General features: G+C 47.1%; 1 protein-coding gene across 2 annotated transcripts; it reads right to left on the reverse strand.

Moving 5' to 3' along the window:
* Positions 1–11,192: 11,192 nt before the first annotated feature.
* Positions 11,193–39,079, reverse strand: Manbal (mannosidase beta like). Of its 2 annotated transcripts, none has more exons than XM_021155695.2 (3): positions 39,039–39,079; positions 27,935–28,140; positions 11,193–12,035 (listed from the first exon to the last, which is right to left on the reverse strand). In XM_021155695.2, exons 2-3 carry the CDS (start codon positions 28,082–28,084, stop codon positions 11,928–11,930), a joined length of 258 nt encoding a protein of 85 aa, XP_021011354.1. In that variant the 5' UTR covers positions 28,085–28,140; positions 39,039–39,079; the 3' UTR covers positions 11,193–11,927. The 2 variants fall into 2 exon arrangements, with proteins under 2 accessions (XP_021011354.1, XP_029330585.1); XM_029474725.2 differs by lacking the exon at positions 39,039–39,079 and adding an exon at positions 38,164–38,245.
* Between the last annotated feature and the right edge of the window lie 22,512 nt (positions 39,080–61,591).

Raw genomic sequence — 61,591 nt, forward strand, 5'->3', positions numbered from 1 at the left:
GAGACATCTCGGTCCTCTCAAAGCGCGGGATAGTGTCCTCCAAGAACACTAACTGAGCAGCAACGCTGCTCTTTACACAGGATGCTGAGCAGGACCTCAGCCACTGTGACAGCAGACCCACTGTGTGCAGTTAAAAACAGTTTAGAAAGCTGGTGCACACCTTTAATGCCAGCACTCAGAAGGCAGAGGCAGGCTGATCTCTGTGAATTCCAGGCTAGCCTGGTCTACAGAGTAAGTTCCAGGACAGCCAAGACTACACAAAGAAACTCTGTCTCAAAAACCCAAAACGATCAAAACAGTTTAGAAACCCTTCAAGGCGGTGCATATCTGGAATCCCAGCATTTGAGTACTGAGGCAAGAAGAGGAAGATGTTAAGATAACCTGGGCTACAAAGTGAGATTTTTGTCTAAATAAAGAACAAGCAAAATGAAACAAAGCAAAACAAGAGTGACTACTTAGCTGTTCTGGGTGTTCGTTAGTTGATTCTGGTGACTCCAGTCAGGACTCCCTGACCACTTGTGTTGCTCTAACATGGAAAAGAAATGTTTGTTCACTGTTGAGTCCAACATAGTTTGTTCCACATTGCCAAGGAGGGAGGTGATATGTGAGAAGAGGGTTCTGAAAGGTGAAACAGGTAACTTGGGATAGCCAGGAGTTAGATGGGCCAACTCCAAGATTCACAGACAACCAGCCTAGCATTACAAAGACAGATAAAGAGTGGTGTGGTGGCACATATTGTTAATCCCAGAAGGTAGATCCCTGAGTTCAAGGTCAGTGTGGTCTACAAAGTGAGTCCCAGGCTAGCCAGGGCTAATATAGTAAGACTATCTCAAACAAACCAAGACAGACGGGAAGAGTGCTCTCATTTTGAATTACAGGACAATGGTGCTCTAGTACATCAGCTGTGCATGCCTACTTCTTTAAAAGAGAGAGGGGATAGCAGGGCTTAGCGGGGCACCAGGGTGGTACTGGCAAGAGGATCAGAAAGTTCAGTGTCACCTTCAGCTACATGTTTTTTTTTTAATTTTTAATATTTTTTATTTCATATTTTCCTCAATTACATTTCCAATGCTATCCCAAAAGTTCCCCATAGCGCCCCCCACTTCCCTACCCACCCATTCCCATTCTTTTGGCCCTGGCATTCCCCTATATTGGGGCATATAAAGTTTGCAAGTCCAATGGGCCTCTCTTTCCAGTGATGGCCGACTAGGCCATCTTTTCATACATATGCAGCTAGAGACAAGAGCTCCGGGGTACTGGTTAGTTCATCATGTTGTTCCAACTATAGGGTTGCAGATCCCTTTAGCTCCTTGGGTACTTTCTCTAGCTTCTCCATTGGGAGCCCTGTGATACATCCAATAGCTGACTGTGAGCATCCACTCCTGTGTTTGCTAGGCCCCGGTCAGCTACATGTTGAGTTTGAGGTCAGCCTGGGCTACAAAAGCAAACAACAAAAACTCAAAAGTATATTTGGAGACCAGATGATGGTTCATGGCAGTAAACCTAGCACTCAGGAGGCAAGGCAGGAGACCTGTCAAGTGCTCAAGGCCATTCTAGGCTACAGAATGAAACCCTATCTTGAGAAGCTAACAGAAGGGCTGAAGAGATGGCTCAGTGGTCAAGAGCACTGGCTGCTCTTTCTGAGGACCACGGCACAAAACCATGTGTCAGGAGATCTAATGTCCTTTTCTGGGCTTAGAGGGCACTGCGTCCTTAGAGGGTACATGCAGACAAAACACCCATACACATAAAATAAATAAATAATAAAATGACACCTTAGGACTGGGACTATAACTCAGAGATAGAGTGTTTGCCCTAGCATGCTGGAGGTCCTGAGTTTCATCAAAAATAGACAAACAGCTGGGCAGTGGTGCTATATGTCTTTAATCCCAGTGCCAGGGAGACAAAGACAAGGAGATCCATGAGTTCAAGGCCAGACTGGTCAAAACTCTGTGTGTGTGTGTGTGTGTGTGTGTGTGTGTGTGTGTGTCTGTGTGTGTGTGTGCTACACTCTCAGCAGCTTCCTTCGCCAAACTAGGCAGGTGTGACAATGACCTTAGCCTTGTTTCCTCAGGCTTTCTGGGTCCCAACACACTTCTGACACCTAGGAGTTCAGTGGCTGCCTTGAACTTGTCTCCAGTCAGCTGCCAACCCAGTAAACCCTTAGGGCAGAGAAAGGGTGGATGGAGGGGACCAGATGGCCTAGAGGCATGATGTCACCATCACCTGAGCACTGAGCTCATTGTTCTAGCAAGTTCCTCCAGGCAAGTTGCTTGGTGTGTCTGAGCCTGGGTTTCCTCAGAGGTGAGCAAATCAGCCTCAGAGATTTGCTGAGGAGGCAAAGGGCGAAGCATTTGACATCTTGTCTAGCCCCAGGATGAAAGTCTGTTTAGGACAGCTGACATGGAGGGAAAAGGTTGGCATTCTGTCAACACAGAGAACCTTAAAAGTAGATGGCTCATTACCATTGTGCATGTGTAGGGTGTATGCACACGAATGAAGGTGTGTGTGTGCCACAGCACACATGTGGCAGGCAGAGGACGGCTTTGTAGAGTTCTTTCTCTTCTTTCACTGTGCGTTCCAGGATTGAACTTGTGATGGTTTGTATATCCTTGGACCAGGGAGTGGCACCATCCTAAGGTGTGGCCTTGTTGGAATAAGTGTGACCTGGTTAGAATGGGTGTGTCACTGTGGGTGCGGGTATAAGATCCTCACCCTAGTTGCCTGGAAGTCAGTCTTCCACTAGCAGCCTTTGGATGAAGATGTAGAACTCTCAGCTCCTCCTGTGTCATGCCTGCCTGGATACTGCCATGCTCCCTCTTTGATGATAATGGACTGAACCTCTGAACCTGTAAGCCAGCCCCAATTAAATGTTGTTTTTTCATAAGACTTGCCTTGGTCATGGTGTCTGTTCACAGCAGTAAAACCCTAACTAAGACAGAACTCAAGTTGTCAGGCTCATGAAGCAAATGTGCTTACCTACCATCTTTCCAACCCAAGGACATTGTGGTCCCCCTAGAAAGCCTTTGTACCTCCCTGAGGCATCCTGGATAGCGGTGTCTACGTTATCATGACATTTGACTAGAAACAGGAAGTGTGTGTTGTGTGTGTGTGCTTGGCTTATTGCACACACCAAAATTCTTTTCAGATTTATTTGGGTCCTTTATTATTGTTTTAAAATATACCACATTTTGCCTTTTTGGGAAATTATTTTTCTTTTCTTTTTTTTTTTTAAGTTCAATTTGTAGCACCCACATCAGGTGGCTCATAGTTGTAACTCCAGCTCCAGGGGTATCTAGATACCTCTGGCCTCTGTTGGCACATGCACTCATGTGAACACATCCACACAGAGACATAAACACATAACTCAAAATAATAAAAAATAAATCTGCATGTAATGAGCATCGTAAAATATGACTTTTAGACGTGTAAAGATAACTTAGTCAAGACCCCTACTGCACCCAAGGCTGCACCTGATAACCAGAACCCAGTGACGTCACTCACGCAAGGTAAACAGACAGAACCCCAGAACCCCATGATGCCCACTGGACAGTATAGAAGCAGAGACTAAGAGCAATGCTCTGCTCTGCACATCTGGAGAGACACCACCTTCATCTGTTCTGCAGCTGGAGTGTCTCCCTCAGGACCCTGACCCTGGAGTCAGAGACTTCTGTTAGAGACTGGACCTGACCTTCAGCTAAGATATACCACACAGGAGAGCAGCCTCGGGGAGACAGGCCCAGGACTGAGTTAGGAATTCAGAGTGTTGTGTGACGACCCTCAGCATAACAGCACATAACTTTTGTTATATCAACTACTCACACCTACCTTCTTGCTTGAAACAGAAAGTCATGGATTAGTGTTGATTGTCTTCTTTGTCTCCTCTTTAGTTTTTGAGACAGGGTCTCTCACTGAGCCTGGATCTCACTGTTCCTGCTCAATTAGGGGCCTGTGAGCCCCACCATCTTGTCTTCCATCCACTCTCTCATCTACCCTGGATACCAGGGCTACAAGCACTGCCATGCCTTTTTTTTTTTTTTTTCTCTTACCTGATGCTGGGGATCTGAACTCCGGCCTCCCTGGCCCAAGTGGTTTGTTGTTGCTTTGAGTCAAGGTTTCATGTAGCCCAGACTGGCCTTGAATTCACAATGTAGTCACGGACGACGTTAGTTTCTTATTCTCATGTTTGTGCATACCAGGTGCTGGTAGTAAGGATCTGCCTGAATTACCAAGCCTGTAATCTTTGAGACTAAGGGTCCAAAGTGGGTCTTTGTGGATGAAAAATCAAGATGTTTGCTTTATCAGGAAGAAACTTCCTCTGTGAGGTGCTGGGAATTCTATTCCTCATCTTATGACCTCCTCAGTCAGCCCACGTTCCTTGCTCATAGCTCCAACTTCTGCTACTGGGTCACATCCTCTCTGACTTTAGTTTTCCTTTTTCTTTTTTTTTGTAAGGATTCTTGTGATTCAACTGGGCCTAGGCTTTGGGAATTAGAACACAGATGTTTTGGGGGCATCTTATCTAAGTGAAGTGGGAACATGAGGCAGAAGAGGCCTTAGGTGGGGTTGCCTGGCGTCTTGGTAGATGGAAGCCAGTAAAAATGGGGTAGAGCTGAGGAGAGGTCAAAGGACGTGAAATGTCCCTCAAAGCTTCTGTGCGTTCCAGTGAGAACTTTGGCCATTACCTGCCATAGAAGTAGGTAAGAGACATGATCTCAAAAGTTAAAAAAAAAATTCTCACATCTATCTATGTATCTATGTATCTATGTATCTATGTATCTATGTATCTATGTATCTATGTATCCATCTATCTGTATACATATTATCTATCAATTATCTATCATCTATCTATCTGCCTACCTATCATCTATCACCTATCTATATATATTTGCCTATCTATCTATCCATCCATCCATCTATCTATCCATCATCTAACATCTACCTATCAACTATCTATTAGCTATCAGCTATCTATATCTATCTGCCTATCTATCTATCTATCTATCTATCTATCTATCTATCTATCTATCATCTATCTATTTTTCTGTCTGTCTATCATCTATCTATTTTTCTGTCTGTCTATCATCTATCTCTATCAGTCTACCTATCATCTATCTATCATCTATCCATCATCTGCCTATCACCTATCTTATCTATCTATCCATCTATCTTCTATCTATCTATCTATCTATCTATCTATCTATCTATCTATCTATCTACCTATCTATCTATCTATCATCTATCCATCATCTGCCTATCACCTATCTTATCTATCTATCCATCTATCTTCTATCTATCTATCTATCTATCTATCTATCTATCTATCTATCTAATTTTAATGGAGAGGAGACAGGCACACACACAGTAGAAGTCAGAGGACAGCTTGCTGGAGTTGGTTCTCCCTTTCCACCATGTGTTTCCCCAGGGATCAAACTCAGGTTAGCCTTGGAACCAAGCACCTTTACCTGCTGTGCCTTCATGCTGGCCCAATCTCTATTTATTTATTTATTTATTTATTTATTTATTTATTTATTTATTTATTTATTTATTTATGGTAGGATTTCTCTGTATAGGCTGTCCTGGGCTTGGGAGGCAGAGGCAGGCAGAAATCTGCCCCACCACTGCCCTGCCCAATCTTACCAGTTGCTACGTTGAGAACAGAGTTCCTATGAGGAGGTTGTTCAATATTCAGTCTGAGATAAGTGTAGGCCAGACTTCAACAGTGGCAGGAAGTGGTGAGATGGGGGATCATTCTAGATTTTGAGCTGCAGGGAGATACTTAAAGATCAAACAAGAGAGGGGAGTCAAGGGTAACTCCAAGGTTTTTTAAGATGTTTGGCTCAATGGGATACAGCTTTTTGCTAGCAGACCATGAGCTTACCATGCACAAAGCTCTGAGTTCAAATGCTAGCAACCCTTGCTCCCCAAAAGATACTTTTTATATTGATATGTTCTCTAGTACTATAACAAAATACCCAAGACAGGCTACTTTAAAAAGAAATTTATTTAGATCACAGTTTGAGCCTGAAAATCCAAGGTTGGAAGGGATAGCTCTTGCAGCCCTTGTGGATTCTGGAGAGAAATTTGGCCTTGATCCAAATAAGACAGGGTTGATGAGAGATGTGATCTCTCAGTTTGGCTTCTGCCTAGTGCTGTAGCTGTAACATCAAGAAAGGATCATGCTGCCAGGCGTGATGGTGTACGCCTTTGATCCCAGCACTTGGGAGGCAGAGGCAGGCAGATTTCTGAGTTCAAGGCCAGCCTGGTCTAAAGACTGAGTTCCAGGACAGCCAGGGCTACACAGAGAAACCCTGTCTTGAAAAACCAAAGAGAGAGAGAGAGAGAGAGAGAGAGAGAGAGAGAGAGAGAGAGAGAGAGAGAGAGAGAGAGAGGATCGTGTTTATGAACAGTGGGTTTGTCTCAACAGATGTGAAGCCAGAGAGGCCTTTAGGAAGTCAGCCCAGGCTTTTCTAACAACTCAAGACAGTTCATGAGAACATTTCCTTATGATGATGGCCCTCATCCCGCAAGGCCAAAGAAAACTCCCACTTGGCCTGTGTGTTAAAGAGAATTTCCATCAAATCCCACATCACCACACTGGGGACCAGGCTTCCACTACGGAAGCCCTTAGGAGACAAGCCACATGCAAGCCCCAGGATCCTTCAAGCTGTGAAGAGGGATTTCCCATGTTCATGGACTGGAAAAATTAAGAAAACTGTTAAAATGTCCACACTGCTCATATGACCTAGAGATTCAGTGTAATCCCTTCTAAAATTCATTTTTTTTCACAGAAATAGAAAAAAAAGTCAGTTCCCTAAAATTCATATGTTGCCAAGGACTTTGGATGGTCTGAAGTATCTTCAGAAAGAACAAAGCCAGATGTACAAACAAAGCCAGATGTGCACCCAATTCAAGCCGTACTACAAGGTTGTAATAATAAAAATGGGATGATATAGAACAGACCAGAAGAGTGGAATGAGAGCCAGAAGGAAAGTCAAGCACATGTTGTCAATGAATCTCCAATGAGGCCACCCAAAATATACACCGGAGAAATGAGTCTCCCTTCCACCCACGGCGTGGAGACAGAAACACAGAAAGAAGTGAAAGGGGACCTCCCCCCCTTACAGCCTATGCAAACTCCATCGTGAAATACAGTCTAGTTATATGTTTGTGTGAGTGTCTCTGTGTGGGCATGTGCACCTGAGTGCGGGTGCTATCAGAGGCCAGAAGTGGGTGGCCAAGACCCTCTGCAGATGGAGCTGACGATTGTCTGACTGGATGTTGGGAACTGAACTCAGGTCCCTGAGCCATCTCTCTAGCCCATTAAGAGAGATTACAAAGCCGGGCGTGGTGGCGCACGCCTTTAATCCCAGCACTCGGGAGGCAGAGGCAGGTGGATTTCTGAGTTCGAGGCCAGCCTGGTCTACAAAGTGAGTGCCAGGACAGCCAGGGCTACACAGAGAAACCCTGTCTCGAAAAAACCAAAAAAAAAAAAAAAAAAAAAAGAGAGAGAGAGAGAGATTACAGTCTAAAACATAAAGCTTGAGAAAGGGAAACTTGGAGAGAAAGAAGGAGGAGAAGAAGGAGAAAAGTCCCTTGACATTAGCCTTGGCAACAGGTGTTTGTTTGAGACAGGGTCTCACTATGTAGCCTTGGCTGGCCTGGAGCTGCCATGATGTAGACCAGGCCGTTCTCAAATTCATAGAGATCTGCCTGCCTCCTGCCTCCTGAGTTAAAAGTGTGCACCATCATACCTAGCGTCTCTCTCTCTCCTTTTTGGATACAACAATAAAGCACATATGGTAAGGACCACACACACAGGTGCACAACGTCCCACTGAAGGCTCACGGGCAGGGAGATGAGATGGAAGTCGCTCTACAGAAAGGCATGGTTAATAAAGGGCCAATGTCTAAAACAGCTCACACACAAGCCAGTAGCAAAAAAAGCTAACTTGTCTGACTTAATAGCGGCCAAACGACCTCAACAGACACTTTTCTAAAGTTGGTCTCCACGCGGCCAGCTGGCGTGTTGGAAGTTCCTCAACTCCCATTGTCAGGGAAGTGTAACTAGACCAGGCATGGCTGCCTCGCACATGCTAGGACAACGCTCTCTGAAGAGGAAGCTAAATGCTAGCAAGGGCACGGAGGAGTTAGAACCCTGGTACCTGTCAGCAGTTAAAATTTTAAAAGGCTCCAGAAGCGAAAAACAGGCTTAGCTTGGAGGCACAGGGCACACACCTTTAATCCCAGGACACAGAAATCAAAGGCAGACAGATAGATCTCTGTAAATTTGAGGCCAGCCTGGACTACACAGTTCCGGGGTGGCCAGGGCTGCATAATGAGTCCCTGCTTGAAAACCAAAACCAAAACCAAAACAAAACAAAAGATAAAGTGGCTTTGTCAACAATGGAATAGAACACATTTTAACAACAAAAAAGCTAGGCATTGTGGAATATGCTCATAATCCCAGAACACAGGAAGCTGGGGAGGAAGGAGAGAGGGAGGGAGGGAAGGAAGGGAGGGAAGGAGGAAGGATTCTGCCATTTGTAACAACAGACAGGGTACCAGAGGATGATGTAGTGACTAAGCAGATACAGGATACCATGGTTCTCTTTGTCAATCGGTCTGACAGCAGAGTGGGGCATGCCGGGGGCTGAGAGGACAATGTCACGGGAAGACACTGGCCAAAGGTACAAAGCCTCAGTTATACAAGATGACTCAATTCCAGAGGTCTAACATGTAGTAGCATTGTGATCTCAGGTCATGGAATTGTGTGTGCTTAAAATGTGCTGAGCAGGTAGATTCTATGTGTTCAAAATACTTGTACACTCACATGCTCACTCACACACACTCATACCCCATACACACACTCACACACACTATACACACCGATAAACACGTGCATGAACTCTCCAGTCATATATATATATATGATTACAGTGGTTATATGTAATGTATTTCTATATACACAGATAAAATTGAATTGTATACTTCAGTTTTAAAAAGAATTTAACACGGGGGCTGGAGAGATGGCTCAGTGGTTCAGAGCACTGACTGCTTTTCCAGAGGTCCTGAGTTCAAATCCCAGCAACCACATGGTGGTTCACAACCATCTGTACAGCTACAGTGTACGCATATACATAAAAATAAATAAATCTTTTTTTAAAAAAGATTTTAACATTTTTGTACACAAGTGTTTTATCTGCATGTATGTATGTGCACCATGTATTTGCCTGATGCCCCCAGAGGCCAGAAGAAGGCACTGCATGCGCCTGGAGCTTGTGTTACAGTCCTGAGCTGCCAGGTGCATGCTGAGAACTGAACCTGGGTCCTCTGTCTCCAGTCTCTTTTGTTCTTCTTAAAGGTGGAAGACCATGAGCTTTCGGACCAGCTTGCTGGGGATGCTGGTGAAGAGAGCAGGAATCCTCTCTGTGGTGCCTTTGGCACTTACAGGGAGACACTGGTGGGCCAGGTCTGGAGAGAGACGTTTGGGAAGGGCTGGCACTGGGTCCTCAGATGCTGGGTTAGACTATTTCTGGGTAGTCATCAAGGGTGTTCCCAGACAGATGAGGATTTGAACTACTGACTAAAGTGAATAGGCCTCCTCCATTGGGTAGGCCTTGTCTAACTGGTAGAAGTACCAAATAGAACAAGGTGAGGAGACTTGGCTCTCCCACCCCCACCTCTGCTCAGGGGCTGGACCATCCTGTTTGCTCCTAGTTCCTAGGCCTCCTACTCTGACTGGTTTACTCTACACTGGCCTCAATCCCAGCTTCCCTGCCTGCAGGGATCCCTGCCTGGATCACAGGTCCACCTCCCTCCCTCCCTCTGTAATTACCATCACCTCTTATGATAAAACTCCCCTACTGCTTCTCTGCTCTAGAAACCCAGGGAACTCAGGAAAGCTGGAGCCTGGACCACACCCCAGGGAAAAGGTAGAGACCAGAGTGTCTCCAGGGCCCTCTGATGAGTAGGGACCAGGGACAGGAAGGAGAGCCAGGAGGGACTTATGAAAGCTGAAGCTGTCATGTCTGCCACAGTACAGAGGGAGGAGCAGATGGAGAGCACTTTATTCACGAAGCCTCGGGGGCTCTGGAGCAGCCTTTGAGGCAACACAAGGAGGTGGACCCAAGGTAGACCTGCTCCTGGGAGCCAGAGGTTCTCTCCCTCAGGGGACAGATCTTCTACAGTGGCCTGGTGCCACACCCGCCATAACCCCTCAGCTCTTAACTCCTGCCAAGCCTTTGCTCAGCTGGTCACTTGTACTCGGCTGTGCATCTGGACTGAACCTTGGTCTGAATGGCCCCCCTGAGCTCGGCTCCCACGGAACCTGCTGTGAGCCCTTGATGGAGACTCCTCATTCCACATCTGATTGTGCATCAGTCTTCCACCAGGCCAGGTGCACCCAAGATTTCCACAAAGGCTCCTTGTGTCTGTGGCCTGGGATAAGAGGTGACTGGCAAACAAAAACCTTCCGTGGATGTGCTGTGCTTGTGTTTGCAAAGTGGCTCTCTGCCAATCAGAATGTCCCTGGACTTCCTGAGACCTGAGATTCTGGAGACCTTGTCAAACCCCTCTGCACAGCAGGGACCCCACAGGCCCAATACATTAAATATCACTAAATTGCCTGGTCACTGGGCTTGGGTTGCACTTCCACTATGGTGTCTCAGTGGTCCGACTAGCACCTGAAACGAAAGCTGTCTATACCTGAGCGCCTCAGCAACCCTCATGACACTTGGGTCTGGCAGGTTTGGGAGCCTGTTGTCTGTGACTTTGTGGTGTTAGGGGCACCTGATTCAGGGCCTGTCCTGGGCAGGGCAGCTGATTCAGTCCCTATAATCAGAGCTGCCTGGAGCCTTGAAGCTTTGTACTGTATTGTACGGTACTATAGTGTATTTCTCGAATCTCTATGGACAGCAGTGTTGTCCTCTGGCTGGAGGGACCTATGGAGAGAGGGGGTTTGGACCTTGTGCAAACTAACTCGCAAGGGTCCCCAGTGACTAGGGACAGCATGGAGTCACTGATTGGACCCTTTTTGAAAACCTATTCTAGAGTGGCCTGGCCTGGAGGGCCGCTTTGCCCAGAGCTGCCCTTTCTCCCCACACTGTCCCACTTCTTGGGGACAGTGTTCCCCTCACCCTCAGGAGAGACCCAGGCTGTCCCTTTCCCTCCTCAGCAGCAACACAGGCAGGCTCAGCATGCAGGACACTTTATTTACTTTGACTTCTCCACATCATTTTCCTTCACTGGTCAGGGAATGCGAGATGTGGGGAGGACTGGTTGAAGTCAAAGGCACTTTGAATGTTAACTGGGTTAAAAGGAGGTCGGTGTGAAAGGGACAAGCCTGCTTCAAAGGCTTAGAAAGGCTGTGCCCAGGAAATCTGGCCTCATTCAGCTGTACCTTCCCCTGCAGGCGCCACTGGGCCCAGGCCTTCTACTGTCTGCCCCCCTCACCCCCCAACCCCCAACATCTTCAGGACCGGCTGGCTCACACTGCCCGGCCATGCATCCCAACCTGAACTCGTGTGAAGTTCTGTGCTCACAAAAGACAAATGTGGCCCAAGCACAGGGAGAGGGTATGCCTGCAGCCTTAGGCAACAATTCCATGCTGTAGTGAGGCTCAGGTCTCGAGCCCACTGGACTCCAGGACTAATGCCCTGTGAGCCTGACCTGACTACGGAACCCTCGGAACCCTCGGGGCAGTGTTTGCTCTTGAGAATCTCCTGTGCACCACAGAGAGAAAGAAGAGGAAGTGGTGGTCTGCACAGCTGGAGCCTAGGGACTGTTCAGAGCTCTGTAGTCAGAGGGAGTTTCAATCCTCTCAGACTCTGAGCCAAGGACAGAGACAGTCTGTGAGAGCAAACAGGATGCTGGTTCCCAGGAGGGCTGTCCCCAAGGCTGCAGCTTTGGGCTCCTCGGCCTCGGATTCTATCGCTTCTTCTTCGTCTCCTTCTTCGGCCTCTTGTTGGTGGAAGCAATGGCAGCCTTGGGCTTCTTCGGCCCCTCTGCACTTCTGGGCTCAGACTGTTCTGCCTCCTGTGTGGTGATTAAAAAAACAGAGCACTGTTTAGAGGAATCCAGCTTGACCAACGGGATTCTGTCAACTAACGCACACCAGAGAGACACAGGGAAGGCTTAGTACCCAGACCAGGTACATGGCACTGGGTGCCATCTGGGCTCCTTTACCTTTCAGTCTAGTGGCTTGTGGGACTTCAGTCCCATGCTTTATGTGTAAGATGGGGACGGTGACAGACACCTGGGAGCAGTGTGTGTGTGTGAGGTCACAGGAAGCACCAGCAGGGCTGGTGGCTCCCAGTGGCTGTCAGGATGTCTCAAGCTAGGACAGTATTAGTGAGGCTTGGCTGTGGGCCCGTTACTGTGGCTGGCACTTCTGGTGATTGTTCATCCTCAGGTTTTGAGCTGGGGAGTGGAGAAGGCAGTGGGCAGGTGGGTTATCACTGTGTGCTACAGCGGCTGGTGGAGGTCCCCTGGGGGAGGTCAGAGGCAGCCTTGGGCAAGAACCCCAGGTTCTCAGCAACTGGGACAGATCTGCTCTGTTTCATACCCCGGGATGCGCCCTCATAAAATTTGGTTGGAACAAAGGTTTTGCTGCTGAAAAAAGAAAGTTCAAAGCTGCAGATCTGGGTCTGTCCTCACCGGGAGATAAATAAGCTGAGCCCCCGGAAGGCGCAGGCCACCCCAGGCCACTCGAGGCCACTCTGCTCACAGCAGGGCAGGACCTGGAATGGCAGCTCCTGTGTGGTTTTCCTCTCATCTGGTGATAACCTGAAGAGTGTTGTGGCCCCGAAGGACGCCAAAAGCAGGTTAGTCCAGGGGACGCCAGGCACAGCCTGGGCTTTGTCTTTAAGCTGCACTTGGTCTGCAGTGTTTATTCTTAAAATTCCATGTCAGGGTGAGGGTGTGGGGTGTGGCATGGTGGCTCAGCAGGGAAAGGTGTAGCAAGCCCAAAGGTCTCACATAGTTCGAGAGAACTGACTCCGAAAGCTGTGTTGTCCTCTGACCACCAAGTGCACGTAGCACGCATGACTCCATCCAACAATAAACATATAAATAAATGCAATAAATGAAACAAGCAAACAAGTGAAATTAAAACAATGCATGCCAGGCTGGTGAGATGGCTCAGGAGTAAACAGCATTCGGCGTGCAGTTCAGTTTCCAGAGTCTCCATGAAGGCGGAAGGAAAACCTAACTCCATGATCGTCCTCACTTCCCCACGTGCTCTGTGGCTCCTATGTGCTCGCTTCACACATCACACACACATCTTCACTCAAACAGAAAACACTTATACACAGCTGCACACAGAGACACACACAAACATAACACCACACACACTCACACACCTACATAGACACCTGCACACTCATACACACTTGCACACATATACACAAACAGAAACACACACACACTCTCCCATGCAGACTCACATACATAACACACACACAGTCTGATACATACACAAATTTTCAGACATACATACACTATCTACAAAAACACACAAAAATAAAGTTTTAAAATATTCAAGATCCATGCCAGCTGGGTGACCTCCCATGAAATGTGGACTCCTGGATCCTCCTGGGTTCTTTACATATACAGTGATGGCAGCTCTGTGTCCCCTTGTAGTGCTATGACTCAACAGCACTGTCCTGTATTCAGGGCCGACACCCCAAGGTACTAGCACAGTATTGGGGAAGGTCTGCCTGCCTCCGACTCCTGATACAAGGTTCTACTGGGTAGCCTTGGCTGGAACTTAACATGTGAAAGGTTGCTGCTTGTTTTGCCCCTTGATATATTTTTTCAAATTGTTATGAGATTTATTAATTTCGTTTTGTATGTGTGTTGCCGGTATGTATGTATGTCTATCATATGTGTTCTCACTATCTAGAGGTCAGAAAAAGATATTGGAGTCCCTGGAACTGGTGCTACAGATAGCCATGAGCCACCATGTGGGTGCTGGGAACTGAACCCAGGTCCTCTGCAAGCAAAGCAAGTGATGAGCTATCTCTCCAGCCTCCAAACCTCTTGATCTTTATTTAAAGTAGAAAAATTAAAAAGCAGACTAAAGCTACCTCCTAGCTCTGGAAGACAAAGAGGTTCCCCTGTTGTGGTGGTTTGAATATGCTTGGCCCAGGGAGTGGCCCTACTAGTAGGTGTGGCCTAGTTAGAATATGTGTGTTACTGTGGGCTTGGGCTTTAGCTGCCTAGAAGCCAGTCTTCTCCTAGTAGCCTTCAGATGAAGATGTAGAACTCTCACCTCATCCTGCACTGTTCCTGCCTGGACACCACCATGCTCCTGCCTTGTGAACCTGTAAGCCAGTCCCAGTAAATGTTGTCCTTATGATGGGCGGTGGTGGCGCATGCCTTTAATCCCAGTATTTGGGAGGCAGAGGCAGGCAGATTTCTGAGTTTGAGGCCAGCCTGGTCTACAAAGTGAGTTCCAGGACAGCCAGGGCTACACAGAGAAACCCTGTCTCGAAAAAAAAAAAAAGAATGTTGTCCTTATAAGGTTGCCTTAGTCTGTTCACAACAGTAGAACCCTAACTAAGACATCTGTGTTGAACTCACTGAGCCCAGGTTCTAGCTCATTTTATTTCCTGGCATTACCTGAGACCCCAGGACCCAGCCTCCTTCCTGCAAGGGGAGGAACTGCAGCTCAGGGAATGGCCCTGTGGGTGTTAGGAGAAGGTTTCAGGACTGGAGCTCACATCCCCCAGCTGCTGAGCCTCCTCCTGTAGACGGCAATAGTGCCCAAAGTTCCCCAACACTGTTATGTAACTTGGCCAAGAAAACAAAACAAAACAACAAAGCCAAGCCTCAGAAGAGTGGCTGTCAACTGCACACCCCTGTAGAGTCCATTGGGCAGGCTCATGCTTAAGGCAAACCCAGCAGGATATGATGTCTATGTCACTGGGGGCCTTGGAGCAGAGAGCTGCGCATTATAGCACCTGCACACATCGTGGAAGCCGGCTGCCTCTAGGTGCCCTGGGCAGAACTAAGACATACACCAGAGAGCTTACTGAGGCCTGTCCAGGTCTCCAGGATGGAGCTGCTACTCTGTGCTCAAGCCTATGGCAATAGGGGCTGGTACAGTGGCCTAGTGGCTGTCCTGTGCTGCTTCATGCTACAAAGCTTCTTTCTGCCTAGTCCCTTTTGGCTCTGAGACTCCACCCCTATTCAACTACACACCAGATAACTAGTATGGGCATATCCCAATTAATTCCTTCCAATTCAACCATCCCAGGTCACATGGCATCTTTCCTAGAGGCCCAGCCTTCCTCCAGCAGGAAGGGTGACCTGGGTCCCAATGGTTCACCTTCCACTGTTCTGCAACAGGTCTCAGAGCTTGCTGACCCAACCTTCTCTCTGTCTTGACTCAGCCTCTCTCTAGCATCTGAGCCTCACTCCTTCCCATTCAGCCTGTCCCTGCCCTACCTCCGCCTCTGCTCACTCCTGTACCTGACAAAGGATGCTTCCCAGGTGCAGGTCTCTCCACGGTTCCCCACCCTAAGTCTCCCCAGGGCCTCCTACCATCTACTGCCTCATGCCCCATACCTGGGAAGGCAGCTGACACAGCCTAACAGGACCATGGTCAGGCAGCAGGGCTTCCCAGGAGCACCCTCTGTTCCTGCCCAGCTCCCCACCCTGTGGCTTGGCTACTCTTAAGAACATACTCCTGGGGTTGGGCTCAGTGGTTAAGAGCACTCGCTGCTCTTACAGTGAACTCAGGTCCAGTTCCCAGCATCAGTGTGGTAGCTCACAATCACTTGTATGTAACTCCAATTTCAGGGGATCTGATATCCTTTTCTGGCCTCTGAAGGGAATACTTAACCTGCATGCAGGGAAACTATCCAAACACAGAAAGCAACAAAATAGCAACAGATCCTACTTCTAAAGACTGCCCAGCCTTCCTTCTCTGCTGTGTTCCTTTACGGAAGTGCCCAGCTACTTTAAAATACCACCAACACTCTACCACAGACATGTGTGCTGTGTGTATGGTGTATGCATGTGCATGCGTATGTATGTAGGTATGTGCGTACACATGTTTGTGGAGGCCAGGGGCTGACGCTGGATGTCTTCCTTCATTGCATGTCACCTTTAAGGTGACAAGTTCTCATGTCTGTCTCACCCAGCTAGCCATCTGCAGGGCAGTGGCTCCGTGAACGAGTGAGCGAATGCGGTGAAGGAGCGGCAGGGCCTCTTGGTTCCTATGAGCTCAGGGCCCAGCAATTTTCACATCCAATACCTACAGCCTCCAGTGTTGCTACCAGTCACACCATGGCCACACAGGCCACAGCAGTCACACCAGCAGTAGTCACACCAGCACAGCAGACACAGCAGTCACACCCCTGCCATAGTAGCCCCAACACTGCTGGAGGTTAGCAAGTCAGGCCCTGTGCCACTCATCTAGACAAAGTGCCAGGATGGGCCTCAGGCTGTAAACACAGGGGACAGCACCCAGACACCTCAAGTCTGAAGCAATTGAGAAAAAGAAGAAGCCTCCGATGCCAGGCGTTTCCTGGGTCCATGGAGGTGTCTCTTGTGGACACAACCCTATCTATAATGAGGTGGCAAGAGAGCAGATCACCAGGTCAGACAATTGCTGCTATTAACCAGGCCCGGGGAACAGAGTCTGCCAGTGTCGGACTGTCTCCATTGTGCGGCTCTACATGGCTGTGCGCCCGATTCAACACTGTCATTCATTCTTCCCTTGAAACAGTCCAGGGAAGCAAAAGCAGCACTGTGCTCAGGCCCCGCCTAGGAACCGCCTAGGAACCGGTGCATTAGCCCCGCCCCACAGGGAGCTTCCTCTTATGGCTCTGCCGAGATTAGGACTGCACAGGACTGGACCACTCTGCCTCAGGCTGGAGCTCTGTCCTTTCCCACTGGGTCATTCCTGCCCAAGAACCCCGGCAGGTCAGGGGCTAAAATGGCCTTGTAGATAGAGACGGAGCAGGGCAGTGGACAACCCACCAGATGAAATGGGGGTGGAGGCTGTCCACAGGGCTTAACTACGCCAACAGAGACACAGCATCCAAGACACTTGGCAGGTAAGTGGAACTGTGTTAGAAAAAACCACCTGGGCGGGGCGCCTGGGGAGATAGCTCAGCTAGTAAAGTGCTTTCTGTAGTAGCATAGGGACCTGAGTTCAGATCCCCAGTACCTGTGTAAGGAGTGGGGCGTGGCAGCACACACCCGCTATCCTGGCTTAGGGAGGCAAAGCCAAGATGTCTCGGGTAGCTGAACTGCTGGGCTCCATGCTCAGTGAGAGGACTCATCTCGAAAACACAACATGAATGGAGCTGGGAGAAGCCTCCGTTGGCCAAGAGCTGATCTCGGCAGAGGACCTGGGCTGGGTTCCCAGCACTCATTGTCTGTAACTCATTCTAGGAGATATGATGTTTTCTTCTAGCCTGTATGAACACTGTACACATATGGTGTGCAGACATACACACAGACAAAACATTCTTATACATAAAAAAAAAACAAGATGAAAACTAGTTAAAAAAAAAAAACAAGATGAAAACTAGTTAAGAAAATCAAAACATGATGACCAGTTGAGAAAGACAACTGACATTTACCTGGGCTTCCACCTGCAGATCCACATGAGTGTGTGCACACGCACGGACGCACGCACACCACAAAACAGCCTCAGAAGCTCATTTGCACGCACACCACAAAACAGCCTCAGAAGCTCATTCTAGACACACTTTGACAACACTCTCTAGGTCTCTCCCACTGGTTAGTCTGTGGCTGCCGTGCATCTAGCCTCCCTATGAGCTGGCCCGCACTCGATCCTGGTGGTTGTGGGAGCATGCATGACGCCTTCGCTCTGCTCACTACACATTATCTCAGGGACATGTCATTAAGTAAAGCACACCTGCCTCCAAGCCAGCTCCTCCCAAGCTGCAACCCCATGCCAGTAGAACCAGAGGTGGTTCTGTGAGCCAGTCCCTGGATGCCAGGACCGGGGATATGTTGTTCAAGTTAACTATATAGTTATGGTGGCCCTGATGGCACAGAACTTTTCAAGGGGCTCTGGCACTCTAGACCATCGATCCAGAGCTCAGGGAAGGGCTTTTAGATCTCCAAACACTACAGGCTTCAGGTTCTCTGTGGGTAGCACATTAAATGCCACCAAATTCACTATACAAAGGTGAGCTCCCTAGGGGAGCACGTGGTCAAGTAGAGCCTCTGTGAGATTTGTAAAGTGACCTAGCAAGGGAATGGCTCTGAGCTATAAACCCTGGCGACAGGGATGCTGACAGTAACTATGTTCCCTGCTCAGCACAGGGCATGAGAAGGAAGCCAGTACCTTGGGAAAAGCAAGAGCTGGAGAGACAGATAGTTCCAAAGACTCTAAGCTTCCAAGTCCACTAGGCCTGAGATCCCCAGTTCCCCAAGCTAATGAGCCAATACCAGTCTGTGCGGGGAAGCTACAGGCCGCTGAGTTCTCATCAACACAACAGACCTGGACAGAGATGTATGTAAGAATGCAGAGTCGTTCACCTGCTAGGTATTGGCAGCTAGCTAGTTGCTGAGATGGCACAGGAATAGTCAAGATTAGCTCAGCCAACATTTAAACTCATGGTGAGCTGCCAGATGCGCTCTTACTGTCTGCTCCACAAGTCACTGAACAGAGCCAGGACCTACTGACTCAAGACCAACTGATTTTACATTCTGTGCAGAAGCTGATCCAAAAGACGTCTGGTGGGGGAGGGGCAAGCTCTGGTCAGAGAGGGCAGAGGGAGCAGCCTCCCACACACCTTCACTATTCTTTAAGACGGAGTCCCATTGTGCAATCCTGGAAGTTGCTATGTACACCAGGCTAGCCGCACACTCACAGGATGTAAGTGTTCTGCCTTGAGGTACAGGAAAGATGTGCCCCAGCATCTAAGTGCCTCTGCCCCAGCATGTCTGGCTCACTGCCCTTTAAGGTGCTGCATCTCACCTAGAAAAACCCACACAGACCTCCCCAGAGCAACACCCAGTGAGCTTACAGATGTCATCACAGGCCCCAGAAGCCTAAGTCAGCTCTGCTAGAACCCCTCTGAAGAGGGAGGGAGGCTTGGGCCTGGCAGAGATGGCGAGCAGAACCTGATTGCCTCTCGTTTCTGGGGGTTTACAGAAGCTCCTCAGGACTCCAGCTTTTGGAGGAAGAGATCTCCACTCCTCAATCCCAGCCATCACTCTGCAGCGCCAATCCCCTGCCCACTGCTGTCCCCAGCAGGCCAGCCATACAGTTCCTTCCAGAGGCCTTTCAACCAGACCAAGCAGGAAGACAGCCTCCTTGGGATGCTGTAGCTGAAAGAGATGAATCCTGGGAGCTGTCACCTCACCACAGGGTCATGGAGCAGAGGAAGCAGGCCCTGGTGAGAGCCTTGGAAGACAGAGGGACAGAGGGGCAAAGGGGAGGCAGAGGGCACCTTAGGAGTTCCAGGTTCCCACCCCAGCAGTCACCACATATCAGTCAATCTACAGTGCACAAAAACTTCAAGTACAGTAGGTAAGCAAGGGCAAGGTCAGGCCTTGCTGGAATCTTAATTTCTTTGCAGAGCCCAGCAACTCCTAAGTTTCAAGTAAGCGTGCTAATAGAAGCTGGGTGTGGTGGGACACACTGAGAATCCTAGCTGCTGAAGGAGGCAAAGGCAGAAGGATCACAGTACAAAGTCATCCTTGGATACACAGCAAGTTCAGGGCCAGGTGGGCTAGGGCCAGTCGGGGCTACAGGAGAGTAGTGCCAGTTCAAAACAGTGACTTCCCAACGCACTCACACACACATGCATGTATGCACACTCTCCATTACTCCAAGGTCTTTATTCTAACTTCTCCTAGCTTTTCCTTTCCCAACTTGTTTGGCTGGGTTTTGTTGTTGTTATTTTTTTCCAAAGAGGGTTTCTCCATGTAGCCCTGACTATCCAGAACTAGCTCTGTAGACCAGGCTGGCCTTGAACTTAGAGATCTGCCTACTTTTCCTCCTGGGTGCTGGGATTAAAGTCATACACTACCACCACTCAGCTCCCTTCACAACTTGTGATATCAAGCTATCATTTCAAACTTAACCTGTCCTCCTCTTCAGGGAATTGAAGGGCTAGACAAGTGATACCTATTAGTTTCATTTGGGCATGTTGCAAACAGTGATCTAAGACTCTGAAGAAGAGACTCAGTGTCTCGGTCTTAGACAGTTAAGGGCTACAAAAACTCCCCAGATGGCCCAGCCAGGTACAGAACCACAGAGCAAGGATACTCCCAGTCCCTGGCTCATGGGCAAACATCGACAATCAATCTCTTCCCTCTAAAGCCTAGAAGCTATCTCAGAATCCTTTTTATTTTATTTTCCTTTTGAGATAGGGTCTCACCACATACCTGTAGCTGGCCACATAGACCAGGCTGGCCTTGAACTCAGAGATCGCCTGCCTCTGCGCTCAGAGTGCTGACTAAAGGCATGCGCCACTATGTGTAGCCTAAATCTTATTACCTTTATTTATTGTGTGTGTGTACACATGTGACATTGTGAAGGTCAGGGACAACTTTATGGAGTCTTCTCTTCTTGCACCATAGGTTCTGGAACTGGCAAAGGCGTGGGGCCTTTACACACTGGTCACCAGTGACCCTCGGATCCTTTTTTACCATGCTCCATATAATCAAACTTGGCCTGCGTTTGCTGTCTTGTCTGAGTCTAAGGACCTGTTAACTCATATTTTTTTAAATTCAGCCTTCAGTAAAATACTCGGGTTGTGTGGTCTTGGCCTTAGTCAGGAGCAAATAAATGTTTTCTTAGGTCTTAGCTTAATAGGGTGCCAATGGGAAAACCTTTCCATCTGGCTTAGGATTCCAGAGGCCTGGCTTGCATTGGCCAATGGATTCTTGTCTCTCCTCTGAAAAGGAAGGGGGTGGTGTGGGAAGCATTTATATGTGTTTTTTTTTTTTTCTCTCTCTCCTGATTAGCCTCCAAAGAGCTTTCAGATAATCTCTTAAGTATTGAAGCGCTGAAGGCATAAACCATTGTAAGAAATCAGCTTATTGGAAAACAGCAAAGACATTCTTTTGCTTTTTAAAGGCTTTCCCATCATCTGGAGCCAAAAATATTATCTTCTGACCCAAAAAGCCCCTAATAAACCTTGTGTCTATATGCCGCAAGAGGACAGTTTTGCCTTAAGCAACCAGCACAGAGCAGCCCTTCACCCCACTCTGCCCCTCCCCACCTCTGTAGCATCCAAGCACCTCCCTGCTGCCCTCAGGCTGTGAGGAGCCTCTACAAGCTGCCCCTACTTTCCCAGGCTCCCTTCCTCCCTTAGACCTCCTTTGTCCCTCAGTTAAAGCCCCCTTCCTCCACCCCAAAGGCTGGCTGCTTGACACACACACATCCACATCCGCCTAGCCCAGACATTCACCGTAGCGCTCTCTAGTTCTTGCACACAGCTCCTCTCCTTTCCATGTGAGTAGTTATGAGTTGTAGGAGGGAGTGGAGGCTGTCTCATGGCAGCATACAGAAGAAAGTTGGTAGCAGAATCCCTAGTCCCAGGGACCATATGCTAGTCTAAGGCAGTAAATGGGTTCACAGTACTTTATTTTATCATCATCATCATCACCACTGCCACCATCCTTAACACCTACTGAAAAGGTTTTGTTTGGTTGTTTGTTTTTAATATTTAAAAGATAAGCCACGCAGTGATGGCACACGCCTTTAATCCCAGCACTTGAGAGGCAGAGGCAGGCGGATTTCTGAGTTCCAGGACAGCCAGGTCTACACAGAGAAACCCTGTCTTGAAAAACAAAAATAAATAAATAAATAATAAAAGATGTATATATTTTACTTTATGTGTACAATGATTTGTCTCCTTGTTTAAATGAATACCATGTGCATGCCTGGTAACCACAGAGATGGGAGATCAGGCTGGAAGAGGTTGCTGGATCTGCTGGAACTGGAGTTGGCTGTGAGCCACCATGTAGGTGCTAGGAACCAAACCCAGGTCCTCTGCAAGAGCAGCCAGTGCTCTTAACAGCTGAGCCACGTCTCCAGCCCCAGTTTTTTGTTGTTTAAGATTTACTTTATCTGTATTTATGTGTATGTATATTTATACGGTGCCTACAGAGGCCAGAGGAGGGTGTTGGATCCTCTGGAGCCTAAGTTGTAAGTGCTGTGAGCTGCCCAGTGTGGGTGCTGGAAGTCAAGCCTAGGTGTTTTGCAGGAACAGCAGCCACCCTAACTGAACCATCTCTCCAGTCCCCTAGCAAGCTCTTCTTAAAACGAAAAGGGTGGAATATAATGGCGCACTCTTTTCATCCTAGAACTTAGGAGAGAGAGGTGGGCAGATCTCTGAGTGTGAGTTCCAGACCAGTTAACACTGGCACCAGTGAGATGGCTCAGTCGGTGAAATGACCTGCCACTGGGCCGCTGGTTGCCCGGGGTTTGATCCCCAGAGTCCACACAGTAGAGAGAACCATCCCTGTGAGTCACTCTCTGACCTCTACCCAGACACACATGCATTTACAAAGACAGCTAGAACAGCTCTGTATGGCGGCACACGCCTGTGGCGACTGCAGCACCTGGGAAACTGAGGCAGGAGGGCTACTATTCTCAGTTTGAGGCCAGCATGGGCCACAGTGTGAAAGCTTGTCTCAGCAAAACAGAACAAAGACAAGTTAACACAGTAACCATCGGTTAGGAAGGCAGCTCCCTGTGCTCCATGCCCTGGGAACTACAGGAAAGCAACAACCATTTGCTGCAAGCTGTTTATATTTAAAAGATGAGATGAGTTAAGGCTCCTTACTTGTTGGGTGATTTAAGAGGACTGTACTCCAAAAAAAATTTTTTTGCCTGTTTTTAGGAGACATGTATTAAAATTTTTAAAAAATTTCATTGGGGTGGGGGTGTTTGTCACAGTGGCAGCCAGAGAGGAACGTTCAGTTCACTTTGGGGAGCTGATTTATGAGCCCTTTGTCAACTCCTTGCTCAAAGGACCTTAGCCTGCTCTATGTCTTCCCTGAGAGCCTGTGGGATAGCTCCAAAGCCTCTGCTCACTTCAAAGGGTTAAGAACAATACGCGGAACCCGGCTTCCTCTCCTAGCTCTACCTAGCTCTCCAAATAAAACAAGTTATCGTCCCCTTCCTGGAGATCCAGTGCAGCTTCAGCAGGGGCAGCTAATGACAATAAGTTTGTCACTTATGATACCCACAGCATGTCCTGGCGAGGACTGGGGTCAGGCACCGTGCTCTTAAAAGTGTGCTGTGACTACAGGCGGAAGAAGTCCTATGGTGACATCCACAAAATAGCCCAAACGCATGGTGGACGGAACCAGCACAGGCCACGGCTTGCCCATGCTGGAGCCCCCCAAGCTCCGCCCTTTGTCCTGTTTATGTGTGCGTGAGAATGTGCACATATGTATGTGGTATGTGGTATGTATGTGCATCCACGTGCATGTGCAGAGACTAGAAGAGACACTAAGCCAGGAGCTTGCTATTGTTCAGCTGGGTCAGTGGCAGACAAGCCCTAGTATTCTGCCTGTCTCACCCACCCAGGGCTGGGTCACGTGCACTTAGCCATGTGGATGCTAAGGACCCAAATTGAGGTCCTCAGGTTGCACAGCAAGCACTTTACTACTGAGCCATTCCCATATCCCTACTGCAGACAGTGTCTATGCAGCCCAAATCGGCCCTGAATTTGCTGGAATCACGGGTGTGTGCCACAGGGCCATCTCTCACTTCTGTGTCTCCCTGGGAGACTTCATGCTCTCCCACTTCAATGTCATCTGACACGTGCCCTAACGTCGTCAACTGTTTGCCCACAGTCTCCTCTTTCTACAGACACGAAGACCCACCTGTTGACTTGACAGACCACCCAGATGCCTTGAAGGCACCTTTTTCAATATGTAATTTATTTTGTATTATGTTCATTGGTGTTTTGTCCATATGTCTGTCCGTCTGTGTGACTATAGTAGAAACTCTGGAACTGGGATTACAGACGGGTGTGAGCTGCCATGTGGGTGTTAGGAATTGAATCCAGGTCCTCTGGAAGAGCAGCCGGTGCTCCCTGAGCCATCTCTCCAGCCCCTTAAAGGCACTTTTTAAAAACTTGAAACCTGGTGCTCCTCTCCCCCTGGCCCCACGCCACACCTGCTCCTGTCACTTAGTTCCCCACTGCACCAGGACCCACTGTGTAAGCAGGAGCTTCAGACACGACAAGCCTTGAGATGGGCAGCCTCCACGATGTGCTGTGCATTAAGAAACAGCCGGCCGGCGTGACATATGCCTTTAATCCCAGCACTCAACAGAGACCACAGGACTACAAACACACGTATACTCATATATATACAACACTCAAGCATTTATTTGGGTTAAAAAACAACAATGAATCAAAACGATAAAGATGAATCTTAGTAATAAAAATGGTTCCCTATGGGAGGAAGCAGGGAGTGGTGGGGGCATAATGAGATTAAAGGAAGCTTCTATGAATGTACCTTATTATACAGGTTGAAAGCGTTATATATAAACATTTTATAAGATTTCAAAAACAAGTTAGAAAGAAAAATCTCTAGAAATTAAAAACAAGTTGTAGCCGGGCGTGGTGGCGCACGCCTTTAATCCCAGCACACGGGAGGCAGAGGCAGGTGGATTTCTGAGTTCAAGGCCAGCCTGGTCTACAAAGTAAGTTCCAGGACAGCCAGGGCTACACAGAGAAACCCTGTCTCGAAAAACCAAAAAAAAAAAAAAAAAAAAAAAAAACAACAACAACAACAACAAGTTGTAGCAAAAGCACCTAGTGTTTTCCAGAGTGGTGGGAGCCACGGAGAAGAGACTGAGAGCACCATTCTCACGACAATCTCCTGCAGGAATGCAACCCCAGGTCAAAACAAACCCTCACCTTCCCGCCTGAGTCTCTGGCAGAGCTAATCAAACACTGTAGGTGTGTAACCTGCCCGCGTGGATGGTCCCTGCTGGCATGCCAGCACTGGGCACTGGGATCTCTAACAGCGCCCCTCATCCCATGGTTCTGAGAGTGCACTGTGCCTAACCTATTAAGCAACGTGGCTTATGCTGGACACCTGCTCTCTGCAAGTCTGAAACTGGAGTGTATTGTAGGTAAAAAGTGCTTATATAACCAATCCCTAATAAAAAGCCTTGTAGGCAAGGGCTATAGCTCGAGTGTAGAACACTTGCCTCTCAGTAAGTGATGCCCTAGATCTAATGCCCGATACTGTCACAGAAAAAGAAAACTGTTAGCTTAGGGCCATACTTATAGGGTGCAGATGTTACTCATTTGGTAGAGGGCTTGCCTAGCATGCTTGAGGCCCTGGGTTTAGTTCCAAACACCCCATAAACTAGGTGTGGTGCACATGTCTAACATTCCATCATTAGGGATACAGAATCAGGAAGAGCAGGAATTTAAGCCAACCTCTGTTATACGATATCGTCTCGAACAACTGAAACGCACACACAGCCTGGACATAGAGTCTCTAGGGCGTCCCTAGCTAGACAGTGCCCTTGCTGTTGGACATCTGTGTGGCTCCAGTCAGGGCACTTTTGGACTTGGGTCAGTTTCTCTACAGCTTTATCCTGTGCCTTCTCTATCGCCTTTCACTGTGGTAACCACAGTTGTGAGGTGGCTTTGGTGACCTCCAACATAGCAGGACAGAACAAATTAGTCATTTTGTTAATCTTTCTATAAAATAAGACTGCCAATATAAGCCAAAGGTATAACTTTAGAACTGGCAAGATATCTCAGTGGCCAAGGCACTTGCAGCCCATCCTAACAACCCGAGTTCAATCCCAGAGACCCTCGTGGTCCAACCCCTGACGGCCGTCCTCTGACCTCCATCCACAGTGGCAAACACACTCACTCACACACCAACTAACTAAAACAAATGTGAAAAATGTTTTAAGATTCAATTATAAACTCAAAATAAAAACACCTGAGACTTCAGTTTGAATTTAAATACCCAGTATGAATTCTAATTCTTTCCACTGAGATAGAGTCTCACCGTAGTCCAAATTGGCCTGCAATTTACTGGAGTCTAGGCTGCCCTCAAACTTACAGCAATCCTCCGGCTTTAGCTTCCTGCGTGCTGTAATTGTAGGTGTGAGCTATTACACCTGGTGCAACTTCTTTTTAAAAAAAACGTTTTGTGGCTGAGTGTGTTGGCACACACTTGCTACTGCAGCACTGGGGGGCTGAAGTGGGAGAAGAGTGAGTTCAAGGACAGTTCGGGCTTCAACGGAGACCCTATCTCAGTATCAAAACAAAGAATAAAACCCAGGTCAGTGGAACGGTTCACACGGTAAAGGTGACTGCTGCCAAGACTGACAAACTGAGTTCTATCCCTGGAACCCCCATGGTGGAAGGAGAGAACCAACTCCCCAAAGTTGTCTGACCTCCACACAGGCTTACACACACACACACACACACTCTCTCTCTCCCATGAACAAACAAACAAATAAATAAGTGTAATTTAGAAATTAAAACGGGACTAAAGAGATGGCCTAGCAGTTCAGAGTACTTGTTGCTACTGCAGAGGACCTGGGTTCAATTCCCAGCAACCACATGATGGCTCCCAACAATCACAGACGGCATCTGAACATGCGCAAGCAAAATATTCACACATATAATGTGAAAATGAAAAATATTTAAATTTTTACTCAAATTTTTATAATTTGATGTTTATCAAATAGAGGGCTCACTGGTTAAGAGTACTCAGTGCTCTTCCAAGAGGACCTGGGTTCAGTTCCCAGCACTCACATCAGGCAGCTCACTGAACTTCAGCTAGTAACACAAAGGTCCTCACTGAGTGACTGAAGCTAGCACTGCAGAGGGGAACACTGAACCTCAGTGGTGAGCAGCAGTGGATGCTACAGTCATTTAGGACAAAGACTTCAGGACCAGTGAGACCACCTAAGCTCAGTGCACAGGAGCCAGACAGCATGATCCTAACCTCAGCTGTGAAGCAGGAAGTCCATAGCACCAGTCATGATGGGCGCATCAATGACTGCATGACCTTAGGTGCCCGTATGGAACTTCCTGTGGGAACAGCAGCCACACAGAGAAATGACCTTCCAAATCCCCAATTTTGGGAGATAGGATCTCACTATCCAGCCCAGACTGGCCTTGAACTCACGACCCTCCTGCCTTGGTCTAAGTTGTGACTACAAGCATGAATCATTAAGTACTGTTGTATATGCACATCCCTCCCAAAGACTAGACATTCCTTGAAGGCAGAGACCACATCTCTTAGCAGTCTGACGCACAAGAGTAGCTAATGAAAGTCTTACCAGAAGCTTCACATGATGGCTCAGACTCGTAATCCCAGGAGGCTACCTCAAGTCTAAAGCCACCTAGAGTCTGTCTCAAAAGAAAGTAAAATAAACTGGGCGTGGTGGCACACACCTTTAATCCCAGAGAATTAATCTGCAGAGGCAGGCAGATTTCTGAGTTCAAGGCCAACCTGGTCTACAAAGTGAGTTCCAGGACAGCCAGGGCTACACAGAGAAACCCTGTCTCGAAAAAACAACAAAATAATAATAATAAAAATAAATAAATAAATAAAGTAAAATAAAATAAAGAGCTTAATAAAAACCTAGCATTCAGGACTCATGGAAATTGAGTTTGAGGCCAGCCCTAGGTTATATAATAAAAATTTGCCTCGGGCTGGAGAGATTGCTCAATGGTTAAGAGCACTGACTGCTCTTCCAGAGGTCCTGAGTTCGATTCCCAGAAACCACATGGTTGGCTCACAGCCATCTGTAATGGGATCCGGTGCCCTCTTCTGGTGTGTCTGTGACCTCATCCATCAGGTGGTCTTCCAGGAAGCAAGTTAACTTGACAGGGGCCACACAGCCCCTGCCCATCTTGTCTGTGGCGATTCTCCTGCCACAGGAATCCAGCCTGCCATCTAGAAAGCTGAGGTCCCAGGGAAGGACTTACCGCCTCGTGGGACTTGGGAATGGGTACGATGATGGCCAGGACACAGATGAGCTGGAAGATGGCTCCCAGGAAGAGTCCATACCGCAGGAGGTTCTCCAAGAAGGTGGGCTCAGGCACCTCGGGAGGTGAGAAGCCCAGGTCGGAGGCCATGGCCCAAGGCACCACTGCCAGGCGCCTCGAGATTCACCACTCTCCAGCACCAGCTTCTAAGGGAGAGAGTGAATGTCAGGTTTCTCCATGTGATCTTTGAGAGACTCCACTTGTGTACATGCATATGCTACAGGCACACATACGCAAGACCAGGAAGCAACTTGAGAGAGGCAGAAACATCCTTGGATCTAATTGGAGAATATGTGCACAATAAACCATCCATTCAACTTTGTAAATGTTTGATGTTTTCTGAATATAAAGCTAGTAAAAATAAATAAGCAAATGCAAAAATCTCCCAACGTTTTTTTTTTTTTTTTTTTTTTTTCGAGACAGGGTTTCTCTGTGTAGCCCTGGCTGTCCTGGAACTCACTTTGTAGACCAGGCTGGCCTCGAACTCAGAAATCCGCCTGCCTCTGCCTCCCGAGTGCTGGGATTAAAGGCGTGCGCCACCACGCCCGGCTCCCAACGTTTTTATAAAGACCTGCACATCTCTGTATTTTGCTCTGTTTTGCTTGTGAGATAGTGTCTCACTCATCTCGGGCTGGCCTGGAGCTTGCTATTATGCCAGGATGGCCATGAGCTTCTCTGATCTGTTTCTGCCCTAAGTGCTGGGGCTGGAACCCAGGGCCTCACAAATGCTGAGCAAGCACCCTACCAGCTCAGAAACACCAACTATCTAGCTAACTTTGTCTATTCATTCACCTCGTGATGTAACACTTGGGGATACCAAAGACTGAAGAAAAAGTGACAGACTAATGCCTGCTCTCAAAGCTCTGCTCTGAATGCAGGCAGACAGCAGACCACAGAGCCAGGCTGCAGGGGGAGAGAAACTGTTCGGGAGACGGTTGATCTCATCTGGGGTGGGAGGGGAGACCTCTGTGGACGCCACGGGTCTTATAAAAGTAAACAGAGATGAGAACAGGGCAGAAGTAGAGTGACTCACACTTATAATCTGAGGGAAGAATATTCTAGATAGAAAGAAAAGCAGACTCCAGGGTGGGAAAGGGACCCACATGGCCAGAAAGGGAAACTGGAAGATGCGGAGATGGGATGGAACATAAACAAACCTTGGAAGACCCAGCCCCGTTTAACTTGACCAAGTAAAAAGTAAAGCAGGGAAAAGCGCTAAGTTCTAAATTACTTATTGTTGCTGTTATTTTATTTATTTATTTACCTTTTGGTTTTTTGTTTTGTTTTCCAAGACAGTCTCTTTAAGTTGCCCTGGCTACCCTGGAACTCAGATCTGGCTCCCTTCCTGACTGTGACTCCCACAAGATGGCATGCAGATGTGCCTTACCGGGCTCTAAACTACAGGACTGAATGGAGAGACACAGTGATAAGGGAAAGCCCAGCCCATACTCAAAAGCTGAGAGATAGGTAACAGGGAGACCAGCCAGCCTCAGCTCACCTCTCCTCTCACCAGCCCTCTCCTAGTCTCTTTTTTAAATACAGGGTTTCTCTGTGTAGCCCTGGCTATCCCAGAACTTCCTCAGTAGACCAGGCTAGCCTAGATCTGCCTGCTGAGTGCTGGGATTAAAGGCTTTTGCCACCACCACCTGGCTCCTATTCCACTTAAAAAAAAAAGATTTATTTTTATTTTATGTGCATTGGTGTTTTGTCTGCATATATGTCTGTCAGATCCCCTGTAAGTGGAGTTATAGACAACTGTGAGTTGAACCCTGGTCCTCTGGAAGAATAGCCTGTGTGTGCTCTTAACTACTAAGGTATCTCTCCAGCCCCATCCTCTTCCACTCTTAAGACCCTGGTGACGCTGGAAGAACTGCCTGTGGCTCTCCAAGAACCCTGAGCCCTCCATGAAGCTGCGATCTGCCCAGAGCAGCCATCCACCCATGCCTGCTATTCAAAACCCTATTCTAACTCCAAGCCTGAGCACAAGGGTCACCCTCCCCATCAGACCTTTGTGTCATCCTCCCCCTTTGCCTCTTTTTTTTTTTTTTTTAAGATTTATTTATTTATTATATGTAAGTACACTGTAGCTGTCCTCAGACACTCCAGAAGAGGGCGCCAGATCTCGTTATAGATGGTTGTGAGCCACCATGTGGTTGCTGGGATTTGAACTCTGGACCTTGGGAAGAGCAGTCGGGTGCTCTTACCCACTGAGCCATCTCACCAGCCCCCCCCTTTGCCTCTTTATCATGGCATCTACAAATGGCTTCCTTTTGCCACCCCAAAAATAAAGGGACAAATGCATTGTGGTATTGGTTGTCACAGATGTCACAGTGTGCCATCCCACACAATCCCCAGGGAACTCTGAGCCACACAATGCAGTGCTCATGATCCACATGTGGCCCCAAGTGTGGCTGGTCTGAGCTGATTGACAGTTAAGTTAAATACAGACAAATCTTAAGATTTATTATGAACGAATGTAAACAATCTCATCAATAAGGTTTATGTTGATTATATGATGAAGTAGCACGCTGTCAAATTACTAAAACTAATTTAACTTAATTTGAAAAAAAGTTGGAGAACTTATTTCATGTTGTCAAAATTTACTAGAAAACTAAGGTAATCAAAGCAGAGCTACTGACATGAGAACAGACGGACAGACAGACAGAGAACTCCAAATAAACATTCACAGGCAGGAGAGGACTTTAAACAAGTGCTACCAAGAAACAGTGTCCACACACAAACACAAACCAACTTGTACTTCATACAAAGATTAATTCAAACGGGCCCAAGATCTAAATTTCAGAGTCCAAACTATAAAATCATTAGGAGACTCTTGGGGGAAATCTCTATGGTACTGGGTTTGGCAGTGGTTTCTGGGATGTGACATCAAAGGCACAAGTTACAAAAGAAAGGAGTCAATTAAACTCCACAAAAAGATCAAGACCTTTTGTTCACAGAGGACTTTCCTCAGAGAGTGAAAGGCAGCCCAGAGAATGGATGGAGACATTCGTGAGTCAGACTGACGGTAAAGGTCTGGCATTGGCATTCCAATAGACAAAGAACTTCCACACGGCAACAATAAAACAGAGCATGGGTGGAGAGAGGGTTCAGCTGGCTAAGGCACCTGCCACCTTCAAGCCTCACAACCTGAATTTGATCCCTGGCACCGCATGATGGAAGGAAAGAACAGACTCCCAAAAGCTGTCTTCTGACCATCAGGTACATGCTGTAGCGAGTGTTGTGATCATAAAAGGAGAAAGAGCTTTAAGAATATGTTCTATCTGGGTGTGGGGGAAGGGGATGCCCTGGCGGGCCTATGAGGAGGCATCCTCGCCCCCTAAGAGACCAGCCACAGGACGGTATGGTATAGAACAGTTTATTTAGGGCATGGGGAGGGGAGTTAACAGAATAGTAGAGGCAGAGAAAGGCAGAGAGGAGAGAAGTAGAGGCTCCATGACCACCTGGAGAGAGGGAGGAAGGGTGTGGGGGTGGGGAGGAGGCAATCGGGAAGCAAGAGTGTGAGAGAGAGGAGGAGGGGCCAAGCAGCCCCTTTTATAGTGGGCCAGGCCTACCTGGCTCTTGCCAGGTAACTGTGGGGATGTTTAGACAGACTACCAACAGCAAGTGTGCCTCTGACCCCTAAAAATCAGCATAAAAACAAACTAAATAAGTGGGGGGGGGGGGGGGCAGTCAGTTCAAGTCTGCAATCCCAGTAGTCAGCTGGAAGATGAGCTCACAGACAGCCTGTGCTACACAAACTTCCAGTGTGGGCAAAACCAGGAGGGTTTTGGTGACAAGTCTCCGTGGGTAAAGTCACCCGATGCCAAGCCCGACGGCCTGATTTTGATCTTGGATAGACTTGATGGAAGCCCAGAACCAACTGTCACAAGTTTCACACACACACACACACACACAGTGGGGTTTAAAATGAAAAAAAAAAAAAAAAGTATACCAAGAAGCACAGGTGGGCACCAAGCATCAGTAAAACAACTGTGGAGAAACTGGAAGCTGTGTGCATTGCTGTCTTAGTTACTGCTGTATTCTGTGAAGACACACCATGACCAAGGCAACTCTTAAAACAAACTATTTAGTTGAGGGCCTGCTTACAGGTTCAGACGGCTGGTCCTTGATCATCATGGCAGCATGCAGACAGGCATAGCATCGAGGCAGTAGCTATGAGCTTTATTTAGATCCTGACCCACAGTCAGCAGGCAGAGAGTCTGGGCCTAGTGTGAGCTTCCGAAACCTCAAAGTCCCCCTCACAGTGCCTCACCTCCTCCAAAGGAGCCACATTTCAAAATCCTTCTCAAACAGTTCACCAACTGGGGACCAGGCTTTCAAACATGAGCACATGGAGGCCACTCTCCTCCAGACCCCCACAGCTGCTGATGGGGGGGCATAAGCTGGCAGAGCAGCTGTAGAAACCAATGTCCAGGTAGGATGCAGAGTTCTTGTCTAGGAGTGTGAAGAAGTTCCCGAAGTAGCCACTGATACAAAGTGGCTAATGACACAATTTATTCTTTACTTTAACACAAAACAAAATTTCACTTTTTTTTTCTATTTACTATTTATTTCATTTTACTTTTTGACACGGGTTCTCATGTAGCCTATGCTGGCCTTGAACTCCTGATCTTGCTGTCTTCAACTCCAGAACACTGAGATTACAGGCCTGTACCATCATGCCTGGCTTCCCTGCGTCTTATACTTTAAATGTAACTAACTAAGCATGCATTACTCGGTTCTATGGATGAGCCCTGTCCACCAGAAACTGTCCATGACCTTCTTCCATCTCAGCCCTGCTACTCCTCTACTTTAAATGACTTTCACAACGTGAAAAATACACAAGGGTTACAAGATGGCCAACCATGCAAACAGAGTGGGTCTCACACAAATGTTTTCGTTTTCCTGTTGACCTGGTCCCTCTGGAAGGTCATGTGCTTGGCCAGCAGGATAGCCAGGTCTCACATCAGTTCAGCTGACTCTAGGAAGCCTTTCAAAGCAGGAGCCACCCCTCACTCACTGTCCCGCCCCCCATCCTCAGAGCTGGCAGAACTTCCTCTTCCCGAGAAGGAGCTGGCTTCTGGAGAGAGCCCAGTGTCGCTGGTTCCAATAATGAATCAGGTGGGGCATGAGGCTCAAGGATACCATCTATGGTCATGCACAAGGTGCAAGGCTTGGAGGCAGGCAGACTGCTTGGAGTAGCTCCTTAGCTGGCTCTGAAGTGAAGTCCAAGGCAGCCCAGCCCAACTCCAGTGGGGGAGCTGACAAGGCTCTCCAGGGCAGCAGCCCTGTGCCAAGGCTGAAGAAAGTGTCACTCCTCCAGTGGCACCTCATAACTTACTGCCCCTGACCAGGCTTCATGCTCAAACCTGTGAAGTCTACTGAGGGCGTTGATACTCAGTCTAATGAAGTTATTATGAAGACTGGGTACTGTGACAGAAACTTCAGGAGTCAGGACACAGTGGGAGTGACAATGGGCATCTAGCTACACTGTAGCTTATCTCTTGACTTCTTAGAGAGCTGATGTCACTTTGAGCCCATCAAAAATGTTCCCAAAGCCATAATATACTTAGGCCTCTTTTTTCCTTAAGTGGTCATTAGGCCAGTGTATAAAAAGTCATAAAATGGATAATATCCTTTGTCTGAATAACTTACTTCCTAGAATTTAGATTAAGGAAATAATTAAAAAGAAAGAGCCTCCAGGTACAAAAGCAGTCTTGGCAGCACCATTCCTAACACGGGAGGCAGGAAGCGTGCAGTAGGCAGGGAGCTGGTGCATCACAGGCACCGTGGGACTTCACTGAAAGGATGGCACACCGGGCATATAAACACTGTGGTCAGGCCAGGGAGAGGTCTGGCAATGTGTTACTGACAAAAAGAAACAACTGTATCACCAGCGTGACTACTGCCCCATCTAGACCAATGTTACTGGCTAAAGACCAAGGCAGGCACTTGCACAGGATAGCTGTGGACTGGTGCTATTGTGGTCTGTCATGAAGCTTCCATTCCAGGGAGTGCTTATAGACACACACAGTACAGTGGCAGAGCTAAAAATCTGAAAACCCAAAGGAGGAGGAATGGCATGTTATGTTATGTGGGGTGGTCAGAGAAGGGCTAAGAACGTGACATTTCTGCCAAGGCAAGAAAGCAAAGGATTGCAGAGGTAATTCAGGTATATGCAAGCCCCTGAACTCACTCTCTAGCACACACACACACTCACACGCAAACACACGCCAGAACTGACTCTAAGTGAATAGAGGGAGAAATGGATCTACTGCAGTGGGGAGGAGGCTCCAGATAAGAAAAGGAAGCTACAACCCATCATTCACACGATAATACTCGAGGGTTAGAGACATCAGCATAGTGTACTTAGCTTACTATAGACACATACAGAAATAATTATAGCTGTGTACACACAGATATCATACTCTGGCCAATGAGAGAACACAGAAACTAGAGTGTCCCAGGAGCAATGACCACACCTTGTGTCCAGATCTTGGTTTCTGGGTCATTTTTTCCATAAAAGAAACCAGGGCTCCTTACAGAAGTGTTCTACACAGAATTAAATGGAAATAAACAGGATGCGCCTGGGGCAGAAAGCATGCAAGTGCTTTAAAAACAGAAAAAGCAAAACCAAACATTGCCAGGGAGTTGTCAAGAGTGGGGATTTAGCAGCTTAAGTTGGGACACAAGAATGAGAAATTCAGGGTATAAAATAAATACCGATAAGAGAGACAGATAAGCCGATGGCAGGGAACAGACACATCTTTCACATGAATCATATCTATTTATGTTGTCACTGTGCCTGTGTGTGTGCACGGTTATACCTCCACAACCTCAAACATATGCTGTACATCATGACTTCTTCCTAGAAATACAGTGTAAAAGCAGGAGAGACACTTGACTGCTCCCTGAAGCTAGGCGACCCTGGGGAACATCAACACTGTCACTTTGACCCACAACAGGCTCCTCTGACGGCCTTCCTTCTTGAAGCCTTTGGATGAGTCTGCTCACAAAAAAAAAAAAAAGATCCATCAGCAAAATAGCTGAAAAGCAATCCTCAAAACCCTCATCTGAAACAGATGAGACTGAGAAACCATCCCCGAAAGTGGGAGGAGCCCCCAGAGACGCTGCTGGACTGTGCTAGCCTGGATAGTGTTAGAAGGAAACTGGAGATCCGGACATAGAAATTCCAGTTAACGGTGCTGTACTGACACGGGCTCAGTAATTATGGCAAATGTTCTTTCCAGAAATTCACTAGTATCTCAAAATAGCCATAAAGCTAAAATTGTTTTAAAATATATTTTGAACCAGTCTCACACATTCTAGGCCGGCCTTGAACTCAGTAGGTATCAAAAGGTGATCCTGAGCCACCCACTCTACTTCCTCAGCGCTGGGATCACCATGTGAACTGTCAATCACAATTCACACAGTGCTGAGGACTGAACCCAGATAAACCATCACACATGCTAGGCAAGCCCTTTCATCTGCACTACATTCCCAGGCCTAAAATGTTAAACCACCAACATTTCAAAATAAATAACTATAGGTGTATTTAGAGATTGCAAGACTTATCAAGTACTAATTCTAAAAACGTAGACATCAAATTGGCAGATGTTTTGGGATCTCCCAATTGCTCCCCAGTGCTGTACAGACTCTGGATTGGGATCCCTGCCTCCTGATGAGAGTTTCAAAAGCTGTTCTGAGACCTCAACTAAAAAGAGGCAGAGCGCTGGAGAGATGGATAGCTCAGTGGTTAAGACAGCTCTTCCAGAGGACCTGGTTCAAGTCCCAGCAACCACATGGCAGCTCAACCTGTCTGTAACTCCAGTTCCCAGGCTTCTGACACCTTCACCCAGACAGGCATATAGGCAAGATACCAATGAAAATAAAATTAAAATAAATTATACACACACATAGAGTTGGAAGTTGGTGGACTGAAATTGCTGTGTAGACATCTTGCAAAATATGACTACTGGTCCATTTACTGTCATTTAAATTGTGAGATGCAGGGGCTGGCAAGATAGCTTAGCAGTAAAGAGCGCTGACTGCTCTATTAGAGGTTCTGAGTTCATTCCCAGTACCCACGTGGTGGCTCACAATCATCTGTACCATGATCCAATGTCTGAAGACAGCTACAGTGTACTCACATACATAAATCTTAAAACAAAACAAACAAAAAAACCCTATGAGATGCCAGAGTTGTTCTGCCTTACCCAGTGGATGCCAGATACTATGCCCAGTACTGAACCCTAATATATCGATTTCCTCTCTCCACACATACATGTGATAAAGGATACAGTCTAGGTCCCTGGGATCAAACTCATCCGGTTGTGCTGAGTGGAAGCCATAGTGCCTGCCTGATGAACAGTATGGATTTTGTGACGCATCAATAGGCTGCCTTGGACCTTCTGACAATACATGACAGGGTTGGGGGGGGGGGAGGCATTCAAGCCACAGTTATGTTGGGGGTGGCTGGGTGTCAGGGGCAGAGGGGAATAGTGGTTTGGGGAATCTGTAACAGCTAAGGACTTAAAAAAAAAAGTTCCTGAGCCGGGCATGGTAGCGCACAACTTTAATCCCAGCACTTGGGAGGCAGAGGCAGGAAGATTTCTGAGTTCGAGCCCAGCCTGGTCTACAGAGTGAGTTCCAGGACAGCCAGAGGAACCCTGTCTTGAAAAACCAAAAAAAACAAAACAAAACAAAACAAAAAAAAACCAAAACAAAACCAAAAAAAGTTCCTGTACCCACCCACCAACACTAGAAAAGGAGATATTCTGTTTGTGACAGAGTCTCACTATGAAACAAGACATGTAGACCTCTAAGGCCTTGGACTCCCAGAGTTCCCTCTGCCTCTGCTTCCCTAGTACTAGAATCAAAGACTCCTGGGGAAAGAGAAAGGATGAAGCCCTTATGCAAGTCACTTTCTATGGAAGTGTAGAAAGATGTCATACAGTTTTTACAAAGTATCAGACCACCTTGCTGGGCAGACTGGAAGGAGGACCAGTGTGGATCAATGACAGGCAGGACCTCATCCTGCCAGGACTGCTTAGCTATGCACCTCCACCTCTATTCAAGCCTAAACTCCATGACAGAATCTTGGGGAGGGACTTGGAAGCCAGAGGATGCTATTATTTGTTCCTTTTTCCAATGTGGGCACACTGAATACATCTCTTTTCTGATCTTCACTGCTAGTTATCTCATTAATTAAAATATTAGCAATCAGTAGCCAAATCTAGCTCCTTGGCACTGTCAGAGCCAAGTCTTTGACCCTAAAAACTTCAGTTAATAAAACCTTTCAAGAAGACGCTGCAGTTGCTTGGGACAGAATACAGTTTCTGTCCCAGCACTAGGGAAACAGACAGATCTCTTTGAGTTCTAAACCAGTCTGGTCTATATGCTGAATTCCAGGCCAGCCAAAACTGAAACCCTGTCTAAAAATAAAGAAATATTTTAATGGCATATTAATCTGAAGTTATTAATTCTATCAATAATGATTGCAGGGAATATGGTCCTTAAGGGATCACATGGGTGACTTTAATGCTCTGTTCCATCCGAGTATCATAGTTAATAATGGTGTCCTTTGGGGCACATAGAATTTGAAACACACTGGCAACAGTTGATGACGTCCACACTGCTGGCTCTGCATCATCACATGCCTTCCAATTCCCCACTTGCTGGCACTTCAAAACTGCCTTCATGTGTTCTTCTGCTGGGACTACAGCAGAGACCTCCACACTGGCAGTGGCTATGGAGATTTTGGTTTCAGAACGAATCCATCCCTAACCTGTGTGGCCATCTCTTACTCCCAGGAAGTGGCCTTGTGCTCTTGTTTCAGGGGAGGCCTGGCTGAAGCCTTCACATAGCCTAAGGCAGTCTTTGTCATCACAAATGCGATGCCATCTCTACCCTACCTAAGTAAACATTTACTACACACTATGGCTGTAACCTTGGCAATGTGAGGTTCAAAAACAAAACTACCACTTATTGATGTTTCAGCAAAGCTCCCATGGAGCCCTCAAATTTGCTATGCAGCCCAGAACAGAAGTATAGGCGTGCTCTGCCCCGCCCCCAGACTTAGGATGCAAGGGATAAAAACCAAGGCTTCTGCACGCTGGGTAAGCCCTCTTCCAACTCAGACAGGGTTTCTCTGTGTAGCTTTGGCTGACCTGGAACTTATTCTGTAGACCAGGCTAGCCTCCAACCCACAGAGCTCCTCCAGGATGGCCAGGGCTGCACAGAGAAACCTGTCTTGGAAAAAAAAAAAAAAAAAAAGCTGTTTAAAATAGCACCTTTTTCCAGCACCCCCAAAGGCTATCATTACTACTCCTGTGCTGATATGAGGGTTACCTGAACACAGGCAGATGTTCAATGTGACTAATGAGGGGGTAGCGTATACATAGGGATACGCCAAGCAAGATGATGACGTACGTGCAAAGCAGGAAGAGGTAAAACTTCATCGTGCTACTTTCTTAGGGCCGGGAAGTACAGTTCTGGGGTCTGAACATGGGACTCAAGCACGCTGGGTGAGTCTCCACTACTGAGCTACTCAAAACACACGAATTCAAAGCCATGCGCGGTTTGTTTCTGGAGTTTTCCACTTTCTATTTCCAGGTGTCAGGTCATTGGAACCGCAGACACGGGGGAGGCTATCGCATTCCCCGTCCCTTTCTCTGGCAGTTTTCTCTCAAGCACACACTGCACCTAAGCACTGATACGCTCCCGGCCTTCGAATCCTCCGCACAGGCCCACGGGAGCCTTTTGCGGGGAAGGAAAGTGACCGGGAGAGGAAGATAGAGATGCCCGAGGTGACACAGCCATCCAGGGCACACCCGACAAGCCAAGCCCAGGCTGGTCCCGGCGCAGGGCAGGCTGGGCCCTGGCCCTGCACAACCCTCGCGAGGGCCCCCCGTCTCCTCGGAACGCAGACTGCCTTTGCAGATAACTGTCCTCCGCAGCCCCGGAAGCCGCTGTAACCCGCAACGCCGCCCCGATACCGCCCCCCGGGCAGCCTCGGCCGGGTTATCGGAGCCTCAATACTTACCTCCGGGAACGCCGCGCCGCCGCACCGGAAGTGATCCCTCGTGACCCGGAAGCGATGTGCCGGGAGCAGCAGCAGCAGCAGATTCAGCTCAGCGGGCTTTACCGGGTCCACCGCTTCCTCGCGGTCCTCCTCCTGCTCTCCCCTAATTAGACACCGAAGGTTGAAGCTTTAATGAATTTTTTATTTGATTTGAGACAGGATCTCAACAGTGTAGCTCTGACTGGCCTCGAACTGGGGGCAATTCTCCTGATTACAGCCGGTCTCCCTCCAGTTTAGAACTCAGTTCTAAGTCTGAGCCAGAAATCTACAATATAAGGGGTAGAACAAACATTACCATGCTATAATTCAGACAAAAACAAATCATCATAATAAATTAAAAAGAGACCAGTGAACATCTCTGCTTCCATGGAGTTTTTAGTCAGTAAGTCACATAATAGATAGGGAATCCATAATGCAATAAATGTTAGGAAAGCAAAAATCAGCATTGAAATAAGTGAGGCAAACCAGTTAGGAATGGAGGGCCAGTTTAGACAGTGGGTGGTGACCAGCCTCTATAATGGGCAGTGATGTGATTGGTGCCTGAGAGTCAACCCTTCACAGTCTCCCACGCTGACCAATGTGACCCATAGGATTTTGGGGAAATACTGAGCTTGAGTTCCGAGATTAAGACAGAAAAACATTGTGACTTCCTCTTTCCTTGCTCTTGATCATTCCTGGGAAGTCCCGCAGAGTGAGATTCACATGGGCAGTTACCAAGCCTCCAGCCAACGAACTCAGCTTAGCAGCCAGATAAACTATCTCCAGGTCAGCTGATGTGGCCCTGACCTCTAAATCCTTTAATTATGTGTGCCGCGTGTGGGTACGGGTGTGGCATATGCACTCACATGCATACCTATGCCTGCCGAGGCCAGAGTATATCACGTGTCTTGCTCTACGATCAGGGATCCCGTATCCATCCTGCCTTGGACTGGCGTTAAAGATGTCTGAGTGACCACGCCTGGCTTTTTACTTTGGGTCTTTGAAACCTTCATGTTTAGTCAATAAGCACTGTCACCCACTGAGCCATGCCCAGCCTCAAAATCAATTGTGTAGATGGATTTCGGGTTGTTTGGTTTTTTGTTTTTGTTTTTTCCTTTTTCTTTTCTACTTCTGAGGCAGAATCCTCAAGCGGGCTGCTCCAAACTCCTGCTGTGGTGAGGTCCTCCCAATGGTAGACGTAGACGGTCATCAACAACCCAAGCCAAAACAAACTTGCTAAGTTTCTTCTGTCGGAGCCTAACAGCAACAAGCGAGTAACTAGGGACTGGAGAGAGGCTCAGTGGTTAAGTGTGACCACTGCTCTTCCAAAAGAACCTGGGCTTGGTTCCTAGTGAAAGACCCACAACGTGAGGACTCCCTCACGTTCTGACTCAGGAGAGGCGACACCCCAAAATCACCCACAAGAAACGGTCTTGCTGCAACTTGCAAGAGGATTTTTATTCGAGAGCGTTCTCGGGCCCATGGTCATACACCACGCAGGGGTAGAGGACCATGGCGCCCTGAGTAGCTGAGTAAGGGGGTATTTAAAGGAAGAAACCACAACTCAAGGAGGTGGGGAGGGCGTTGTTGGAAAATACCAAAAATACCAGTTAAGAGTCACAAGGAAGTATAAAGTCACAAGTGTCAGGTTATCTCTCAAGACAGTTTCTAAGAGCCCCTAACAATCTAAGAGCCCCTAAAGATAGCACATTTGCATTGTAGGTTCCAGTAATGGTCAGGGTGCCATTCTTTGAATTGAACCCAGGAAGCGGGTAGGTGGAGGAATGTCGCTATCTGTTTTATGACCAGTACCTGGAGCACTAAGCCACAAAGGCTACACTCCCAAGCCTGGGCCCAAAAGCCTCGAATTTTGTTTTTACTTTGCTATACTTTTTTAATACTTCTTCATTCCCCACTTCTTCTAGTTAATAGTTCTAATCTTAGAACTAGACACTAACTTCTCCCTGACATAGTTGATCCTTTAGGGCATGGTACTGTTATCTCAAAACTAAAAGCCACACTGCATTAATTCTTGTTTTAATAAAGGTGACTTGCCTATTTAACATACATGGACCTATAATTAAAAGCAGAAGCAAAATCAAAAGGGGTCTCATAAAGGTAGAAAGTAGGGTGGTCAAGAGTACAAGGTAAGAGCCTTTCCACCCGAGTCTCAAGGTTTTCTGCGTGGAGATGTCTAGCAGGTCTTCTGGAGCAGGCCTTCTGGAGCTGTTTTTTCGCTCGCTGTCTCACTCACTGGAGCACCTTGAGCCTAGAGAACAAAGGCTGGGAAAGCAGCATGTCAGCACTATGTACAGAGGCTATTTTTACCAGTGGAGGGGGCCCCCTGTAGAGTAATTTATAAGGGGGTCAGTCTAAACTGTCCAGGGGTGTTTCTAACTCTGAAGAGCAAAGGGTAGAAGAGGAGAGCTATCCAATCATTAGCGCCAGTCTCCGCTGTCAATTTGGTAAGGGTCTCTTAGTGAACTGCCTGAAGGCTTCCATAAGCCTTTCAAGGAACATTGAGGGAGGTTCGACCGGCCCCTGCATTACCTCTTACCTTAGCCAAATTAGTGGGCCTGTCTCGAGGCACCTTGGAGACCAGAGCCTGGCGTTAGATTTTCAAGCTCTCCTTACCTTCAGCCATGTCGCAGTCGCAACTGGGGCGAGTCAAAAGGAATCCCATGTCGATCTCATTCTGTAGCTGTGTAGACCACCCATTGGCTCCCGGGCTATTTTTCTAGCCTCTAACAGAATTCTCTCTTGCTCTTCGGTTGTTAAGAGCATCTGCAACAGCTGTTGACAATCATCTCAAGTAGGCTGATAAGAAAACATAAGGAACTCTACCAACCCTGTGAGGCATTGGGGATCCTGAGAAAGGGGGTGGTTAGTTTTCCAGTTATAAATACCAGCAGAGGAAAATGACCAGTACTGGAGGGTTAAAGTTTGAGCGGGTCCACCAGAGTCCGCCTGGACTCTGTGCTCTGCAGTTCCATGTACCCGCAGCGGTCAGCCTCTTGACACCCCAAGGGGTTTGGGGTTCCCTCCGCGGCTGGGGTTGAGGCTGTGGATAAGGGGAAGATTGTGGACTAGGCCACTCAGGAGGCTTCATACAACCACAATTTTGAGAAGCAAAACCAAATTTTAACAGTGAAAACAATCTATTTTTTCTTTAAAAATGAACTCCAAAAACATTACTTGCTACAAATTTTGGTGGCCTGTTCCTGCACACAAACACAAGAAGGTGTAGCCGCCAATATTTCAAAAAGACACTACCCTAAATCTTATCTTTTATAAATCGGATTTCTAGGATAAGAATTACATAGAATATTACTCAATTTAGGCGTATCTTTAGAGACCTGTTCCCATGGGTTGTCTCATGCTGCATGTTGTAGTTCTAAATTACTCTAACCCAGAGTTAACAGTTTTAAGTCAACTTTTTGTTGCCAATGTTACAAATTTTTAATCATAACTAATAACTTATGAGCCACTAATCTATAACCAAGACATATAAAAACATATTTATACTTTTGAAACTATTTAGAAACAAAAATGAAATGGCCGCATACATTTGCTCATTTAAACCAACCAAAATTCTTAATTTTTCTAGCTGTAACTTCAAGAGAGGAGCACCTTGTCACCTGATGAATCTAATTATCACAAGCACAGAGATTTTTGTAGAACTTGAGAAGCTGCTGGTCCCTATAAGAGCAGCATTTATAATCAGCTCCTAGCAGGACTTCTCTAGCCACACTAGATTCCTAACTACAGGTGCAGGGCTCCAAAGACCAATTAATACTGTTTATTTTATTTTATTTTTTACCAAATTATCCCCAGATAGTCGGAGAGTACTGCTTTTTTCAAAACCCATTCTCTCACATCTCAGGTGTAAACTATCTCTAGTCAGGATATAAAGCACCTATGAGAATTACCTTTGCTTTTCTAGATTTTCACATAGCTCTAAACACATACACAAAAACACATAAAACAGAAACCAACAGATCCAGACACATTCGACCCTTTCTTGTCCTCTACAAGCAGGCAAAAGAATTAGACGATTTTGGAGGGGGAAGCTTCCGCTTCAACAGAACTCGGTCCCTCTGACCGATCCGGAGACGGCCAGGCGTCCCTGGCTCTCCTTACCTCCCAGGGCGTCCCCCGGGGCCACAGCCTGTGGTCCTCCTAGCACGTCTGCCGACCACAGTCCTCCAGTCCTTACGGCCCAAAAGGACAGCTGCAAATACCGACCGCGCGCGCATTTCAGACCCCATCACCCCATCGTCTACAAACACCAGTATCCATTTCTACCTAGACGACCAAAACCAGAGAAGCACACTTGTTCCTCACTCTGCCAGATGTAAAACCAAGGCACGAGGTGGGACTCGAACCCACGATCTCGCAACCTGAAAACCAAGACACAAATTCAATAAACTCAGATGGATCCAAACTCAGACTTCGCCATGCTTCAGAAACATAGGACAAGACACAAACAACCCAACACAACAAGCACATGTTCCAATGTTCGTTTCAGAAAACAGACACTCAAAACAGAGACACCGGCCGGCACACACACAAGAGGGGATCCCCATACCTCCAAGTCGGTTCTCGGGTGTGAGGGGTGGTCGCGTTTCCCGGCCAATGCACCAAATGAAAGACCCACAACGTGAGGACTCCCTCACGTTCTGACTCAGAAGAGGCGACACCCCAAAATCACCCACAAGAAACGGTCTTGCTGCAACTTGCAAGAGGATTTTTATTCGAGAGCGTTCTCGGGCCCATGGTCATACACCACGCAGGGGTAGAGGACCATGGCGCCCTGAGTAGCTGAGTAAGGGGGTATTTAAAGGAAGAAACAACAACTCAAGGAGGTGGGGAGGGCGTTGTTGGAAAATACCAAAAATACCAGTTAAGAGTCACAAGGAAGTATAAAGTCACAAGTGTCAGGTTATCTCTCAAGACAGTTTCTAAGAGCCCCTAACAATCTAAGAGCCCCTAAAGATAGCACATTTGCATTGTAGGTTCCAGTAATGGTCAGGGTGCCATTCTTTGAATTGAACCCAGGAAGCGGGTAGGTGGAGGAATGTCGCTATCTGTTTTATGACCAGTACCTGGAGCACTAAGCCACAAAGGCTACACTCCCAAGCCTGGGCCCAAAAGCCTCGAATTTTGTTTTTACTTTGCTATACTTTTTTAATACTTCTTCACTAGCACCCACATAATGGCACGAAATCTTTTATAACACCAATGTCAGGAAACCAGAAGCTTTCTTCTGGCCTCTGTGTGTACCAAGCACACATGTGGTACAAATACATACATGCAGACAAAACATTATATATATTATATTATATATACATACACACACACACATATATGGTCTGGAGAGAACAAATATTTAATACAGGACTTGCCCTAAAGGTGCCCAATATGTATGGATAGATAAGGATAGTCATTTTTGCTTGAGGGTGTTTTATTTTTGAGACAGGGTCTCACAGTGTCATCCTAGCTGGCCTGGAATCTCTATATAGATATATAGACCAGGTTAGCTTTGAACTCACAGAGATATATCTACATCTGTCTCCCTAATGCTGAGATTAAAGGTGTGAGCAACCACACCCAGCCAAAAAAAAAAAAAAAGATGTTTTATGAATTCTTTACCCTCTATTCAAAGATATATCAGAACTTAACCTCTACTGTTCCAGAATGTGATTCTATTTGGAGGCAGGATCTTTGTGGGAGAAGGGGTTGCAGTGAACTTTATGGACGGTATTCAAGAGAGTAGGGCTCCCTAAGCCCCTCCCCTTCTTCCAAGGGTCTAGGATAGAAACTGTGATGGGGCTCAGTGCTGGGGCTGAGTTGGGACAGGGACTCCTCAGCAGCCTAGGGCCTCTCCCTCTCCTGTGCTTCCTAGGGTTGGTGGTCCGGGCCTTTTTACTCTTTGGAGGCCATGTAGACCATGAGGTCTGCCACCTTTTGCTGTATTCATTGTCGTGATAGGAAATAAGCTTTACTAAGTTACGGAGTGAGGATTTTCATAAAAGTAAATCAGCTGGACATGGTGGCTCACACCTGAAATCTCTGCGCTTGGGAGGCAAAGACAAACAGATTTCTGTGAGTTCGAGGTCAGCAAGGTTTTACAAAGTAAGTTCCAGGACAGCCAGGACACACAGAGTAACCTTGTCAAAAGACACACACACACACACACAGAGAGAGAGAGAGAGAGAGAGAGAGAGAGAGAGAGAGAGCGCTGGATATGGAGGTGCACACTTAATCCCAACACTGGAGGGGCAAAGGCAGAAGGAACTCCAAGTTCCAAGCCAGCCTGGTCTACATAGCAAGAGCCAGGACTAAATAAAGCAATCTAGTTTCAAACAAACAAACGAGGGCCAAGGAGATGGCGTATTTAGTCAAGATGCTGCTGCATATGTGCATGTGCCCGGTAGCCTAAATTTTATCCCCAGAAAACACATAAAAATAGAAGGAGGGAATCTACTCCACTAAGTTATTCTCTGACCTCCACATGTATGTCATAGCATATGTTTCCCTTCCCACAACATGCAGACATATGTACACACACACACACACACACACACACACACACACACAAATATATATTTTAAGAGAAAAATGAGGTCAATAGGATGAATGTTGAAATCTAATCTAAAAAGAAGTGGATTTGGGGCTGGTGAGATAGCTCAGTGGGTAAGAGCACCCGACTGCTCTTCCGAAGGTCCAGAGTTCAAATCCCAGCAACCACATGGTGGCTCACAACCATCCGTAACGAGATCTGGCGCCCTCTTCTGGAGTGTCTGAAGACAGCTACAGTGTACTTACATATAATATAATAAATAAATCTTAAAAAAAAAAAAAAAGAAGTGGATTTGGACACAGATGCACACATGAGGATGTCATGTGGAGATGAAGGCAAACATGGAGGGATGCTTCTATAGGTCAAGAAACACCAAAATTCCACCGTCAAGCCCTGGGAGCCGAGATGGCTGTAGAACAGATTTCTCAAGCCTTCACGAATGCCATCAGACTACTTGGTTTCACACTCTTGGCTGCTGGGATTAATAAATGTCTGCTGCTCAAGTCACCTAGTGTGTGACATGTACGGCCAGCCCTGGCATGTTACTACAGGTAATGTGGGAAATATGCTGACACATGCACTCTGAAACCCGTTACTATCTGTCTTCAAATGTAAAAGAACGCCCAGTGTGGCTGCTGCAGGCACAGCCTCCTTCTTACCCTCTGGAGGTACCTAGAGGACTCCAGCTGAGTTTAGCTTCTCTCTGTGCCCTGCATGCCAGCCATTAGCACACAGCAGAGCTCTACGACTGGTTTCTCTCTAACTATAATGTATGCGCAGTCTCTGTTTGCACTGAGAGAGAAAGCACTGGCAATGGTTTCTACTCAGAAAAATGTCTGAGTGACTCAGCACAGGGCAAGGTGAGCAGTGCACTGCACTTGTTTTGTTTTCTTTGTCTCTGTGTATGGGTTTTTGTTTGTGTGTTTGTTTGTTTTTGTTTGTTTGTTTTTTGAGACAGAGTTTCTCTGTGTAGCCCTGGCTGTCCTGGAACTCACTCTGTAGACCAGGCTGGTCTCAAACTCAGAGATCCACCTGCCTCTGCCTTCCAAGTGCTGGGATTAAAGGCGTGCACCACCGCCACCCGACTCTGTGTGTGGTTTGCATATAGTGTATGTCCATGTGTGCCTGTGGATGTGCAGGTGTGTGTGTGTGTCTGTCTGTCTGTGGAGAGCAAATGTCAATGTTGGGAATCTTCCTCCATTTCTCTTTTGTTTGTTTGTTTGTTTGTTTTCAGACAGGATTTCCCACTGAACACAGAAGTTGCCATTTTTGCTACAATGGATGACTAGAGGACCCCGGGATCAACGCATGCTAGGATTAGTGATGCAAGCCACCATTTTACATAGGTGCTGGGATTGGAACTCAAGTGCCCATGCTTGTGCATGAAGCATTTTACCCACTGTGTCATCTCCCCAGCTCTTCACATGCTGCTTACTATGTTTTGACTGGATCCCAAGTACTGCCCTGCTCAAGGCTAAGTCTCATTTCCATCCAAGGGCGAAGGAAGCTAAGGCTGGGAAAGCCAAGTAAGTCCCATAAGGCCTCAGAGAGACTGCGCTAGCCATTGCACAACAGCCAACCTGTACAAGACAGACAGATGCTACAAACATACTGAACCAAGGCAGCTTCCTGTGGGCCCTGGGTGGTTGGTATCACAGTTAGCATCAGCTGTCAACTTGACACAAACTTAGAGTCACGTAAGAGATGGGAACCTTAACTTGGGAATGGCTGAGATCAGATTGGCCTGTGGCTGTGGCTGTGAGGCAGTTTCTTAATTAGTAGTTGATGTAAGAGGACCCAGTGCACTGTGAGTAGAGTCACCTCTAGGACAGTAGCTGAGTAAGCCAGAGGGTGAGCCAGTGAGCAGGGTTCATTCCAGCTTCTGCCTCTTCCTGCTTGAGTTCCTGCCCTAGCTTTCTTGAATGATGAAACAAGCCCTCTTCTCTCCAAGCTGTTTTCAGTCAGGGCATTTTATTATAACAACAATTTGCAAACGAGAATAATGGGCATCTCTAAGTATGGGAGAAGAAAAGTAGAGATGTGCAGTATGGTATGAAATGTGTCCCACAACCTGGTGTATCTGATGTATTGGAGGAGTTGGAAAAATGAGTATATTTTAAGGGCTGTAACTTTATCATCAATGGGTTAATCCTTTGGGTGATACATTATTTATTTTCTATGTGGTGGTGATGATTGATGATGATGATGATGATGAGGTGGTGAAAAGACAGAGGTATCAAGGCTGGGAAGATGGCTCAGTCAGCAAAGCGCCTGCTGTACAAGCATGGAGACCTGAGTTTAATCACCAGAACCCACAGAAAATGTGGGAGTGGTGGTCTGTAGTCCCAGTGCTGGGAAGTGGAGGCAGGCAGACTGAGGCTCACTGGCCCCGCCAGCATAGCCTTCTTTACAAGCTCCATGGCAGTGAGAGACCTTATCTTAAAAAAGAAAGATAGAACTGGTCCCCCGTGGTGGGGGTGGAGTGTTCATTCTTAGGCAGGCACGGTGCACAGTCCTTTAATCCCAGAACTCAAGAGGCAGACAGAGCTCTGTGACTTCAATGCCAACCTGGTGAACATAGCAAATTCTAGGCCAGCAAGGGCCACATAGTGAGACACTGTTTCAAAAACAAACACACAAGATGGAAAGTTCCTGACGAATGACACCCAGATTCCCTGTAATCACCACTGTACACGCACAAATACTCACACACTCCCCAAAGCATGTGGACACACACACGCGCACGCGCACACTCACACACACACACCCACACATTGGATACAGGGAAAGGAAATTAAGAGTTAGGTAGAGGGCGTGTCTTCCATATGCCAGTCTTGACCCTTGCCTGGGATGGAGGCAGTATAAAAAGGCAGCTAAGATAAAGGAGATAGCAGGAAAGAAAAGAGTCTCTTCATCCTGAACTTCTGCCTACTGCATCAAAAATTCCAGTATAAGTGTCAAAACTTGTTGTGAAAGTTACCACATAGAGTCAGAATTCCTTTTAGACAGTGATATTTCAAATAAAGTTAAATAGCAGGGACCCATACTGTTGTATATGACATGCGTGGCCCTTCTTCTTTCCCAGTTGAAAACCTATAACATTCTAGATATTTCATAAACAAAACTATAAACTCCATTCACAGTAAAAAGGCATGGCTTACCTTCCTTGTACAGATTCTGCGGCCCATGGCTTTACTTTATTCATTTGTAACCCATTCAAGGAAGCCTGGGATCATCCTATGACATTCTTCATCAAAAAGGGGAATGACAGAGTGGTAGTGGCACACACCTTTAATCCCAGAGCCAGAGGCAGGCAGATCTCTCTGAGTTTAAGGCCATCCTGATCTACTTAGTGAGTTCCAAGGCGGCCAGGGAAACAGAAAAACCCTGTCTCAAAAGAAAAAAATAAATAAATAAAATAAAATAGATAGATAAATAAGGAAAAGGGGGAAGTTGGATAAAAACAGATTTTAGAAGCCCTTGAACAATGCAGTTTCAGAAGCCACTAAAATATATGTGGTAGCAATGAGACACTGCAGCCCAGACCTACACTTGGGTGTGCACTTTTCCCGGTACCCTCCATACCAACCTTCATTAAAATCTCTTCCTAACAAAGTCCAGCCCTGCCTCGCACAGACAGGCATGTCCTGAAGTTCTTTACTGCAGGGAAGTCAGGAACCCTCTCACAGGAGAGTTCTCTAAAGAACCCTCTACAGGCTGATGAAGGTGCCAGTGTGGCACCGTCTCTCTGGCCAGACCCCACTGCTGCTGACAGAACGTTCGCTTCTGTAGTGGGTTAGTCTGATGATGCTCGCATTCAAATACTAAATTACCTGTTGCTCCAAGATGAGGAGATCCTCATGTATATTTGCTTTCGTTGTATAAACCTTGCCCGTCAAGCTATCTGTGATTGGCTAATAAAGATGCCTAGAGCCTGTAGCTGGGCAGGAGAGGTAGGCGGGGCTTCAGTTCTTGTGCTTGGGTTCTGAGGCAGAGACTACAGGAGAGAGAGAGAGGGGACAAGAAGGAAGAAGTCATGGGATAGTAGATTGTGAACACCTGGCCATGAGGGCCAGCCTATTGGAGTCAGAGCTCCTAGGCAGAACATGGCAAGAGATATCTCAGGGTTATTGACAGGGAAATAGACACTAGCATAGAGGGTTGATATCTGCCCAGCTCTAGTGCTTTAAGGCTTATTATAGTACAAAGGTTTCATATCTTTTATTTGGAAACTTTCTTAGTTAGGGTTTTACTGCTGTGAACAGACACCATGACCAAGGCAAGTCTTATTAAAGGACAACATTTAACTGGGGCTGGCTTACTGGTTCAGAGGTTCAGTCCATTATCATCAAGGTGGGAGCATGGCAGCATCTAGGCAGGCATGGTGTAGGCAGCGCTGAGAGTTCTACATCTTCATCTGAAATTCGATAGCAGAATAATGGCTTCCAGGCAGCTAGAACAAGGGTATTAAAGCCCACACCCACAAGGCCAGACTTACTCCAACAAAGCCACACCTCCCAACAGTGCCACTCCCTGGGCCAAGCATATACAAACCATCACATTCTACTCCCTGGCCCCCATAGGCTTATTCAAACACATGAGTCTATGGGATCATCTATAACCACAGCATAATTTAAAAAGTACATTTAGTCCAATTTCCAAAGTCCCCATAATTTATAGCAATATCAACAATGTCAAAAGTCCAAAGTTCAAAGTCTCTCCTGAGATCTATCCAATTACTTAACTGTAATCCCTGAATCAAGATGGGAAACCAGCTGGGCAAACTCCAAACTCTGCATCTCCATGTCTGATGCTAAAGCAGTCTTCAGATCTCCAACTCCCTTTTCATCTTTGTTGACTGCAACAAACTTCTTTTCCTGGGCTGGGTCCATGCCCTGTCAGCAGCTCCTTAGGAGATATCCCATGGCTCTGGCACCTCAAATGTCTTGGGGTCTTTAGGCAAATTCAATGTTACAGCTTCTTGTTCCAGTGTCTGGGATCCACACATGATCTGGGCTCCTCCAAAGGACTAGCCTCACTTCTCCAGCTCTGCCCTTTGTAGCTCTCTAATCTCAGGTTGAGCCACGCCACTGCCGCTGCTGTTCTTGGTGATCATCCCATGGTACTGGCATCTCCAATACACTGGAGTTTTCTACTGCAACTAGGCTTCACCAATAGCCTCTCATAGGCTCTCTTCATGGCGCCAAGCCTCAACTCCTTTGCCCCTTCAGTTCTGAACTGTCAACAACAACTGAGGCTGCACCTTCACCAATGGCCTTCCCTGGTCTCTCACAGTGCCAAGCCTTAGCTGCTCTCTATAACCCCTTCATGCCTTCAAAACCAGTACCACCTGGGTGACTCTTACACAGTACCAAGTACAACTGCCACATGAGGTACAACCTTGGCTATCTCTGGAACACAGCTTTTTTGTGCTCTCAAAAAAACACTTCCCAGAAGATTTCACCTCAGTGATGCTGGTCTCTTCTTTATCACCGATAATTTCTTAGCTCCAGCTAACCAGCACCAATTGTCCCAGTAGTCCCTTCAGTTTTTCAGTCTAAAGCCATAGCCACATGGCTGAAGCTGCCATGTTCTACTGCTTGCTGGAACATGCCCTCCCACCCCCTTATTCTATCACCAGCTTTCTGTTTTCCAACACCCTCACTACTTAAACTTGGCTTTCCTGGAACTTGCTCTGTAGATTGACCCTGAACTCAGAGAACTGCATGGTTCTGTCTCCAGAATGCTGGGATCAAAGGCATGTACCACCATACCTGCACTTACGCTTTTCTGTACCTAGAACTTGCTCTGTCCCAGGCTGGCCTTGCACCCAGAGACCTGCTTGCCTTTGTCTCCTGGGATTAAAGATCCATGCCTGGATCTAAATTTAGCTGGATGGGAACTTGCCCCCAAATCCTTTAATCTGTTATCTCCTAGAACACAGGATTCAGTTCCATTTCACTTCTTGGAGCCCCTTTAATACTTGAACCATATATTTTATATTTTTCCTTTCTCAGCTTGCTATGCTTGTTCAAAACACTCTTCATGAGACTTAACCAGAGAACAAAGTCTCTGCTGTTTTTTTGTTTGTTTTTTGTTTTTTTGTATAGACTTCCTTTGTCAGTGCAATTAATCTGAGTCTCTGTACCTTAGCCTCAGGCAGACTCTTCAGACAAGGGCACATTCTTCACCAATATACCACAAGAACAGTCTCAGGGCCACATACTGAAGTTCTTCTCCACTGAATCCTCTTGGGCCAGTTCTGCACAGCTCAAATCAATCTCAGCAACAAAGTCTTCCATATTCCTACTAGACAAAAGCATGGTCAGGCCTATCACAGCAATACCCCATTCCTGGTGCCAATTTCTGTCTTAGGGTTTTACTACTATGAACAGACACCATGACCAAGGCAAGTCTTACAAAGGACAACATTTAATTGGGGCTGCCTTACAGGTTCAGAGGTTCAGTCCATTATCAAGGCAGGAGCATGGATGGCAGCATCCAGGCAGGAATGGTGCCGGAGGAGCTGAGAGTTCTACATCACCTGAAGGCTGATAACAGAAAACTGGCTCCCAGGCATCAGGATAAGGGTATAAAGCCTACACCCACAAGGCCACAACCACTCCAACAAGGCCACACCTCCCAACAGTGCCACTCCCTGGGCCAAGCATATATAAACCATCACAGGAACTAAATGATCAAAGGCAGAGTAGAACCCCCACCCCCCACCCCAAATCCTATTTATCACAGCATTCTTCCTTTTGCAAGGCAGAGGCATGGTCATCTTTCCAAGCTCAGACCAAATATCAACATCTCTGAAAAGGCCTCCATCTTTTCCTGTAGCTGACAGAACTTCCTAAAGATGGCTGCAGCAACGTCTCCCATAGACTTCTCTGCTCTGAACAGTGGACTTCTGTACAAGAGATACCACGTCAGCCAGGCACAGCACTTAACTCTCCTGAAAGTCAACCACCACATAAAAAGTGCATCTACTCTGAGACCACCCAGCTGCCAGCATTGGGCATCAGACCCGGGAGTGAAGAAGCCATCCATGGGGTGTAGAGATGGATGCAGGAGAAAGCAACAGAGGCGGAGTGTGTGGTGTAGGCAGGCGGAGTGTGTGCTGTAGGCTCTAGGTTCGGGGCATGAAGCTTGCTGTGCATTTTCTTTGTTTTTTGTTGTTGTTGTTTGTTTTGTTTTGTTTTTACAGAACCTGGAGATTGTGATGGTTTGAATATGCTTGGTCCAGGAAGTGGCACTATTAGGAGGTGTGGCCTTGTTGGAGGAAGGTTGTTGTTGTGTGTGTGGGCTTTAAGACTCTCATCCTCCGGGCGTGGTGGCACTTGCCTTTAATCCCAGCACTCGGGAGGCAGAGGCAGGCGGATTTCTGAGTTCGAGGCCAGCCTGGTCTACAGAGTGAGTTCCAGGACAGCCAGGGCTACACAGAGAAACCCTGTCTTGAAAAACAAAACAAAACAAACAAAAAACAAAAAAACCTTCTCCTGTTTGCCTCCCGAACAAGATGTAGAATTCTCTCAGCAGCTCCTGCACCATGCCTGCCTGGATGCAGCCATGTTCCTGCCTGGGTGATAATGGACTGAACCTCTGAATCTGTAAGCCAGGCCCAATTAAATGTTGTCCTTATAAGAGTTGCCTTGGGGCTGGTGAGATGGCTCAGTGGGTAAGAGCACCCGACTGCTCTTCCAAAGGTCCAGAGTTCAAATCCCAGCAACCACATGGTGACTCACAACCATCTGTAACAAGATCTGGCGCCCTCTTCTGGAGTGTCTGAAGACAGCTACAGTGTACTTACATATAATAAATAAATAAATCTTTAAAAAAAATAAATAAGAGTTGCCTTGGTCATGGTGTCTGTTCACAGCAGTAAAACCCTACTAAGACAGAGATTTTCATTATAAAATTAAAAATTTTTTCTGCTTATGTGTGTGATAATGTATGTACATGCCAGAGAGGGTTTCAGATCCCCTGGAGCTGGAGTTACAGGCAGCTGTGAGCCACTTCTACCACTGGTAATGGGATCTGGGCCTGTGTCCTGGAGGAGGGCAGCAAGTCCTCTTAACGATCATCACACCAGCCTTTCATTATAAAGCTTTAGACAACAAAAGAAATCATACAGGAAGCAATTCTCCAGTCCCCAGCATCTCAGCAGATACTGCAGGGGGTGACAGTGGGGTCCCAGCTCAGCCCTACCCAATTTATAATCCCCAAACGAAGACTGCCTAAAAGAATTTGTTTTTCAAGATGGTGTTTGTGTAGCTTAGCTTGGAACTGGCTTCGAACTCATAGAAATCTACCTGCCTCTGCCTCTTGAGTGCTGGGATTACAGACATGTGCCACCACCGCCTGGCCCTAAAAGAATTTTTAAGTCTCTATGTTCTGAGGTCAGTGTGGCAGCTGTTTACTCCTGCTGAGTAAATGCCCTTTAACCTTCTGCCGCAGTAACGTACCTATGTCTTCAACAGTAGTACATTTGCACTGCAAGGACAGAGGCACATTCACCTCCGAGCCAGCAGGGACCCTGAGTGGAGACTCATCCTGTGGTCATTCTCTGAGCCTGCAGGAACTGTAGCATGGGCTGTTAAAGGTCTGTTCCCTGTCTACATGTGTGCTGCCGGGCTGGGTTCTACTCTGGTCACAGTGCCAGGAGCCTCCTAACCACCAGCAGGCCTTAAGCTACAAACAGAAGTCCACAGTGAAAGGTTGGGTCATGAGGGAGGACACCAGGCAGAATTATTACGGAAACACCCGCCACAGTACCCTTTGCAGGTTACCTCATCGTCTTAGCTATTGTTCAGGCCTAGGAAATCCCTCAGGCCTTTTCCTTTTGCAGGTTTCAGGATTAGCTGTGTGGGGTCTTACCCTGAGGTTACCACTCTCTTTATTCCATTTTGAATCAGGCCTCTCTTTAAACTTCTCGTTTCCTAGAGCTCAAACCTTGGCTCCACCATTCCATTTCCTGGTGCCCCTTTTCTCTGTAAACTGTACATTTTATTTCTCTTGGCCCCACTTGCTCCTTTCATTGTAGGCCTGAGTAAGAGCGGTCACTAACAATCGTGTGACACAGTCAATACAGGGATGTTCTGGGCTCACATCTGCCAACAGCATGAATCCTAAACTCTTCAATTTAGCCTCCAGCAGATTTTTGGGGGCATAAAGGCAAAAAGCAGCTACATAATTTGCCAAGTATGACAAGAATAGTCTGTATGCCAGCTGCTTATACTAATATTCCCCTCTGAAATCTCATGAGCTAAGCCTGTGGAGTCCATCTACGTTGTCCCCAAAACTTCTGTCTTCTAGTATGCCTGAAGTCCCAAGTTTCATTTTCCTCCAAATAAAAACATGGTCAGGCCTATCACAGAAATACCATGCTCCCTGTACCAACTTCTATCTTAGGGATTCTATTGCTGTAAAGAAACACCATGACCATGGAAACTCTTACAAAGGAAAGCGTTTAACTGGGGCTGGCTTACAGGTTCAGAGGTTCAGTCCATTATTGTCATGGTAAGAATCATGGTGGCACGCAGGCAGACATGGTGCTAGAGAGGTAGCTGAGAGTTCTGCATCTGGATTGGCAGGCATGGGAAAGAGAGAGTGACACTGGGCCTGGCTTGAGCTTCTGAAGCCTCAAACCCTCCCCCACTGACACACTTCCTCTAACTTCCTCTAACACACCTCCTCCAACAAGACCACACCTCCAATAATGCTACTCCCAATTAGTCTATGGGGGCCATTTTCATTTAAACCACCACTGACCATTATCATCATGGCTAGAAGCAAGCAGGGATGGTGGTAGGGCAGTAACTAAGAACTCTACATCATGACCCACAGGCGGCAGGCAGAGAGGAGACTAGACCTGACAAGATCTTTTGAAGCCCCAAAGGCCATGCCCAGTGACATGCCATTCCAACAAGGCCACACCTCTTGATGCTTTTCAAACAGTTCCACTAACTGGAAGCCAAGCATTCAAACGCAGGCGCACATGGGGACCATTCTCATTCAAACAACTAGACTCTTCCTAAGAAAACCCAAACACCCTGGCCACTCTGAAACTCAAAAAGCTTTCAGCAAAAATTCAGCAAACTATTGCCAGAGGCCAGGGTGGGTAGAAGTGACAGCCACATCAATAAATAACACAATAGGGTTTCTTATGTTAGCAATGAGTTTCATTATGGCATCTTCATTCACATATGCCTTTATGTTTTGGGGTCATTCATCCCTCTGCCTGTCTTATTACTGGTCCCCTTTCCCCAAATAGCCTTTATTTTATCTTTATGCTACATGTATTTTCTTTTTCCCTCCCTTTCTCTCAGCCATCACTCTCCCCACCTTCTCTCTCTCTCTCTCTCTCTCTCTCTCTCTCTCTCTCTCACTCACTCTTGCTCCCTCCTTCTAATTCTCCCTGCTTCATTTTGTTTCTTTTCTTACAGGGGCTGTGCTGTGTTGCCCAGGCTAGCCTCAATCTTGCAGCCTTCCTGCCTCAGTTTACCCAGAACAACCAAGGATTTTGACTTCTGTACAAGAAGTATCTGCAGAGTGAGAAGGGAGACCAGGAGGAACACTGGGGACATTTGGAAGCCATGGGAGGTTTTCCAGGAGAGATGAATGCCAATCTGTCAGTGGAGCACACAGTAGGGCCACAGATCCAGTCCAGGGCTCCCCAGCCCCGTCCCCCTGCTCAGAGTCCAGAACTCATACTCTCTGAAGCACTTCAATCATGGAACCTGAACAAATTTCATGGCAGCAGCATCCGGCTGGTATTAATTACTTCCACATTTATTAAGTGCCCCATTAACCTTGGCTCTTACAGTACTGTTGGCTTCCTGGGTTAAATCCACACTAAATATTCAATTATACACAGCAGAAGCAAGCACACATTTGGCAGGGATTAGCTTGCTTGTCCTGCGAAAAGCACTTTTCCAGTTGAATAACAATGGTGCCTTTTAACTGTGTAGTGTTTTCCTCTTGAAGGACTTGTAGCAGGACCATCTCCCAGAGGGAGACAGACTGGATGTCATCATCTCTGTTGAGTAGTGATGAACTCAGCAAAGGGAGCTGTCTGGCCTCTCACCACAGACCCTGGAACCCACCCTTCCTCCAGGCCCCCACTCACATTATGTTGGCTTTGAAGCTTTCTCCATTCCCACATCGGACCCTCCAGACAACTCCTGCCATTGAAGAAAGCAGGGTGCAGGAGAGGATGGCTGAGCCCTAACTGCTGACCGCCTTGTGGCTGCTCTGTGACCTGTATTTGCTCACTTGAACCTCCCACCAATGCTGATGGTGCTGAGACAGAGAGCTGAGGGGAGACCCTAGTGTCAGCTGTATATTGTATTCTGTATGTCGTTGCATTCTGATTAGGAGGTGGCCCCTCAAGAAGTTTGTGTTGGGGGGGCTGGAGCGATGACTCAGTACTTAATAGCACTTGTTTCCCGTACAGCTCAGTACCCAGCACCCACATGGCAGCTCACAACTGTATAACCCCAATCGCAAGGCCTCTGACATCCTCTTCTGACCTCTGTGAGCATCAGGGATGTATGTGGTGCTGTTAATTGCAGGCAAAGGCTCAGACACATAAATGAATCTTAAAAAAGCAAAAAAGCCTCCTTGAAGTCCTGGTTCCCAATGCGCTCAGATTTAGAGCTGAGTTTTGGAGAAGTGCTTAGACCTTGAGGGCTCTCCATCCATTGGTAAATTCATAATTTGGTGGTGTTATTGGGAAGGGATGAAGTTAGGAAGCAGAGCCTCCTTGAAAGCTGTAGATTTCTGGGAGGAGCCTGGAGGGAGGGGCCTTTGTGGGCGGAGCCTCGTGGGCGGAGTCTGGTAGGAGTAAGGCTGGGAAAGCAAGAATCTTCATCTAGCAGCCTCTTCTACCTCTCCACACTTTCCTGATTGACCAGTGAGCGGCTATGCTCCGCCACACCCTTTCTGCTGTGGCCTACAGTAATAGGGTTAAACAGTCATAGACCAAAACCTGTGAGGCTGTGAGCCAAAATCAATCCTCTTTTTGACCGTTTCTCTCCAATATTTGGCACAGCGACAGTCTGTTTCACACAACATTCATCAGTGTCGTAGCCAGGACTCAAAGTCAAGACTTGGACAGACAAACCTGCAGTTCATTCACTCGAATAGGTATCTACTGAGTACATATTTTTTCAATTTTTATATTATTTTATTCTATGTGTACGAGTGTTTTGCCTGCATGTACTTATGTGCACCCCACATGTGTGCCTGATGACCTTGGAGGTCAGGAGAACGCAGCAGATCTCCTAGAACTGGAGTTATGGACAGCTGTGAGCTGCCTTGCAGGTGCTGGAGACTGAACCCAGGTCCTCTGTCAGAGCAGCCAGTGCTCCGAACCACTGAGCCACCTTTTAGCCTGGAGCACTGCCTCCGTGGTGGCCAGTACTCGCTAGGAAAGCAGTGTGGAAGGAACGTGTTCCCCACCCTAAAGAATCATCCAGCAAGAAAGACAGACTTAAAGCTCCTCCACTGAGTATGTAAACACTATATTAACAAGGTTTTCCGGGGATGTGTCTGCACCCGTGGAGGTCAGAGGTCAACTTCTGGTGGTGTTTTGTCAAGTGCTTTGTTTGTTTGTTTGTTTGTTTGTTTGTTTATGTAAGTTCACTGTAGCTGTCTTCAGACATTCCAGAAGAGGGCGTCAGATCTTGTTACAGATGGTTGTGAGCCACCATGTGGTTGCTGGGATTTGAACTCAGGACCTTTGGAAGAGCAGTCGGTACTCTTAACTGCTGAGCCATCTCTCCAGCCCTTTTGTTTGATTTTTTTTTTGTTTGTTTGTTTTTTTGGTTTTTGGTTTTTCAAGACAGGGCTTCTCTGTGTAGCCCTGGCTGTCCTGGAACTCTCTCTGTAGACCAGGCTGACCTCGAACTTAGAAATCCATCTGCCTCTGCCTCCCAAGTGCTGGGATTAAAGGAGTGCACCACCACTGTGCGGCTTTTGTTTACTTTTAAGTGATAGAAATAGAGATGGTTTGTTGGTTGGTTTGTTTATTTATTTTTGCAAATCTCTTTTATCTGTTTACTCATTTTCATTTGTGCGTCTACCTGTACATTCCTCTGTGTGCATGTGAGTGCGGGTGTGCCCACGTGGAGGTCAGAGGTCAACCTCAGGTGTTGGTCCTCGATTTCCACCTTATTTGAGGCAGATCTCTCATTGGCTGATGCACACACCAGGCTAGCTTGCCCGCAGGCTTCCAGGGGCTCTCCAGACTCAGTCTCTCTCCTCACCGTACAAGCATCAGGATTATAAACCTTAGGAAGATCTCAGTGGGACCTAGTGATCCAAACCCATACCCTCATGCTCATACAGCAGGCTAGGTACCCACTGAGCCGTCTCCACAGCCCCAGACAGTTTACCAAAGAGACAGACGCTCCCAAGAACGGGAGTGGTCTCAAGAACTAGAACAACATCGAGACCCAAAAACTCATCTTGTTTGTTTGTTTTGATTTTGTTCTGTTTCTCTCTCTCTCTCTCTCTCTCTCTCTCTCTCTCTCTCTCTCTCTCTCTCTCTCTCTCTCTTTCTTTCCTAATAAGACAGGTCTCACTGGGACCTGGGATTTGCTATTAAGGCTAGGCTGTCTGTCTAGTAGGCTCCAGGGATGCACCAACCCCTACCTCTTCTTCACATGGATTACAAACAACCAGCAGGAGGCTGAACTCACATGCTCATGCTTTTACGGAAGAACTTTGTAGAATTAGATAAGGCACTATTAGGAAGATAAATCAGATCTCTGGATGGCTCTTTTTTTTTTTTAATTTGGGGATCAGTAACTTTATTTATTTATTTATTTATTTATTTATTTATTTATTTATTTATTTGGTTTTTCGAGACAGGGTTTCTCTGTGTAGCCTTGGCTGTCCTGGAACTCACTTTGTAGACCAGGCTGGCCTTGAACTCAGAAATCTGCCTGCCTCTGCCTCCCGAGTGCTGGGATTAAAGGCGTGTGTCACCATGCCTGGTATCTACTTTTATTTTTATATTTTGTAGCTAAGCAATGCAGAGGATGCCTATATTTTCTCTGAAAATGTTAACAGGGCACTTCTTTCTCCGAGTCACAGGTTTTCCAGCTATAAAAATGAGAACAAAATTATCAATAAGGAAAAACCCGAAACAGCTCACACATTCACCCACAGGGGACTGTTCAACAGATGATGGGGCATCTTTACTGTGGACCATGTAGCTTATAAAATGTATGGGGTAGGCCAAGTGTGGTGATATGTGCCTGTAATACTAGCTGAGACAGGAGGATTTTGAGTTTGAGACCAGCTTGAACTGCAGTGAGATTCTGTCTAAACACAGAAAAGCATAAACCAGGAAGCGGGAGGCAGTTCTGAATGCTGGAGAAGGAAGGGTCCTTAAGGTAAATTGAAGGAAAGGAGCCAGGTACAGGAGGAAGAGCAACATCCTCACAGAGCGCACAGGAACCCAGCAAGGGTGACCAAGAATAGGGAAAGGGCCTTTCCAGGAAGGAGACCTAGCACGTACAGCCTGGACGAGACTCCATGGGGTTTCTTTGTCTGGTTAGAGGGACTCTGGCCATATAGTCCAGTCTAGTCCTCCTGGCTCGACTCCCCCAGGACTGGGGTTACAGATGTGCACCATCACACCCAGCCCAAGATTTGGCCCGTTTATTTATTTTGTTATGTATTATTCTGTGTTGTAGAGACGAGGTCTCATGCAGCCCAGGCCAGCTAAGGCTAGAATTGAAATCCTAATCTCCCCCTGCTTCCCAAGTGCTGAGATTACAGAAATGTGTCTCACATTTAATGTATGTCATTTCGTACCACTTGATTTTATATTGTATTCATAAATGTTCCTGCAGGATACATATTAATCAGGCTAAGAAAACAAATTAAATATTTATAAGTCTTTTTTTTTTTCCCTTTGAGACAGGGTTTCTCTGTGTAGCCCTGGCTGTCCTGGAACTCACTCTGTAGACCAGGCTGGCCTCAAACTCAGAAATCCGCCTGCGTCTGCCTCCCGAGTGCTGGGATTAAAGGTGTACATCATCACTTCGTGCCCAGCTTATTTTTAAATCTTAATTGGTGTGTGTGTGTCTGTGTGTGTGTGTGTGTGTCTGTGTGTGTGTGTGTGTAGACCAGAAGAGGGTGTCAGTCCCTTGGAACTGTCACAGGCAGTTGTGAGCCACTTGGCAAGGGTGCTGAGAACTGAACTTGGGTCCTCAGGAAACATTAAGTGCTGCGAACCTCTGAGACATCTTTCCAGCCCAAGAAAATTTGCATATGCCATTCATGTGAGGAAAAAAAATTCAGTCACCATTCCTCTTCTCATCAGCCTCTCGAACAATGATATTATTATTTTCAAAGGAGAGGTTGCATACATTAGCCTCTGGGAGAATCTGGAAGAATTAGAACATGTGTTGCTTACAGCAAGATGACAGAGGACTCAAGGGCCAAAGAGGAAAAGGGGGAAAGAGGAGGATGAGACAGGAGAACCAGAGGCTATATCTACATACAGTGACCTCTGGGTAAGAAAATCCACAATTACTTTAGTGCCACTGAGACCGATAGCTACGTGCGCTGCCTGCTTCTTTGTTGTCAGCTGCCAGGTTGCCATGGTAATGTAATAACCTCTGATAAGCTCATTTTCAATTCTGAAACATTTTAAAGGAAAGCAAATAGCAGTAATCTGCAGACCGGCTGCAGTGAGAGAGAGAGAGAAGATGCTCAAGGGTGAGAAAAAGCAGCAGGGTGACCTTTCTGGGCTGAAACCTGTCTTAATGCTGGCGGGATGAGCAGAGAGCAGAGGGTCAGAAACCGGGGCAGGCATCGCAAGTGCCAGGGGCAGGTTCAGCCATCACTTTCCGCTCCAGTAGCTCTGATGTGTGTGGTGCTCTGACCCAGTTCCCAGGAAGTGCACAGAGCGCCAGCTGGGACCACATTTGAA

Source organism: Mus caroli, unplaced genomic scaffold, assembly GCF_978045245.1.
Source record: "Mus caroli unplaced genomic scaffold, Mus_caroli_1 scaffold_2, whole genome shotgun sequence".
Lineage (NCBI taxonomy): Eukaryota > Metazoa > Chordata > Mammalia > Rodentia > Muridae > Mus > Mus caroli.

Bases quoted from the DNA above. Each gene is read 5' to 3' on its own strand.
- Manbal (XM_021155695.2), bottom strand. From the start codon at position 28,084: ATGGCCTCCGACCTGGGCTTCTCACCTCCCGAGGTGCCTGAGCCCACC. The intron at 12,036-27,934 runs GTAAGTCCTTCC...ATCACCACACAG, and splicing joins TTCCCAAGTCCCACGAGGCG to GAGGCAGAACAGTCTGAGCC.